Here is a 64029-nt window from a genome sequence, read left to right as displayed (position 1 = left end):
TCGTTTCACCTCCCGGTCTCTCGCAAATGCTCGCACAGAATCGGAGTTACAGCTGGATGTGGAAAAATAACTGAGTTGTTTGGTGGTGCTATAACGCGGCTACAACAGAGGGCAGCTATCCACCGGTGTATGACAGAAAGGACATGCCAACGAGACATACGAGGTGGCGGGCGACCGCCGATCGACCGGTGGTTGCTATGGCGCGTGGTCAATCGTGGATCAGGGAAACCAAGGCAGGAGCGTGAGGTGAACTGAATTTCAGGTAAGAAGTTATGAACTGCACTCTATTTGGGTCAGATATAAACCGAGTTTAGGTGTAGTTTATTTTCGTTGTGCTGACATTTTACAATCGTACTGCGTGCTAGCTAGCACGACGGGAGTTTATATACAGCTGTGTGCGCGCTAAGTTACTGTCATTGGACTTATATCATAAGGGTTAGTTCGTAGAGTTGCCGTACAAACGGAATCGTCCCACATTCAGAGAAAATATTACGATTTATTCTGTCGTTCTGAAGCCTCCCTGTCATTCTCTGCCTGTTGCAACTTCAATCATGAAACTGATCAATGATCGGCTTTTCTCTTTTTGTTTGTTTATCGCTAAAACAACAGCTGCACGTTTAAGCTTGATCAGCTGTTGTTAGAATTCATTTCCTTTTATTACTAGTATCAGCTGATGTTTGCTGGAGCCACAGCTGTAAAAACGGCTGGTCCAAACCAGATGTCCTTACTGAATCATCAGAGCTGAACAGGTGATGGAGAAACAGGTTTACCCTTTAGGTGAGATGAATGAGTTGAAGGGAAGTTATGAACTGTTTCTGAGAGACAAATAAAGACCAAGCTCCTTTTTTGTGTAGCTGACAGCTGGTAACTGTGCAGGGGCGGATCTAGCAAAGCTTTTGCCCGGGGGCCAGGTAGGGCATTAACAGAGAAAGGTGGACACAAAGATATACTTTTCTTTCTTACTCTCATATAAAATATTTAGCTTTTATTAAATAGTTATCTGAATCTTACAACCAAAGTTTGTATAATAATACACAAGATTGGCTGTAGACCATTGTTCATCATTCAGAACACTGTGTAAAAATAACAAAAAACAAAAAGTGAATGCAAAAGTGCATAAATATTTATTTTACGTGTTTGATGTGTGTGGCGGGGCGTGGTGTGCAGTGCCGCTGCAGGGGAAGTGGACCCACCTGAGCGGCATCTGCAATCACGACTCTCAGGCGTAGTCTGTTCTCTCTCGGCTGTTTTTAAGGTGTGTGTCGGGCTGTGAGTTGAAAAGCTACAGCTGGCTGTGTGGGTAAACCAACCATGTGTGAAAAGTGGTCCATAACGTAATGCTTCAAAGCGTGTTCGTGCAAACATTGTCGGGTCTGCCATGGTACAATGGGACTTCTGCTCATGAACCTGTGTGCACAGCATCTGCAAATCGGCGCTGTACGAAGTAACTTCATCTTTACACAAAACTGTAAGCTGTCATCTGTGAAGCGTGAGCGGTGTTTGTTTTTACCATAGTTCATGGTGGAGAATGGCTGCTCTTCTGAGTTTTGCCCTAAGCAGCCGTATAAATGGCAAACTACACTGATTAGCAGCGGCATAGGCACACTTAAAATTTCTTCAGAAATTTTCGCTTTCTAGTTATAAATAATATTATATTAGGGAAATTTTCCTATACATATTTTTGAACTGGGGGTAGAATTGATTGTGAAATGGAAAGGGAAAATGCTTATGAACTTGCAAATTAAAAACTTGATGCATTTAAGGAAACCTGTCAGGAGTTTTCCTGTATTGCAACTCAGGTCGGAATAAAACGCTCAGACAGGTTTACGTGTACACGGGTGAGACTCAGGGAGAGACTCGCGCCGCTGCAGTAAAAAGGAAGAGTCTTTATTCAGAGAGCACATACAGGAAGAGAGAAAATAGAACTGCAGGCTTCCTGTGTAACTTCCCCATTTAGGAGTCTGCACAGAGTTGCAGAGTTTAAGCTGAATACTGAAAAGAGCAAACACATTTAGATAATGAAACGTACCTTTAAGCATAACATAATAAAAATCCCAAAATCCTAAAAAATCTCTTATCAAAACCCTTTTTCATTTTTATTTAAGAAGAAAATTAGTTTCACTGTGCGATGGCCGAATCTGTTCCTTTTCGTGGAGATAATTTCTCCTGCCTTAAGGAAAATCCCTTCACATGGCACAGAAGAGGCTGGAGTGCAGAAAAACTGGTAGAGATGCAGTTATTGCTCCACAAACTATCAGCTAAAGAGAATAAATAAATTAAATTGCTGCACATTTTGTAGACTAACATTTTAAGATTATTTTTTTAAATAAAATATATCTTTTTATAACATTAAATGTTACGAGTCAAATGGAAGTTATTTAATGATATTTATATTATGAAAAGCAGATTTTTTACATTTTAAGTCTTTCCCGTTTTCAGATAAAATAAAGACGCACAAAACAAAAGCAAACAGCCAGAAGAACACAAAGCGGGAAAACCCACCCGATTGACCAGAATCAACTCAAAATACTCCCACACAACAGAACCAAATCTCTCAGTAGAACGATCAGTGGTTCGCTATCTGTCACCATCAAGACACTCCACAAATCCCGCAAATGATTCACTTCGTTCCATTTGAATCAGGTACCGAAGCAGTTACATGCGTAATGAAGCTTCGGACGTCACTGGTCACGTGACTTTTGCCAAACGAAGCAAGCCTCGACACAGGCTGTGTCCCAATTCAGGGTATGCACGCTTGAAGTACGCATTTCAAGTGCGATTACATCACCGCCACGCGACGACGGCTGTCCCAATTCAAAGTGTACTTCAAATGCATACTCCAAATGCACCGTCGATTTCCCCAAATATCAAGCGTGGTCCGGTGCACGCCTGGGGCCCCATATATCCCACAATCCATAGCGGCGGTGGGTGTGGATAATTTTGCCACAAAATACGGCAGAAGGGAGCGGCCGAAGAGTGAACTGTCAAAAGTAAGTACTGAATATGATGTCACTTATTTATGTGTGAATGTTTAAGAACATTAAAACATTACTGTTGGCCACATGTCGGCAAAGTTATGTGACATTAGTGATGTTTGTACTTTCAGCGGTAACTTGGTTTTAAAGCCTCTACTTCTAAATATATATATAGTTGACTTTAATCTTACAGAGAATGTGATGATTTTATGCGTAATTAAAGTCAGTCATATATCCACAAACACAACAAGCTGAAAGTCAGTGATGCTGCTCGGTTTGCAGTCCTGAATATGACGGCACAAGCAGGATTCACTGCACTGTTAATGTTAGCTATGTTATATTGCTGCCTCTGTTCGGTGGTGTCGAGCCAAACGGTCTTTAACGTGTGTTTGAACGAGCTGACGGTTCACTCGTTAAGCTGAAAGAAAGATGCTTTAATCACAGGAGTCACACATGTGTCCACTGGACCATCTGGGAACTCTTCTTGTTTAGCACTCGTAATAACACAAACACTAAATCCTCCTTCTCTTGTGCTGTTTTGTAGCAGTGTATACACCTGAGACTGTCACCTGTCTGTCTGTCCTGCACTCTCTCTCTGTTTCTTTCTCTCTGATTGTGGAATAAAAGTATGAACATGTATTTATAAGTTACACTTGTGTTTGAATCCTGCAGCTTATCACACATTTGATTTCCATGTGTGACAACTGCAAGTGTCCAGAGTGAGGACAGACTGAGGGACCCACTGCTGCACATCATCTGTGAGGCTTTGCACCCTGATGATCCACCAGGACAAACTCAGCAGTGTGTGAGGAAGAGGAGGAGGAAGAGCCAGCAGCAGCTGACAGATGGAGAGAATAGACAGACTGTTCCCTGTTTGTGAAGGACTGCTAGAAAAGTTTAAAATAACTAATTGTCTGTCCTGAATCAGTCTTATTAGGTAATGTTCAAATAATGTTATCATTCCAGTGTTTTCAGTGTGGGAGAAAGTACTCAGGGCCTTCAAGTTACACACTATGAAAGGCAGCAACAAGTTTAATATTCAGAAACCTAAAGTATGTATCAGCAGCAGAATGGAGCTAAAAATAAATGTTTGTTTCAGTTCTATGAAGCTTTGAGTATTTTGGATTAGTAGCACTGCTGTGTTTGTTGCATCATATTGCTGTAATTGTTTATATGCTTTATATATTCTGAGCTAAGCTGATCTATAGTGTTACATCATATTCTATAAGGACGTTATGTGTTTGTATAGTTTCTGCCCAGTTTGACCCATTTAGCAGAAGTCAGCCTGTTTAAGGCTCTGATATCTATTCTGTATGACTTAAAGCAGTTATGACATGGTCTGATTTTCTCACCCAATAAAGGAATATTTCATATATCAGTCTACTCTTCATTCTATCAGAAACAGTTATCACAGCTCATACATTTTCTTTTACACATATATGTAAGCATTGAACCAAATTTAGTAATGCCAACATATTAAAAGAACAATGTTTGTCTCTTATATATAATACATCTGTATATACACTGTCAGAGATACTTGTCTTTGACTGAAGATTTAAGGTGATAGGACATATAAATAACTGCTACTTGCATCTTTGACCCAGAGTTCAAGCTCATATATATATATATATATATATATATATATATATATATATATATATATATATATATATATATATATATATATATATGTATATATATATATATATATATATATATATATAATATGACAATACATATAATATTGTCCATATTATATTAACATTACCACAGTGAGATGACTTTAGTCTCATGAACAACATTAGCTAATTATTATTTACTAACTAATCTTGAAATGACTGTTCAGTACAGTCCTGTGGTCTCAAGTAATCAAAGTGATATCATGACAAAAATGAATGACCAACAAAACATTTTTTCTCCTTCATTTCTGTCACACAATGCTGTATGAAACATTTCTCGTGGTTAGTATCATGGTTGCTAGGCAACCTGAACAGCGCGACGAAGGCTAGACCGTCCCATTTCACAAGCCTCTCACTTCCGCACTTCCCGTGCTTGTAGTACGCACCGTGCACGTAATGCACGCGTGGTGTGCGCATTTCAAGCATGCATACCCTGAATTGGGACACAGCCACAGTGGCCGTTTCTCAATTCTCGCACGCGATGCGTACGCATCGTTCTCGGTGAGTACGTGCTCGCCGAGAACGCACGGGAGCACGTACCGCCGAGAACGCGAGCACGGACTCGCGATTTGTACAATTGGAACACCTGCGTGCGTGATGATGTCACAGGTCCGGAGTTTTTACTGCCGTCCCTCTTAATTTAACTGTGAGTAACATGTTATGAAGCTTAACTTTAATCACAGCCAAACCGGTTTTACTCAGGAACAAATAAAACACTGAAATAAACCAAACATTAACATTTAGAAGTGATCTAAGTGACTTATATATCATTTTTAACCTCAGTAGTGAAACCTCTATTAATAAAAATAGTGTACATGTACATACGTGTACATACCTTAATAAAAACAAGCAGGTGAGATGTTAGAACGCTTTTATTTCTATTTTAGTGGACACTCAATACTATAGACAGCTGCTGGGGTTTCTTTAACCTGAGTAGTGAGAAGACCGCGAGCGGGGGGTTGAAAACGATGTGCCGGGGAGTCCGCTGTTGAGTTTTGGACGAAATGCATTCTGGGATATTTAGCTGTACCAAGTCCACACCGATGCATGCTCGATAAAACGGGTGGAGCGAGAACACATCCGGGACTTTTTCGCGTTCTCGGCTTGACGCGTACTTCGAATTGGAACAGTACTAATCGCTGAAACTTGTGAATAATAAGAAAGCTCATAAGCTTGTTGTTTTATTTAACGAGTTTGATCTATGTTAAAAAAAAAAAAAAAGAAACCTCCCTATGTTATAATCATGACTGCCCTTTTTTGCTCATGGTATTTTTTGCCTTTGGTTCAAATCCTTCATTGATTGTTCTCTCTTTTTGTAGCTTTGTGTTTATTGTTTGTTTTTTTTGTTTGTTTGTTTTTTTGTTTTGTTTTTTTCTTGCTATATTGCTCAACCGAGGATGTTACATATTGAGATTAATGATTGTGCCTTGTATGTTATATGTCTGTGAAGGTTCTCAGTCATCCAGGTCATCGTAGTCAAAGGAGTTTGCAAAGAAAAGCGTCTGGACTTCTTTAAGTTGCTTGAAGACGTTTCACCTCTCATCCGAGAAGCTTCTTCAGTTCTAAGGTCAAATGGCCGAGAGTCCACATGACAAGGTGGGGCCAGGTTTCACAATGAGCTCACCCGAAACCCTGGCTGATTAGCGTCTTGATGCATTCTCAATCATCCAGGAAAGTAAATCTCAACCTAATCAGCCAGGTCTCCAAAAGATTCAACTTTTGGAGACCTGGCTGATTAGGTCCCACACCCGCTTTCACACCTTGGCGCATGTGATTAGAGGATCACCAGGGGGTCCTTTGTCCCTCCTTGGGGGGATACTCCCACTGGGTTTAAATCTGGGACTCTCGGCCATTTGACCTTAGAACTGAAGAAGCTTCTCGGATGAGAGGTGAAACGTCTTCAAGCAACTTAAAGAAGTCCAGACGCTTTTCTTTGCAAACTCCTTTGACTTGTATGTTATACTATCTGTAAATAAAGTTCTTTAAAAAAAAAAAGAAAAAAAAAAGAATTGGAACAGTACTTGGTCTCCGACTGATGACGTATCACGAGTACACGAGAACGCAAGTACGCACAAGTACGCATATTGAGAAACGCCCAGTGGTTCTGAACCAGTGTGTTGTTTTTTTCGACACACGCTCCGGAGCGTCAGCTTCAAGCGGGCCATCACTACCAGGGGGAGCTGCTGTTGATCAAGGCAGTTGCTCCACCAAAAAGGACAATCACAGAAGAAATTTACCCCCAAGTTACTAAACATGGCAGAACCAAAGAAGCGAAAGGTCGAAAGTGAATGCAGAAAATTTGGGAGAGTGAATATTTCTTCAAAGAATTCAAGGGGAAGTGTGTCTGTTTGATCTGCACTGAAACTGTGGCAGTTATGAAAGAGTATAATGTACGACGTCATTATGAAACCAAACATCAGGCCTATGCATCCTATACTGGTGCTGAGCGAGAGCAGAAATTAAAGCAAATGCTAGCTGTCCTGCAGGGTCAGCAACAGTATTTTTTTTCGTGCTCAAATTGTCCAGAAAAAGGCTCCAATAGCAGCTATGAGGTCGCCCAACTCATCGCAAGACATGGCAAGCCTTTTTCAGATGGAGACCTCATAAAACACGGCCTCGTTAAAGTCACCGAAATAATGTGCCCGGAAACAGTGCAGGACTTCAACGACGTCGGCATGTCCAGAAATACAGTTGTGCGACGCACTGAAGACTCGCCAGCCAACATTAAACTGCAACTGTCTGATAAAGCTGTGCTTTTGATTTTTACTCCATCGCATGCGATGAGAGCACCGATGCCACAGACACCGCACAGCTGCTAATGTTTTTTGCGGGGAGTGGACGAGAGCACGAGCGCTTTAGGTGAGTAAAAAATATATTCCACAGTACCCGTGTGTTAATATGCATGCATGTGCAGGTACACATGCTTCAAATATCAATAATGCGCATCAATTCTGTCACTATCCTGCTTTTGCGCACCACTTTCTTATATGCGTTTTTCTTGTTAACACACAGAGTACACACCGCTGTGCACAGCGCACGCACACGCAAAGTCAGCTGATCTCATCTGATGCAGATTTGCTCCTTGGTCAAGTGACATTTGTCCGGATTTTTGCCACGAGTGGCGATCAGCACCGCAACCGGATGGCCCGATTTACATACCCAGCGCAGCTGATACTCCAGAATAATTTACTAAAATTATTTGCACTCCTGTTATTAAGTCCAGTGCAGTCTGTTAATGTTGATAATCGTTTCAAACGAACGTTAATAGATGTTTTGCCAAGCCCAAAAACTTAAATAACAAACTTGAAATGTACCCGTCCCATTTTCCCCTTTATTGTTTTTTTCTCTGTGCTGTAAATCTTCTGTCTAAGAAGAAATCTGCTGCTGTTCTGAGAATGAGCTACCAAAGCTTTTTCTGAATAAATAAATAAAGATCTATTTATGGAAAGCTGTGATGAAGGCAGTTTTGTCTTTAATTATATTCAACAATATAACACATTTGACCACTTTTAAGTGATTTTTAATACAGTAAAGTTAAGGTTATATACCTAATTTCTAGTAAGTGGCCCAGCCCCTCCTATATTTTTATGTATGTGGCCCTCAGCGAAAAAAGTTTGGACACCCCTGCTGTAAACGGACCAAACTTCAGTCAGGAGAACAACTGTGATAATCCATCAGCAATACGAGGTTAGTCATTAATTTACTACTGCATGGTTAGTACATGGCTGTAGTTACAAGGTTTTAAAAAGATAAGGTTTTAAAAACTGAGCCACTAAAACCGAGAGAGGCCGACAGTGATCACTGGCTTTTTATGGACTTGTTCAGATTAAATACAAAAAGATACAAAGCATTAAAACATGTTCAAAACACAACAGCCTTAATAAACGCAGAATAGTTTGGACCGGGATGCAGGGTTCATACGCCATCATTTAACAGCAGTTTAACAGCCTCGCACTTCCGGCCTGCGAAGGCCATGTACTTCGAAGGATGCGGCCCGAGTGGCCACATACTGTTCCACATTTCCCCCTGTAGGTGGCGATGATGCAGCCGCAAGTTGGTTACCACACAAACATCAAGAACTAAAGAAGAAGAAAATCACCGCGTATAAGTCAAAGGCTGTGTCCGAATTCAGGGGAAGGATGCTTAAAATGCCATATTTGGATGCAATGACGTCACAGCTACACGACAAGGACTGTCCGAATTCAAAGAGCACTCAAAATGTGGCGACAAATGCGTCGTACTTTTCTGCGAATTTGAGGCTTAGCTGTGTCCGAATTCAGAGGAAGGATGCTTCGATGCCATATTTGGAGGCAATGACATCACGGCGATGCGACGAAGGGTGTCCGAATTCAAAGAGTACTCAAAATGTGGCGACAAATGCGTCCTACTTTGCCCTGAATTCTAAGGATGGTCTGATGTATCCTTCATGTCCTACTATATCCCAGGATTCATTGCGGGTCATAGAGGAGATTTGTTTCTGATAACGATGGTGGTCGAAGCAGGAGAGGAAAACACTTTCAAATGTAAGTATATGAAAATCTGGTTGTACAAAAGTTATATTGTTATAGCGGTCGTTTTGTTAAGCTTTGGGCATCTGCATAGACATGTTTCTTTTCTTTAAAGTAACCGTAAACCAGCTTGTATCGGGGGTCCCGCGATTTTTCATGTATTGCCGCTTACATACAGCTAATTTTGATTTTTTCGAATTGGTGATATGTTGTGGGGAACAAAGACCAAATGGCTTAATTTATTAAAACGAGCAGAAAACGATCACCTCTTCACTGGGGTGAAGAATTGGGCCGCTACGGCGTGGATGTACAAGAATAAATCAATTTACACATCATATTCATATGAGTGCGGTCCTATTAACCCTCATGCTGTACAGCAGCGGTCCCCAACCTTTTTGAGCCACAGACCGGTTTATGTCAGACACGGAGCGGCCTTTAAGGTATCGCGGATAAATACAACCACATAAAATGATCCAACCAAGACAAAAACTGTGGTATTTTGTAAATATAATAATAAACGTGAATGTACTGTGTAATTGTGTAACTTTATTAGCAGTGTCCTCCTGAAAATGCGCCAATATTGACAGTAACATCCTCCTCTCTGCCGCTTAATGCTCTCTGGTCGCTATGGTAACGTGTAAATATTTCTTTCAAAATAAGACACACAACTACAACAAGGGAAAGACTCAGGGAAACCGAGTTAATGATAAAACCCCTGAAAACCATAAATTTCACACCAGAGCCTTAACTCTCGTGGCCCGGTACCAAACGACTCACGGACCGCTGCTGTACAGAACCTGTGATGTTCAGATGGTGTTCCTCTGGTGTTCTGCTGTGAAAACCTTTGGGCTTAGGGATTAACATAGTTGCCATGGTTTCCTTTCTTCTCTTATTTGTTGTGTGTGATCAGGACAATTCTGGAGAGGATGGGCCTGCAGGGAAAGTCACCGCTTGCAGGCCAGAAGACATGAGATAACTTTAAAAAATACAAAATGCGTATGTGTGTTATCAAGAAGATAATTCTCAAGAACACAAGTTAATAAATGTGCAATTACTAAGAGTTGTTGTGGTGTTTTTATTTGCCTGCTGTCATTTTTGATTTCCTCTGCCTTTAGGATTGCAAGTATCCAGGCTCAGGAGAGGGGTCAGTGGGAAGCCCACTGCTGCTGCTTGGCCCTGGTTTGCCCTCATGGATGAGGTGATAGGACAGATGCCTTCCATTAAGCCTCCTGTCCTAAACACTCCAGGGCCAAGCACAGCAGTGGGTGACCAAAACGACAGCGATGACGGCGGCTCAGCCACCTATGACAGGGAGAAAGAGGAAAGAGACAGGGATGATGAGCTGCTAGACCTCATCAGAGAGGACATGAGGCAGCAAAGAGAGGCTGAGGAGAGGAGAGCAGGAGAGGACGGACAGACTGTTTTCACTTCTAGAAAGATTAGTTCCCAAATGAGTTATGTATTGAGAAATTTATTTATTTGAATATATTTGTTACATTGTTATATGTGTTGCATTAGTTTAAAGGTTTTATGTTATTAATAAATTGATTCAAACAAACAGTAATTGTCACTGAACTCAATTTGATTTACAGGCATTTGTAACACGTATGAAGATGACGCTAACTTTGAACAATATTACTTGGATATTTATTTGATAGCAATAAAGTAAATAACAATAACAATTAAACAAGAATATTTCAAATACACAGTATGTAAAGATGGAAAAACAATATTTTCAGTTGTTCACACAGGATTAACCTGAGTGACCGGTTCCTGGACCGTTTCTTGAACAACTGTAATAGATTACAGGAAGTCTCTGGCAGTGTTGCTGAATCTGCCGGAGCAAGATCAGACGTGGATGAGCTGCTGCAACTGAGACCTGCGGTTTGTCTTTTCTGGTGGGCGAGTGGAGAATCACACAGAGTGGTCTGCAAAGAGAGCTTCAGGATGCTTCCTCCCACTGTCCACTGCATCCTCCATCCACAGGGTTTGCAGGGCTGGCTCAATCAACGGCTGCCACACCACTAAGATGTTTACAGAGATATGCAAGCAGGAGATGGTGGATATTATTAGTATAATACTACAGTTTGATAAAGTGCTATGTAAAAAAACAAACAAACAAAAGATTAGATTCTATACGTTTCAAAGATATTTAGTTTATATATTTTATATGATACAGTACATGTGTGAGAATGACCGATGTTGTGGCAAAAAATGATCGTCTGCCAAAAACTGATTTCCATTTTTTGCCCTAAACCGATTGCTCGTATTTAACCTGCTATGAATAACTTGTTGGTCTATAATACGTGAAACATGTCAAATGTTTCCCTCATTAATGATATCAAGTCACTTTGAGCCACCAGCAACATTCCTGTAACAAGGTAGAAGCTGCAATCAGTTTTTGGCAGTGACTTTTATATATCCTTTATTTATCCAGTTAAAAAAAAAATCTTATTGACATTAGAAATTTATTTTTTAAGAGTAATCTGGCCAAGAGGACAGCAGACAGCGCAACACATATATCAATTGTACCTACATTATAACCAGAGTTATAAAGATACTTGAACAACAGGTAATTATTGTATATATAAAACCCCTTAGTAAACCATGTTCACCGAAGTCTATTTACCAACATACATGAAGATATTTCACATATTACACTCGGAAACATTGGAAATCAGTTTTGGCAGGCGAACACTTTTTTGGCACAACGCCGGCAATATTTCAATTATCCGTGTAATTAGCTAAGTAATTCCTAAATGTGTGTAGATTAAAGGAAATTATTTTACCTGGATATGATTGTCTCTGATGAGCCTAAGGTACAAAACGTGCGGGCGGCGACGATAAGGTTTTTCTAGCTCCTCGAGAAATAAAATTGTCCAAACAACGGAGCAACATTTCTGGGTCAATTTTAAAGTTTTCGTGCTGTGGCGCTAGCGTCCGGAAAAACACGCAAGTAAGGGCGGAGTTGAAGGCTAGGAGGCTGTCCACAGCCCGTCTGTTATGTTGGATACTCATTGTTTGTTCAATAAAGTTTCTATGGAGAAAAAAAGGGGGCTGTCCAAGCCGCTCACTTCCTGACTACCCGTCCGTCTAAGGACACTACCTTGTGACGTAGGTAGGTAGTGTCCTTATGAGCATCCTTCCCCTGAATTCGGACACAGCCAAACAGTACTAGTGATGGTAAATTCGATTCTTTTTACTGAATCGAGTTTTAATGAGTCACTCACCAAAGTGAATCGGGTTTCTTGAGTCATTTGAGTCACTGAGTCAGTTGACCAGAGAGTGCAAAAATGTATATTTTCACTCAAACTTAATTTGTTTCTCTTTTAATGTAAATCCTACTGCTAAGATGAATGATTGTAAAAGAAAACAACTATTTTTTTAGAGCAAAAAAAATTCTAAAGGGAACATTTATTTATTTTTATTTTATTTTATTGGTATTTTCCTTAAATGTGTCAAATATATATTTTCTCATCTAAATGTCCACTGAGCTGTGAGCCAGGGGGCGGTAAAGCGCCTTAACATTGGTTTCCAGCCAAGAAGAAGAAGAAGCTGCGAGCCAGGAGGGAGGAGGTGAGTGAGTGAGAGGCTGTGTCCGAATTCAGGGGAAGGATGCTCATAAGGACACTACCTACCTACGTCACAAGGTAGTGTCCTTAGACGGACGGGTAGTCAGGAAGTGAGCGGCTATGGACAGCCCCCTTTTTTTCTCCATAGAAACTTTATTGAACAAACAATGAGTATCCAACATAACAGATGGGCTGTGGACAGCCTCCTAGCCTTCAACTCCGCCCTTACTTGTGTGTTTTTCCGGACGCTAGCGCCACAGCGCGAAAACTTTAAAATGGACGCAGAAATGTCACTCTGTTGTTTGGACAATTTTATTTATCGAGGAGCTAGAAAAACCTTATCGTCGCCGCCATACGTTTTTGTACCTTAGGCTCATCAGAGACAATCATATCCAGGTAAAATAATTTCCTTTAATCTACACGCATTTAGAATTACTTAGCTAATTACACGGATAATTGAAATATCGCTGGCGTTGTGTCAAAAAAGTGTTCGCCTGCCAAAACTGATTTCCAATGTTTCCGAGTGTAATATGTGAAATATCTTTATGTATGTTGGTAAATAGACTTCGTGAACATGGTTTACTAAGGGATTTATATATACAATAATTACCTGTTGTTCAAGTATCTTTATAACTTTATAATGTAGGTACAATTGATATATTTGTTATGCTGTCTGCTGTCCTCTTGGCCAGATTACTCCTAAAAATAAATTTCTAATGTCAATAAGATTTTTTTTTTAACTGGATAAATAAAGGATATATAAAAGTCACTGCCAAAAACTGATTGCAGCTTCTACCTTGTTACAGGAATGTTGCTGGTGGCTCAAAGTGACTTGATATCATTAATGAGGGAAACATTTGACATGTTTCACGTATTATAGACCAACAAGTTATTCATAGCAGGTTAAATACGAGCAATCGGTTTAGGGCAAAAATGGAAATCAGTTTTGGCAGACGATCATTTTTGCCACAACATCGGTCATTCTCACACATGTACTGTATCATATAAAATATATAAACTAAATATCTTTGAAACGTATAGAATCTAATCTTTTGTTTGTTTGTTTTTTTACATAGCACTTTATCAAACTGTAGTATTATACTAATAATATCCACCATCTCCTGCTTGCATATCTCTGTAAACATCTTAGTGGTGTGGCAGCCGTTGATTGAGCCAGCCCTGCAAACCCTGTGGATGGAGGATGCAGTGGACAGTGGGAGGAAGCATCCTGAAGCTCTCTTTGCAGACCACTCTGTGTGATTCTCCACTCGCCCACCAGAAAAGACAAACCGCAGGTCTCAGTTGCAGCAGCTCATCCACGTCTGATCTTGCTCCGCAGATTCAGCAACACTGCCAGAGACTTCCTGTAATCTATTACAGTTGTTCAAGAAACGGTCCAGGAACCGGTCACTCAGGTTAATCCTGTGTGAACAACTGAAAATATTGTTTTTCCATCTTTACATACTGTGTATTTGAAATATTCTTGTTTAATTGTTATTGTTATTTACTTTATTGCTATCAAATAAATATCCAAGTAATATTGTTCAAAGTTAGCGTCATCTTCATACGTGTTACAAATGCCTGTAAATCAAATTGAGTTCAGTGACAATTACTGTTTGTTTGAATCAATTTATTAATAACATAAAACCTTTAAACTAATGCAACACATATAACAATGTAACAAATATATTCAAATAAATAAATTTCTCAATACATAACTCATTTGGGAACTAATCTTTCTAGAAGTGAAAACAGTCTGTCCGTCCTCTCCCTGCTCTCCTCTCCTCAGCCTCTCTTTGCTGCCTCATGTCCTCTCTGATGAGGTCTAGCAGCTCATCATCCCTGTCTCTTTTCCTCTTTCTCCCTGTCATAGGTGGCTGAGCCGCTTCGTCATCGCTGTCGTTTTGGTCACCCACTGCTGTGCTTGGCCCTGGAGTGTTTAGGACAGGAGGCTTAATGGAAGGCATCTGTCCTATCACCTCATCCATGAGGGCAAACCAGGGCCAAGTAGCAGCAGTGGGCTTCCCACTGACCCCTCTCCTGAGCCTGGATACTTGCAATCCTAAAGGCAGAGGAAATCAAAAATGACAGCAGGCAAATAAAAACGCCACAACAACTCTTAGTAATTGCACATTTATTAACTTGTGTTCTTGAGAATTATCTTCTTGATAAAACACATACGTACTTTGTATTTTTTTAAAGTTATCTCATGTCTTCTGGCCTGCAAGCGGGTGACTTTCCCCTGCAGGCCCATCTTCTCCAGAATTGTCCTGATCACACACAACAAATAAGAGAAGAAAGGACACCATGGCAACTATGTTAATCCCTAAGCCCAAAGGTTTTCACAGCAGAACACCAGAGGAACACCATCTGGACATCACAGGTTCTGTACAGCAGCGGTCCGTGAGTTGTTTGGTACTCACGGACCGCTGCTGAAAAACAGGCCACGAGAGTTAAGGCTCTGGTGTGAAATTTATGGTTTTCAGGGGTTTTATGTTAACTCGGTTTCCCTGAGTCTTTCCCTTGTTGTAATTGTGTGTTTTATTTTGAAAGAAATATTTACACGTTACCATAGCGACCAGAGAGCATTAAGCGGCAGAGAGGAGGATGTTACTGTCAATATTGGCGCATTTTCAGGAGGACACTGCTAATAAAGTTACACAATTACACAGTACATTCACGTTTATTATTATATTTACAAAATACCACAGTTTTTGTCTTGGTTGGATCATTTTATGTGGTTGTATTTATCCGCGATACCTTAAAGGCTCCGTGTCTGACATAAACCGGTCTGTGGCTCAAAAAGGTTGGGGACCGCTGCTGTACAGCATGAGGGTTAATAGGACCGTACTCATATGAATACGATGTGTACATTGATTTATTCTTGTACATCCACGCCAGAAGCGGCCCAATTCTTCACCCCAGTGAAGAGGTGATCGCTTTCTCCTCGCTTTAATAAATTAAGCCGTTTGGTCTTTGTTCCCCACAACATATCACCATTTCAAAAATCAAAATTAGCTGTATGTAAGCGGCAATACATGAAAATCACGAGACCCCTTTACAAGCTGGTTTATGGTTATTTTAAAGAAAAGAAACATGTCTATGCAGATGCCCAAAGCTGAACAAAACGACCGCTATAACAATTTAACTTTTGTACAACCAGATTTTCATATACTTACATTTGAAAGTGTTTTCCTCTCCTGCTTCGACCACCATCGTTATCAGAAACAAATCTCCTCTATGACCCGCACTGAATCCTGGGATATAGTAGGACATGAAGGATACATCGGACCATCCTTAGAATTCAGGGCAAAGTAGGACGCATTTGTTGCCACATTTTGAGTGCTCTTTGAATTCGGACAGCCTTCGCCGGGTCGCCGTGACGCCATTGCCTCCAAATATGGCATTGGCGCATCCTTCCCTGAATTCGGACACGACTAACCCTCAAATTCAGCGGAAAAGTAGGACACATTTGTCGCCACATTTTGAGTGCTCTTTGAATTCGGACAGTCCTCGTCGCGTCGCTGTGACGTCATTGCCTCCAAATATGGCATTTTAAGCATCCTTCCCCTGAATTCGGACACAGCCAGTGAGTGATTCGTAACAGGAAGGGAGGGGGTGAGTGAGTGAGTGATTCGTTCAACTCGTTTGAGCTGTGAGCCAGGAGGGAGGGGGTGAGTGAGTGATTCGCCTTACGCTATGATTCAGCACAGCAAGGGAGGGGTGAGCGAGTCAGTGATTCGTTCAACTCGTTTGAGCTGTGAGCCAGGAGGAGGGGTTAGTGAGTCCTGAGTGATTCGCTTATGCTATGATTCAGCACAGCAAGGGAGGGGGTGAGTAACTCAAATGTGCTGTTAGCATGCTAGCTGAGCGATGCTACTGTGAACCAAGGAGCTATTGTCTTGATGTGAGCTTCTACTCAGGGTTTTTTCTTCCAGTTCAGAGCAGAAATGTTTTTGTTACGAAACTGGCTGTTGTTTTTTCCCCCACAATTTTAATTATAAGCTAGATATATTTCTACTAATGGAATTAGCTTGCTAACAGCAACAGGGATGAGTCAGTGAGTCAGTTGCGCTTGTGAATCATGATTCACGAGTCAGTAAAGTGATTCTCGAGTATTGAACGATTTGTTCACGAATCGAACATCACTAAACAGTACCGTTGCCTACAATACCACCATGGATGCTCCCTGATGCAGTAGTAGATTTCACATTGTTAAACAAAAAGAACAAGGAGAGGGGTTTTATTTTAAATTCACATACAGCACAGGAATATATTAATCAGTATTATAGTTATGTCAAAATCTACACAGATGCATCAAAGAATACAGCCAACCAAAGTGGGATAGCATTTATAGTTCCTGAATTTAATATCAAGGTAGGGAAAAGGATCAGTGACGGTTTATCAGTGTACACAGGTGAAATGGTTTCAATATTGTTAGCAGTCCAGTGGATTGAAGAAACAAAACCACTAAGATCTGTGGTATGTTCAGACTCGAGCTCTTCACTGGCCAGTCTGCAAGACAGTCACTCAGAATGCAGACCTGACATTCTGATAGAGATCCAGCAAACATTATTCAGAATTGTTATGATGGGGCTTATGGTCACATTCTTATGGATACCAGCGCATCATGGAGTTAAGGGAAATGAAATGGCAGATATGGCAGCAAAAGTCGCAACAAGAAGACCGATGGTGGATATGGTTATTAGTGTGAGTAGGACGGAGCTCAAGAGTAGAATACGATACAAAATGAAGGAAAGGTGGTAAAAAGCAATGGGAGGAAGAGAGGAAAGGGCGATGGTTTTATAAAATCCAAAGGAAGGTGGGGGAAATGAGAAGTACAGGCCGAAACAGGAGAGAGGAGACAATTATATCTCGACTGAGATTCGGACACACTGGTTTAAATAGCACATTGTTTTTAATAGGTAAACACTGTACAGGGGAGTGTGACTGCAGTAGGGAGCAGGAAATAATAGAACATATTATATTGAATTGTCAGAAGTATGATATTGAAAGGAGACAACTGATCAAAAAGCTGGACTATATGGAAGTGAAGTTGGACTTAATTGGTTTGTTTCGCACGAACTCTATGAGTGAAAGTTATCAGGCTGTATTTTGGTTTTTAAGGCAGACCCATTTGTTCGAGAGGCTTTGAAAAAAATTTTTTTTGTGTGTGTGTGTCATTTCGGTCCACACTCCACACCAGTTGGTGGCGGTAATGCACCATTTTGCTGTTTGACAACCGCCAGTAAACCCTATACAGAAGAAGAAGAAGAAGAAGAAGAAGGAGAAGAAGAAGAAAATCACCGCGTACTGTTCTGTTTAGCCTATCAGCGGTGTAGTTCTGAGATTTTTACAAGGATACGGTGACTGTTACAGGGCCATGGATAGCTCGTACCGCTCAGACACTCCGGGATATAACAGCCGCTATGTGCACTCGCCGTACAGTCACCCCGGGCTTCACGAAGCGCGGGAGCCGGACCTCACGGCTCCACCGTGGACGCCTCCGCCGGCTTACGACGCTTGTCCCTTCGGTGTAGGTTTCACGGGGTCACCTTTAGCCCAGCTTTATGGATTTGACCCCTCTGTGCCCCCGCCCGGTTTCGGCTGCCCACCCCCCGGACACCTCCTGAACGTGCCACTCCGAAGCATCCCCGGAGCCCCCCAGCAACTCCAAACACGGCCTCACCCTCCCCGCTGTGACCGTGAGCTAGCGTCAGACCGCAGCCACACGGAGCACCGCGGCCCGGTAGCGACACTGGATCCGGACGATGATGTGGCCCGGCAGAGGAGGCAGGACACGAAATGGGTCAGACAGTTCTTACAGGCCACAGGGAAGAAGAGCTGCGGGAGGCTACAGAGCCAGCACCCGCCGCAACTGAGCTCCATCTCCTCCCTCAGACAGGCTCTGTACGGGGCAGCTCAGCTCATTTCACGGCTGGAAGACATTTGTCACACTCTGACTCACTCTCTGCACGATGACGGTGAGTGGACGCACTCATATTTAAGGGCTTTAGGCATCAAGGCAGAGCTGGCGGACAAAGCCAGACTTCTCGCCGACACCTCGCGGTTAGGGGAGCTGAAGGCTCAAGTGTCCCGGGCTGCTTGCAGGAGGCTCCGCAGACTGAGAGCCAGGAGAGAAGCGAAGAAGGAGCAGAAAGACGCGGAAGAGCGCAGGTCTCTCAAAGAGACCGCTGTAGACAAATGGAGGATGAAACTGATGCAGGAAGTGGAGGAGAAGAAAAAGGTATGAACGATGTTGTCAGCCACGTGTATAAAGAGTTAACTGTTACACTTCCCGTGGCTGTAATCATGGCCAGGGTTTCATATTATGAGGCCAACTGCATGTTTGGGACAGTTTGTTCCAATTTTGGCTCAGATCATGGTGCTTCAAAGACTGTGTTTATGAGCGGCAGCCAATCAGACTGCAGCAAGCTTAAAGAGCGGTTGGTCCTGAAACAAGAGGTGCTCCAAGTCCAAACAGCTTGTTTCAGGGGATGAAGTGAAGGGGCTGTATCAAGTATGGAGGCCCAGAATGAAATACTCTGAACAGGGCTCATTATGGCCACAGCTTGTTCCTGTCATAGCGTCTGTCGTCCTGTGTGGTGGTGTTCCTGTAGACATGATAGTGATGAAGCTACAAATGCTAACATTAGTGTTTGTGTTGCAGGAGAAGGAACTGAAGATGGCTGCAGACTCTGTTCTTTGTGAAGTTAGGAAGAAGCAGGCGGATGTGAAGAGGATGCAGGACATCCTGAGATCCCTGGAGAAGCTGCGTAGGCTAAGGAGAGAAGCGGTATCCAAGAAAGGTGAGAGTGGGTGTTGCATTGAGCTGGATGCACTCTCAGGGTGGACTCTTCCCCCTGTCTGTCAGGTTGCAGCAAACCTGTTTGCTTGTTGAATCTTTCTTATTAATTTATGCTGGCGTCTTTAATGCTTTAGCATTGATTGGGCTTTGCAGATTTCACCATGGTTATAGTTGGACAATTTTTCCATGCCTTAAAAACATTTGAGAGACCCCCAAAAGTCGTTGGTGGCGTTTGAATGTGTCCTTACTTAAAGACACGTTATTTACTATAATGATTAGGGATGACATACATTTTTTTCCCAAGATGACACAAAAAATGGGTGTCTGGTGGGATGCTACGAAAGAATATTTGAGGACGAGAATTTTTTCCTTAGCTTCCTTTTATGAAGAAGGCAGCTAATGAAAATATCACCACACAGGAATCTCAGCTAAAAGGAGGCTTTACATTCTTATACTAAGAATAGGGCTATGCTAAATAGCCTTTGACTGTGTTGAATGGGATTATTTATTTAAGACATTAGAAAAATTTGGCTTTGGCTTGCGTTTTGGCAAATGGGTTTATATCGGACGCATTTTATTCACAGAGATCCATGAGACAAGGTTGCCCCCTCAGCCCTGGAGTGTTCACAATTGCCATAGAACCTTTGGCACAAAAGCTGAGAAACAACATGAAAGTTGCTGTGAACAGTAATCATCATAAACTTATTTTATATGCAATAAGTTTATGTGTCATAACATGACATGGGCAGAATAATGCCCATGTTAGGACAGTGTCCTTATACTTTATTCAAACAGTGGAAATTTTGGTGGTCCTCAAATGGTCTCAGATACTCGTGTATACAAATTGCCTCTGACTATGCTGATATGGTTAAAGCAAACATGGGACCAATGCTGGAAAAAATTGGTAGATTGTGTAAGGTGTATTCTGAACAATGGGGAAAAATCAACTGTATTAAGATGATGACTGCACATGTGATTTATTATATAATATCTAGTATCTAGGGCTGCTCGATTATGGCAAAAATGATAATCACGATCATTTTCACTGAAATTGAGATCTCGATTATTTGACGATATTTATTTAACAGTAACAATGTATTGAATAATGGCTTTAAAGATTGTCAAAAAATAATATAAAATGGTGTGCAAATACTGATAACCGTGCAAATGTTTGCAATATAAAAATAAATGAAAAATGTAAACATTAATGTTTAGTGAACTTCAAACTACTGCATAATATTTATGCATACAAATAACCAAACATCAAGGCAAGCTGTGTAGTCACAAAATGCACAATTGCATCAAACTGACATTGAGGTATGTCAACTAAAGTTGCTGCCTGAACAAAAATAAAATTAAACACTGAAAGTAGTACCTTTTAAAAAAATAAAATAAAAACTAGTAGGCCCAAGTCCCATACAATCTCAAAATGGCTCAACAAAACATGGTTCCTGCAACCTTTCAAAGGTTTTTAGCCAAAAACACCAGCCTATTGACATGATCAGGCTTCAGGGATGCACGCAGGCAGTTGACAACATTTCCACCAGTGCTGAAGACCCTTTCTGATGAGGCACTTGTGGCTGGGATGCAAAGATATTTCTTTGCCAGGATGGAGAGTCGTGGGAAGAGGTTCTGTGATAGCTTCCACCACCCCAGTGGGTCTTCCTCTGTGTCCAGGGTCCCTGCCTGGAGGTAGGCCTGAAGCTCAAAAGCTATGGCTTGTCATGTTTCAGCTGTGTGCAGGCAGGAGAAGGACCCAAACGCAAAACTCACCACACAGGAATTAAACTCAAAAAGCTGCTTTATTGCAGAATGACATGAAAATCATAACAAAACTAAACTGGGACATGGATAAACTGACACACAGGAAAACACAGCCATGAGGGAGACTACGACACTGACAAAGAGAAACACAGGGCTTAAATACACAGAGGGATAACGAGGGAATGAGACACAGAAGGAGAGCAGCTGGGAGTAATCAGGTTGGACGAGACAAGGGAAACAAAACTAGAAATACTGACATGAGACACGGACCTTCAAAGTAAAACAGGAAACACACTGACTGAACTCTAGACATGTAAACTTAACAGCAACTGGGGAGACAGAACATAGGAACCTGAAACATGGTACAAAAAGGTCACTGTAGACACAACATGGAACACAGGGAAGCCATATTACAAAGCTAAAGAACTAAACCTATGATTATCATAACTGAAACCTAGGGAAACAAGAAACAGTACAACAAAGGACTCAAAACATAAACCATAATATAAAAACACAAGATCTCTTCAAAATAAAATAGGAAACATAATGAGACGCAGACATGACAACCAGAACTTGACAATGTAAGACACAGACATGAAACACATGAAGAGCAGGGGAGACTTAACAGGGGTTGGAAGACACAAGGGGAATCTAATAACAAAGAACTAAAAAAACTCATGAGCTTAATCATATAAACATCCAAATAAACTAAACTCAAAACACTGGGTCATAAGACCCAGGATCGTGACATGGCCTGGTCCAGTTGAAGAGCATGTTCTGCACCTGGAGCTGTGCTGTGAGGGGTCTTAAAGAAGCTGCTTAGGCCCTTTTTCCTCTTCTTTTGGTTTGATGCACCGTTATCAGCAACCTCCGTGTTACCAACGGGTGTCCCCATCACTGCAGCCTCCTTTAAGGGGACAAACATAAAATGACAGCAACACAGAATGAGGAACCAGTTTTATCTGTCTCAGGTTTGGCATTCTAAAATACAATCCCTAAATAATTACTATAAATAATACTATACATCTCTCTCTCTCTCGAGACATAGAGAGATATATATAAAAATGTATTCACTGTCAAATGTTTGTTTAATTTTGTATTAAAATTAATGTTTAGTATCTTTATAAATACCATGATGGACTTCATTTCCATTGTCAGTCTGGCTTTTATTGTCTCTTGGCTGACCTCGCTTACATATCTCAGTTTGAACCTTGGGTCCAGGACAGTGGCCATGTCAAGCAACTCTTGTGTTGGTGAGTCACCGTACTTTTCATTTAGGTACTCCAGTATTCTCCTCTTGATGCATTTTGAGAGGTCTGCGTCATCACCTTGCTCAGCCAAGATCGAGTTGTTAAATAGGTGGAGTGTTGGTTTTATAAAAGACACACTCACATATTTCTCTCCAGAAAGTGCATCAGTGAATTCAACCAGAGGTCCCAGGGTCTTGTTGATGGCCTCAAGGACATCAATGTCCTGCCATGAGGGGATGAGGTGCCTGGTTCCTTTGTCTTGGGAGAGGACATGGGCAATGGCCTTCTGCTGCTCGAGGACTCTGGAAACCACGGCCTGCCTAGATCCCCATCTGGTTGGACATTCAGTCTTTAAGGAGTGGTCTGGCAGTTTGAGGTCTATCTGTGCCTTTTTCAGCTCTTTCTTTTTTTTCCAACTGAATGAAAAGGTGCCTATGCCAAGAGGCACACATATTACTATTCCTCGGATTTATTATTATTATTATGTGTGCCTATGCCAAGAGGCGCACATATTACTATTCGTCGGATTTATTATTATTGTGTGGATGCTGGAGGCATCCACACTATTGAGTTCCTGTTTCTCTTTATTCTTTATTAGTGTGAATGCTTGTAAAAGCATTCACAGTATTGTTCTTCTAATCTTTATTATTAGTGTGAATGCTTGTAAAAGCATTCACAGTATTGTTCTTCTAATCTTTATTGTGTGGATGCCCTCAAAGGGCTTCCACACTATTGAGTTCCTGTTTCTCTTTATTCTTTATTGTGTGGATGCCCTCAAAGGGCTTCCACACTATTGAGTTCCTGTTTCTCTTTATTCTTTATTTTTCTTTTTCAAGTTGCTTCCGTACGTTTTTTGGACTTTATCTACTCCCTCAGTTTTCAGCCGATTTTCTCCGTTCAAACTCTATACTGTTCTGCTCTTTCTGCTTATGGGTGCTATGACTTTTGGTGTTTATTACTATTATACTTTTAAAATATTACACTTTTTCCTTTAATTTGTCCCATTGAAATGAATGGGAAACTTCCACAATTCTGCTAAAACTTGCTTGTTTTTGAAACTTAACTACTTCCTTATACTTTCACCTAGAAACTCCATTCAAACTTTAAAATGTTCTCAGATTATTGGGCTATTCCTGTCTGATTCAGCTGTTTCAGATCTTCTACCGTTTTAATTTTATGCCTCTTTAAGTTTTCAGTTGCAAAATTGTGATTTTTCAGAAAATACATGCGTTGCTATGGTTGCTATGCAATTAACTCAGAGTGAGGGCTGGTCTGTTCGAATTTTCTCTTCATGTCTGAACAACTTCTTGCTACTCGCTCAATTTCCACTCAACCCCACAAATTATACATCAAAACGTAGGTATTTTTGCTGGCGTTCAGAAAATGTCACTATCATTGTTGTGGGATTTACAGATTTTTTGCAAATTTCCTCAGAGCAACACAAGGTCTGACAACTCTCCATAGAAAGTCAATGGAGAGCTTGTTCAAAATCACCGCTGAATTTTTCTAATGAGAGGCATTTTCAAATCGTCATATCTCCTTAACGAAACAAAGTTGAGACATGACGCTTGTGCCAATATATCTTCAGACTCTCCTGATGCTCACAATTCAAGAGTATTTTCCTCACCTATTACCGTTTGGCCATGAATTACATTTGTTTGAGGATAGGAAATTTGTCTCTCGCTCAGATCTCTTCAGATTTCAAAGTCTGGAAATGAGGCACTTTTTCTCTCGTCATATCTTTTGATGGATTTCAACAGAGCCCTGAAAATTTCCATGACTGTTCACCAAAGCCTGCTGTTTCTTACGGTGAAAGAATGATTTTGATGCTCCATAGAGATCTAGAGTTACACAACGTTGTTTGAGGGCAAGTCAAGGCAGTTTTGCTTCGCCTCTTCTCAGTTGCAGTGTGTTACAAGTCATATAGCTTTAATAATTTATATTTTATCTCTGAATTATGAAGACCTGGAGATTTCCCATCTCTTCTGAACAAAACGGTGTCAGAATGAGCGTTCTAGCCCCTACGGTTAGGAAATTATGGCCATTTGTTCGAGGGGAATCCTGAATGTGAGAAATACACTAAAGAAAACTCAGAGCTCTCTCTGTGTCTGTGTGTGTAAGGGCTGATTAGAGCAGGTGCAGCTAATTTAGCTGACCTAGATATACCAAGCCCAGACTCTTAACAGCCACTGTTCCCTTTGCGCTCTGTGTATGTGTGTGTGTATCAGTATTTCTCCCATGTTAAAGTATTACTCCTCCATAATAGTATTTCTGCTAAATCAAAGTACTTCTACTACATCTTAGTACTTCTGCTCAATCATAGTAATTCTGGGAAATCATAGTATTTATCCCAAATCATAGTATTTATGCAAAATTACAGTATTTCTGCTAAAAAGTAGAAATAGTACCTTTAGCAGAAATTTCTGTCAAAAGATATTATTTATGTTAAAACATACTATTTCTGCTAAATCATAGTATTTGTGCCAAATCATAGTATTTGTACCCAATCATAGTATTTCTGCCATGTCATTGTATTTGCGCCAAATCATGGTATTTTTTGCCAAATCATGGTATTTGTGCCAAATCATGTTATTTCTGCCCAATTAAAATTTCTGTTATGTTATAGTATTACTACTAAGTCGTAGAATTTCTGTTATGTTATAGTATATCTGCTGATTATAGTATATGTGCCAAATCATAGTATTTATAGCAAATCATAGTATTTGTGCCCAAACATAGTATTTCTTGCCAAATTGTAGTATTTGTGCAAAACATACTATGTCTGCAAAATCACAGTATATCTGTTATGTTATAGTATTACTACTAAGTCGCAGAATTTCTGTTATGTTATAGTATATCTGCTGATTATAGTATATGTGCCAAATCATAGTATTTATAGCAAATCATAGTATTTGTGCCCAAACATAGTATTTCTTGCCAAATTGTAGTATTTGTGCAAAAACATACTATGTCTGCAAAATCATAGTATATCTGTTATGTTATAGTATTACTACTAAGGCATAGTATTTCTACCAAATCAAAGTATTCCTTCAAAATCATAGTATTACTGCAATTTCATAGTATTTGAGTGAAATCGTAGTATCTGTGCAAAAACATACTATGTCTGCTAAATCACAGTATATCTGTTATGTCATAGTATTACTACTAAGACAGTATTTCTACCTAATCATGGTATTCCTTCAAAATCATATTATTACTGCAATTTCATAGTATTTGAGCAAAATCGTAGTATATGTGCAAAAACATACTATGTCTGCTAAATCACAGTATATCTGTTATGTTAAAGTATTACTAGTAAGTCACAGTATTTCTGCCAATTCGTAGTATTTGTACTAAATCATGGTACTTGTGCCAAATCATAATATTTTTGCAAATCATAGTATTCGAACCAAAACATAGTAGTATTTGTACGAAGTCATAGTATTTCTTCTAAATCATAGTATTTCAATCAAATCTCAGTAGTTGTGCTAAAACGCAGTATTATTGCCAAATCATAGTATTTGTACTGAAACATAGTATTTGTGCCAATAAGAGTATTTCTACTAAATCATAGTACTTGTGCCAAATCATAGTATTTCTGCCACATTGTGCTAGTTGTGCAAAAAACATAGACTGTCTGCAAAATCATAGTATATCTGTTATGTTATAGTATTACTACTAAGGCATAGTATTTCTACCAAATCATAGTATTCCTTCAAAACCATAGTATTACTGCAATTTCACAGTATTTGAGCGAAATCGTAGCATATGTGCAAAACATACTATGTCTTCAACATCACCGTATATCTGTTATGTTATAGTATTACTACTAAGTCACAGTATTTCTGCCAATTCGTAGTATTTGTACTAAATCATACTACTAGTGCCAAATCATAGTATTCAAATCAAAATATAGTATTTGTACCAAAGCATTGTATTTGTACAAAGTACAGTATTTCTGCCAAATCATAGAATTACTGCAATTTCATAGTATTTTGAGGAATCCCTTTTGTTATAGTATTACTTCTAAGTCGTAGTATTTCTGCTTTGTCATAGTATTTGTACTGAAACATAGTATTTCTGCTAAATCATAGTATTTCTCTCATCTTAAAGTACTCAATTATAGTATTTGTGCCAAAGTTTAGTATTTCTGCCAAATCATATTATCTCTGCTAAATCATAGTGTCTGCCAAATCATAGTATTTGTGCCAAATTATGGGATTTTGCCAAAACATGGTACTTGTGCAAAATTATTAGTATTTGTGCCCAGTTAATATTTCTGTTATGTTATAGTATTACTACTAAGTCGTAGAATTTCTGTTATGTTCTGCCAAATCATAGTATTACGGCTATATCATAGTATTTCTGTTATCTTAAAGTACTTGCACTCAATTATAGTATTTGTGCCAAAACATAGTATTGCTGCTATATCATAGTATTTGAGCCAAATCATAGTAGCTATATGTCCTAAAACATAGTATTTCTGCCAAATCATACTATTTGTCCTAAAGCATAGTATTTCAACAAAATCACAGTACTTCTGCTATGTTATAGTATTTGTGCTTGTAGAAAAACCTGTGTTATTGTGAGCTACATTACCCAGCAGCCTCTGAGCAGTGAGGGAATTCATGGGACTTCTGAGCTAGATGGTCTTCCTTCGTTCCTGGGCTAACGATTGAGGAGAGAGCTGCTGGGAAGGGGAGCAAATAGCCCATCCTGTATTTGTTGGGGATGGTGTGTGTCACATAAACGTGAGTTAATGTTCCATGCTTAAGATGTTTACCCTGCTACTTGTGTGTATTGGTTTTAGTTACCTTTAGCGTATGTGCTAGTTAGCAATAGCTATGGCAGCCCAGTTATTTTATTGTTTTAGGCTTGTTCCTGCTTTGTTTTGTTCCCCCTACAAATTTATGTGAATTTGTACACTGTAATATCGCTGTATTACGTAGTGGCTAAGTAGGAGGCTGACTGTTACTAAGTGCATCAGTGTACATAGGTCATCTCTTGTGTTGGAGTGCCCTCTTGTGGCGCCTTTTGGGTAGTGCCTTAGTAAACGTGAACACTGCAAAGAAGTGGTATCAGACTGGTTTGTAGTGGAGGAATTTGTTGCCAGTTTCTTTCATCTTTAATCCGTATTCATGTTGTAATGTAGTAACTTTTGTGGCACAAATACCACAATATGGCAGAAATACTATGTTTTGGCACAAATACTTTGATTTGGTATACTTTAGCTTCTTCACCCCTTTTCAGCAAAATTTTCATTTTTTTCACCCCTTTTCAGCACAAATTCCAGCTTTTTGGGCTGTTTTCAGAAAAAAAACTCTTTCAGCAGAAACTCTGCTGATTCACCTCTTTCAGCACAACGTTCTGCTTCTTTGCCTCTTTTCTGCAGAAATTCTGCTGATTCACCTCTTTTCTGCAAAATTTTCATCCTTTTCGCCTCTTATCAGCACAATTCTCAGCAGCTTCTGCTGATTTCAGCAGAATTGTCAGTCTATCCACCTCTTCTTTGAGAGAATGAGTTTGGCTCAGTGAGATGAGTAGCTTCCTTGAGACCAGGAGGCCAGGTTCAAATCCTGCTCATGGCAAAATTTCTTTTCACCACTTTTCAGCAAAAATTTGTGCTTCTTCACCTGTTTTCAGGTATTTGTAGTATTTTGTAGTATTTGTACCCAATCATAGTATTTCTGCTAAATCATACTATTCCTGCCAAATCATAGTATTTGTACTGAAACATAGTATTTCTGCCCAATCATAGTATTTGTACTAAATCATAGTACTTGTGCCGAATCATAGTATTTCTGCCATATTATAGTATTTGTGTAAAAACAGAATGTCTGCATAATCACAGTATATCTGTTATGTTATAGTATATCTGCTGAATATAGTATATGTGCCAAATCATAGTATTTATAGCAAATCATAGTATATGTGCCAAATCATAGTATTTATAGCAAATCATAGTATTTGTGCCAAAGCATCGTATTTGTATGGAGTCATAGTATTTCTTCTAAATCATATGTTAAATTATATGTGCTGAATATACAGGGAGTGCAGAATTATTAGGCAAATGAGTATTTTGTCCACATCATCCTCTTCATGCATGTTGTCTCACTCCAAGCTGTATAGGCTCGAAAGCCTACTACCAATTAAGCATATTAGGTGATGTGCATCTCTGTAATGAGAAGGGTGTGGTCTAATGACATCAACACCCTATATCAGGTGTGCATAATTATTAGGCAACTTCCTTTCCTTTGGCAAAATGGGTCAAAAGAAGGACTTGACAGGCTCAGAAAAGTCAAAAATAGTGAGATATCTTGCAGAGGGATGCAGCAGTCTTAAAATTGCAAAGCTTCTGAAGCGTGATCATCGAACAATCAAGCGTTTCATTCAAAATAGTCAACAGGGTCGCAAGAAGCGTGTGGAAAAACCAAGGCGCAAAATAACTGCCCATGAACTGAGAAAAGTCAAGCGTGCAGCTGCCAAGATGCCACTTGCCACCAGTTTGGCCATATTTCAGAGCTGCAACATCACTGGGTGCCCAAAAGCACAAGGTGTGCAATACTCAGAGACATGGCCAAGGTAAGAAAGGCTGAAAGACGACCACCACTGAACAAGACACACAAGCTGAAACGTCAAGACTGGGCCAAGAAATATCTCAAGACTGATTTTTCTAAGGTTTTATGGACTGATGAAATGAGAGTGAGTCTTGATGGGCCAGATGGATGGGCCCGTGGCTGGATTGGTAAAGGGCAGAGAGCTCCAGTCCGACTCAGACGCCAGCAAGGTGGAGGTGGAGTACTGGTTTGGGCTGGTATCATCAAAGATGAGCTTGTGGGGCTTTTTCGGGTTGAGGATGGAGTCAAGCTGAACTCCCAGTCCTACTGCCAGTTTCTGGAAGACACCTTCTTCAAGCAGTGGTACAGGAAGAAGTCTGCATCCTTCAAGAAAAACATGATTTTCATGCAGGACAATGCTCCATCACACACGCGTCCAAGTACTCCACAGCGTGGCTGGCAAGAAAGGGTATAAAAGAAGAAAACTAATGACATGGCCTCCTTGTTCACCTGATCTGAACCCCATTGAGAACCTGTGGTCCATCATCAAATGTGAGATTTACAAGGAGGGAAAACAGTACACCTCTCTGAACAGTGTCTGGGAGGCTGTGGTTGCTGCTGCACGCAATGTTGATGGTGAACAGATCAAAACACTGACAGAATCCATGGATGGTAGGCTTTTGAGTGTCCTTGCAAAGAAAGGTGGCTATATTGGTCGCTGATTTGTTTTTGTTTTGTTTTTGAATGTCAGAAATGTATATTTGTGAATGTGGAGATGTTATATTGGTTTCACTGGTAAAATAAATAATTGAAATGGGTATATATTTGTTTTTGTTAAGTTGCCTAATAATTATGCACAGTAATAGTCACCTGGACACACAGATATCCCCTAAAATAGCTAAAACTAAAACAAACTAAAAACTACTTCCAAAAACATTCAGCTTTGATATTAATGAGTTTTTGGGTTCATTAAGAACATGGTTGTTGTTCAATAATAAAATTATTCCTCCAAAATAAAACTTGCCTAATAATTCTGCACTCCCTGTAGTATATGTGCCAAATCGTAGTATTTAAAGCAAATCATAGTATTTGTACTAAAACATAGTATTTCTGCCATATTATAGTATTTGTGTAAAACAGAATGTCTGCATAATCACAGTATATCTGTTATGTTATAGTATTGCTACTAAGTCACAGTATTTCTGCCAATTAATAGTATTTGTACCCAATCATAGTATTTCTGCTAAATCATACTATTCCTGCCAAATCATAGTATTTGTACTGAAACATAGTACTTGTGCCATATTATAGTATTTGTGTAAAAACAGAATGTCTGCATAATCACAGTATATCTGTTATGTTATAGTATTATTACTAAGGCATAGTAATTTTCAAAATCAGAGTGTTTTGCAGAAACATAGTATTTCTGGTAAATTATAGTATTTCTAATAAATCATAGTATTTCTGCCAAATCATAGTATTTGTTTCAAATCATAGCATTCGAACTAAATCATGGTATTTGTGCCAAAACATTGTATTTGTACAAAGTCATAATATTTTAATCAAATCTCAGTAGTTGTGCTAAAACGCAGTATTATTGCCAAATCATAGTATTTGTACCCAAACATATCAGTTCAACTTATTTAACTCTTCTCAAGACCACAACACCTCTTCTTCACCCGCTTCAGCAGAATTGTGAGTTTCGTCACCCCTTTTCAACACAAATCCGGCTTTTTCAGGTGTTTTCAGCAGAAATCTGTTTTTAGCAGAAATTCTGCTTTTTCACCTGTTTTCAGTGCAACTTTCTACTTCTTTACCTGTTTTCAGTAGAAATTCTGCTGATTCACCTATTTTAAGCAGAATTTTCAGCCTTTCACCTCTTATCAGTACAAGTCTCAGTATCTTCTGGTCATTTCAGAAGAAACTTTTTCACCTCTTTTCAGTACAAATTTCTTTACCCCTTTTAAGCAGAATCTTTGCCTTTTCACCGCTTTTCAGCAAAAAATTCTGCTTCTTCAGCTCTTTTCAGCAGAATTTTTCAGTTTCTTTACTGCCATATAATTTTTAGCAGCTTTTCATCTTTTTCGGTCATTTTCAGCAGACAGCTTCAGCGTTAAGGCATCCACACAGCATTTTCGCAGGAAATGCAGATTTTTCTAGTTGTGTGGATGCCCTAAAAGGGCTTCCACACTATTGAGTTCCTGTTTCTCTTTATTGTGTGGATGCCCTTAAAGGGCTTCCACACTATTGTTTTCCTGTTTCTCTTTATTCTTTATTATTATTATTCTTCTAGTTGCTTCCGTACACTTTTTGGCACTTAACTACTCCCTCAGTTCTTAACCGATTTTCGCCATTCAAACTTTAAAAAATTCTGCTCTTTCTGCTCTTTCCGGCAATGACTTTTGGTGCTCATAACTCCTATACTTTTTGAGATATTGAATTTTTTTTTGCAATATTTTTGCCCATTTCTGCCATATTATTAGTGGCCTCACTGATTTTCCTTGCCGGGTTGACCTGTGTTTTAGCTCAGTGAGATGACCGTCCGTTCTCAGACTGGGAGGCCGGGTTCAAATCCGCTTATGGCAACATTTCTTTCAGTTAACAGTTAAACTTTTTACTCTTTTCAACACAAATTTCAGCTTTATAACCCGTTTTCAGCAGAATCTTCAGTTTTTTCACCACTTTTCAGCACAAATCCCAGCTTTTTCAGCTATTTTCAGCAAAAACATCTTTTCAGCAGAATTCTGAAAAGTTCTGCAGAACTCTTTTCAGCAGAAATTCTGCTGATTGAACTCTTTTCAGCAGAATTTTCACCTCTTTTCAGCCGAAATTCTGCTTATTCACCTCTTCTGCAAAATTTTCACCCTTTTCACCTCTTATTAGCACAGATCTCAGCTGTTTTCAGAAAAAACTCTTTTGAGCAGAAATTCTGCTGATTCATCTCTTTTTATTGCAATTTTCTGCTTTTTCACCTCTTTTCTGCAAAATTTTCAACCATTTCACCTCTCATCAGCGCAATTCTCAGCAGTTTCTGCTCATTTCACCATAATTGTCAGTCTCTCCATCTCTTATCTTGTGAGAGTGAATTTGGCACAGTGAGATGAGTAGCTGCTTTGCACCTGGTAGGGCCAGGTTCGAATCCTGCTCAGGGTGACATTCTTTTTTCACCACCATACAACTTTTTGCAACTTTTCATCTTTTTCAGCTTTTCAGCAGACAGCTTCAGCGTTAAGGCATCCACACAGCATTTTCGCAGGAAATGCAAATTTTTCTAGTGTTTTCCTGTTTCTCTTTCTTCTTTATTATTATTCCCCTAGTTGCTTCCGTTACACTTTTGGCACTTATCTACTCCCTCAGTTTTCAGCCGATTTTCTCCGTTCAAACTCTAAACTGTTCTGCTCTTTCTGCTAATGCCGGCTATGACTTTTGGTGTTTATTACTGTTATACTTTTTAAAATATTACACTTTTTCCTTTAATTTGTCCCATTGAAATGAATGGGAAACTTCCACAATTCTGCTAAAACTTGCTTGTTTTTGAAACGTAACTACTTTGTCATACTTTCACCTAGAAACTCCATTCAAACTTTAAAATGTTCTCAGACTATTGGGCTATTCCTGTCTGATTCAGCTTTTTCAGATCTTCTACCGTTTTAATTTTATACCTCTTTAAGTTTTCAGTTGCAAAATTGTGATTTTTCAGAAAATACATGCGTTGCTATGGTTGCTATGCAATTAAGTCAGAGTGAGTGCTGGTCCGTTCTGAATTTTCTCTTCATGTCTAAACAACTTCTTGCTACTGACTCAATTTCCACTCAACCCCACAAATTATACATCAAAACGTAGGTATTTTTGCTGGCTTTCAGACAATGTCACTATCTTTATTGTGAGATTTACCGTTTTTTTCGCAATGTGCCTCGGAGTGACACAAGGTCTGACAACTCCCCATTCAAAGTCTATGGGGAGGTTTTGAAATTCAGAGCTGAAATTCTGTAACGGGAGGCATTTTAAAATCGCCATATCTCTTGAACAAAGCAAAGTTAGGACATGAGGCTTGTGCCAATATATCTTCAGACACTGCTGACACTCACAGTGGAAGCAGTTTTTACAATTATCTTACCGTTGAGCAATGAATTACGTTTGTTTGAGGGGTGGAAATCTGTCCTTCTCTCAGTCTTCAAACTCTGGAAATGAAGCCGTTTCTTCTCTCGTCATATCTCCGCTGGGCGGAGGTAGAACGAGCTATGAAAATCGCAGTCAAAATACACCAAAGTCCGCTGATTCACCCAGTACAAGAATTATGCTGCTAGCCCTCCTAGTTTTTGAGTTACACGACGTTTTGTAACTCCAAAAAGCGGCGTTTTCGCCTCTCACGCGATCTATTTTCTGACTGCCCAAGTATCTGTCTTTCAGACCGCCACCCCCTTTCCAGGTGGCGCAATCAGTAATGACACGGCTCTGCAGCTCAAAGGTCGTGGGTTCAATCCCACCTTGGTCCACGTTTTTTTTTTTCACTACAAATTTATACACTATCACAGACCTGTAATTTATATTGCTAATTTATTACAATTCTGCAAAGTTTTATGATTTTAGCAGCTTTTCTAATATGGACCTCAGATTCTTGTCAACACCACATGGCAGAAATACATACAAGTAAACAGCCTGATGAAGCAGACAGAAGCAGTACTTCTGATTGGTGAATTTGAGCAGAACCAGGTTGTTCTGCCTCTTTTCAGCAGAAATTCTGCTCATTCACCTCTTTTCAGTGCAATGTTCTGCTTCTTTCCTCTTTTCTGCAGAAATTCTGCTGATTTACCTCTTTTCTGCAAAATTTTCAGCCCTTTTACCTCTTATGAGCACAATTCTCAGCAGCTTCTGCTCATTTCACCATAATTGTCAGTCTCTCCATCTCCTTCCTTGTGAGAGTCAGTTTGGCACAGTGAGATGAGTAGCCACCTTGAGCCCAGGAGGGCTAGGTTTGAAACACAGACTGTCTGCAACATAACAGTATATCTGTTATGTTATAGTATTACTACTAAGTCACAGTATTTCTGCCAATTGTAGTATTTGTACTAAATCATACTACTCGTGCCAAATCATAGTATTTGTTGCAAATCATAGTATTCAAACCAAAATATAGTATTTGTACCAAAGCATTGTATTTGTATGAAGTACTGTATTTCTGCCAAATCATAGAATTACTGCAATTTCATAGTATTTTGAGGAATCCCTTTTGTGATAGTATTACTTCTAAGTCATAGTATTTCTGCTTTGTCATAGTATTTGTACTAAAACGTAGCATTTCTGCCAAATCATACTATTACTGCTATCTCATAGTATTTGAGTGAAATTACAGTGTTTCTGCAAAACATTGTATTTCTGCTAAATCATAGTATTTCTGTTATCTTAGAGTACTTGTACTCAATTATAGTATTGTGCCAAAGTTTAGTATTTCTGCCAAATCATATTTATGTGAATTTGTACACTGTAATATCGCTGTATTACGTGGTGGCTAAGTAGGAGGCTGACTGTTACTAAGTGCATCAGTGTACATAGGTCATCTCTTGTGTTGGAGTGCCCTCTTGTGACGCCTTTTGGGTAGTGCCTTAGTAAATGTGAACACTGCAAGAAGTGGTATCAGACTGGTTTGTAGTGGAGGAATTTGTTGCCAGTTTCTTTAATCTTTAATCCGTATTCATGTTGTAATGTATACCCTGTTCTCAATCATAGAAACCACACCATATCACCCTCCACATCCTCCTACTGTATGCCATATCTCCTGTAACATCCATCTGACTGCCAATAAACTCCACCTGTGGTAATCTAATCCCTGGATGCCAGCCTCTCCTTCTGACCGAGGATAGCTACTATTGCAGCACCACCCAGCATTAAACTGACGTACACCATTCTGTACAGTGCTAAATCATAGTGTTTGTGCCAAACAATAGCATTCACCCAAATAATAGTATTTCTGCTATGTTATATTATTACTGCTCATAGTATTTCTGCCAAATCATGGTATTTGTTCCAAAGCATAGTATTTCTTCCAAAGCATAGTTTTTCTTCCAAATCATAGTATAACTGCAAAATAAAAGTTTTTGAGCCAAAACATATTTTTTGTGCTAAAACATAGTATTTGTGCCAAATCATAGTATTTCTGCTAAATCCTAGTAATTTTGCTCAATGATAGAATTTCTGAATTTATGCTGTAGTACTTTTTGCTAGATTATAGTATTTCTTCTAAGTCAAAGTATTTCATGTAAATCATAGTATTTCTACCAAGTCCCAGTGTTTCTGCTAAATCATAAATCATACATAAATCAATGTTTCAGCACAAATTGTATGATTTGGTTCAAATACTATGATTTGGCAGAATTTTCTATGGTTCAGCACAAATGCTATGATTTGTAAGAAAAATATTATTTAGTATAAATACTAATAATACTGTGTTTTAGCACAGATTCAGCTAACACTATGATTTGTCACAAGTGGTATGATTTGGTACAAATACTGTGATTTGGCACAAACACTGTGATTTACCAGAAATACTGTGATTTGGCAGAAATACTATCATTTGGTTCAAATATTATGATTTAGAAGAAATACTATGTTATAGTATAAATACTATGTTCAGACTTTAAAAAATTCTGCTATTTCTGCTAATGTGTGCTATGACTTTTGACCATTGAAATGAATGGAACACATTATCAATGTGGTCACTGATTTTGCTCCCTGGAGTGAGCTGTGTTTTAGCTCAGTGAGATGATTTGGGCTGTTTTCAGAAAAAAAAAACCTCTTTTCAGCAGAAACTCTGCTGATTCATCTCTTTTTCAGCGCAAGTTTCTGCTTCTTTGCCTCTTTTCTGCAGAAATTCTGCTGATTCACCTCTTTTCTGCAAAATTTTCAGCCTTTTCACCTCTTATCAGCTTCTGCTCATTTCAGCAGAATTGTCCGTCTCTCTACCTCTTCTTTGTAAGAGTGACTTTGGCTCAGGGAAATGAATAGCCACCTTTGAGCAGAAATTCTGCTGATTCATCTCTTTTCAGCGCAAGTTTCTGCTTCTTTACCTCTTTTCTGCAGAAATTCTGCTGATTTACCTGTTTTCTGCAAAATTTTCAGCCTTTTCACCTCTTCTCAGCACAATTCTCAGCAGCTTTTGCTCATTTTAGCAGAATTGTCGGTCTCTCCTCCTGTTTTTTGAGAGAATGAGTTTAGCTCAGTGAGATGAGTAGCTACCTTGAGAGCAGGAGGGCCAGGTTCGAATCCTGCTCAGGGCGACATGTTTTTTTCCACCACCATACAACTTTTTGCAACTTTTCATCTTTTTCAGCTTTTCAGCAGACAGCTTCAGCGTTAAGGCATCCACACAGCATTTTCGCAGGAAATGCAAATTTTTCTAGTTATTCTTAGGACTTCCGTACGTTTTTTGCCGTCTATCTACTGCCTCAGTTTTCAGCCGATTTTCTCCGTTCAAACTCTATACTGTTCTGCTCTTTCTGCTAATGTGTGCTATGACTTTTGGTGTTTATTACTATTATACTTTTTAAAATATTACACTTTTTTCCTTTAATTTGTCCCTTTGAAATGAATGGAAAACTTCTACAATTCTGCTAAAACTTGCTTGTTTTTGAAACTTAACTACTTTGTCATACTTTCACCTAGAAACTCCATTCAAACTTTAAAATGTTCTCAGACTATTGGGCTATTCCTGAATGATTCAGCTTTTTCAGATCTTCTACCGTTTTAATTTTATACCTCTTTAAGTTTTCAGTGGCAAAATTGTGATTTTTCAGAAAATACATGCGTTGTTATGGTTGCTATGCAATTAACTCAGAGTGTGCACTCGTCCTTTCTGAATTTTCTCTTCATGTCTGAACAACTTCTTGCTACTCGCTCAATTTCCACTCAACCCCCACAAATTATACATCAAAACGTAGGTATTTTTGCTGGCTTTCAGAAAATGTCACTATCATTGTTGTGGGAGTTATAGATTTTTGCAAATCTCCTCAGAGTAACATAAAGTCTCAAAACTCTCCATAGAAACTCAATGGAGAGTTTCTTCAAAATCAGCGCTGGAATTCTCTAATGAGAGGCATTTTCAAATCGTCATATCTCCTTAACGAAACAAAGTTGAGACATCACGCTTGTGCCAATATATCTTCAGACATCCTGATGCTCACAATTCAAGAATTTTTTCCTCACCTATTACCGTTTGGCCATGAATTACACTTGTTTGAGGGTAGGAAATTTTCCCTCGCTCAGATTTCTTCAGATTTCAAACTCTGGAAATGAGGCACTTTTTTCTCTCGTCATATCTTTTTGATTGATTTCAACAGAGACCTGAAAATTTCCATGACTGTTCACCAAAGCCTGCTGTTTCTTCTGGTGAAAGAATGATTTTGATGCTCCATATAGATTTAGAGTTACAAAACGTTGTTTGAGGGCAAGTCAAGGCAGTTTTGCTTCGCCTCTACTCAGTTACAGTGTATTACAAGTCATATATCTTCAATAATTTATATTTTATCTCTGAATTATGAAGGCCTGAAGTTTTCCCCATCTCTTCTGAACAAATCGGTGTCAGAATGAGCGTTCTAGCCCCTACGGTTAGGAAATTATGGCCATTTGTTCGAGGGGAATCCTGAATGTGAGAAATACACTGCAGAAAACTCATAGCTGTCTCTGTGTCTGTGTGTGTAAGTGCTGATTACAGCAGGTGCAGCCAATTTAGCTGACCTAGATATACCAAGCCCAGACTCTTAACAGCCCCTGTACACTTTGCTCTATGTGTATGTGTGTGTGTATATCAATATTTCTCCCATGTTAAAGTATTACTGCTCCATAATAGTATTTCTGCTAAATCATAGTATTTTGAAAAATCATGGTATTTGTGCCAAATCATGGTTTGGGGACAGAACCATAATATTTATTTTATGTTATGAGATTACTACTAAGTGCAGGAATGTCTGTTATGTTATAGTTTATGTGCTGAATATAGTATATCTGCCAAATCATAGTATTTATCCCAAATCATAGTATTTATGCAAAATTACAGTATTTCTGCTAAAAAGCAGAAATAGTACCTTTAGCAGAAATTTCTGTGAAAAGATATTATTTATGTTAAAACATAGTATTTCTGCTAAATCATAGTATTTCTGCCAAATCATAGTATTTGTACTTATTCATAGTACTTGTGCCAAATCATAGTATTTGTACCCAATCATAGTATTTCTGCAATATGATCGTATTTGTGCCAAATCATGGTATCTTTTGCCAAATCATGGTATTTGTGCCAAATCATGTTATTTGTGGCCAGTTAAAATTTCTGTTATATTAGTGTTACTACTAAGTCATAGAATTTCTGTTATGTTATAGTATATCTGCTGATTATGGTATATGTGCCAAATAATAGTATTTATAGCAAATAATAGTATTACTGCCCAAACATAGTATTTCTTGTAGTATTTGTAGTAGTAGTTGTTGTAGTATTTGTGCAAAAACATAGAATTTCTGCAAAATCATAGTATATCTGTTATGTTATAGTATTACTACTAAGGCATAGTATTCCTACCAAATCATAGCATTCAAAATCATAGTATTACTGCAATTCCATAGTATTTGAGCGAAATCGTAGTATTTGTGCAAAACATACTATGTCTGCAAAATCACATTATATCTGCTATGTTATAGTATTACTACTAAGGCATAGTATTTCTACCAAATCATAGTATTCCTTCAAAATCATAGTATCACTGCAATTTCATAGTATTTGAGCGAAATTGTAGTATTTGTACTAAATCATGGTACTTGTACCAAATCATAGTATTTTTGCAAATCATATTATTTGAACCAAAACATTGTATTTGTACGAAGTCATAGTATTTCTTCTAAATCATAGTATTTCACCCAAATCTCAGTAGTTGTGCTAAAACCCAGTATTATTGCCAAATCGTAGTATTTGTACTGAAACATAGTATTTGTGCCAATAAGAGTATTTGTACTAAATCATAGTACTTGTGCCAAATCATAGTATTTCTGCCATATTGTGCTAGTTGTGCAAAAACATAGACTGTCTGCAAAATCATAGTATATCTGTTATGTTATAGTATTACTACTAAGTCACAGTATTTCTGCCAATTAAGTAGTATTTGTACTAAATCATACTACTCGTGCCAAATCATAGTATTGAAATCAAAATATAGTATTTGTACCAAAGCATTGTATTTGTACGAAGTTCAGTATTTCTGCCAAATCATAAAATTACTGCAATTTCATAGTATTTTGAGGAATCCCTTTTGTTATAGTATTACTTCTAAGTCATAGTATTTCTGCTTTGTCATAGTATTTGTACTGAAACATAGTATTTCTGCCAAATCATAGTATTACTTCTAAGTCATAGTATTTGAGTGAAATTACAGTGTTTCTGCAAAAACATTGTATTTCTGCAAAATCATAGTATTTCTCTCATCTTAAAGTACTCAATTATTGTATTTGTGCCAAAGTTTAGTATTTCTGCCAAATGATATTATCTCTGCTAAATCATAGTGTCTGCCAAATCATAGTATTTGTGCCAAATTATGGGATTTTGCCAAAACATGGTACTTGTGCGAAATTATAGTATTTGTGCCCAATTAATATTTCTGTTATGTTATAGTATTACTACTAAGTCGTAGAATTTCTGTTATGTTCTGCCAAATCATAGTATTACGGCTATTTCAAAGTATTTGAGTGAAATTACAGTGTTTCTGCAAAAACATTGTATTTCTGCTAAATCATAGTATTTCTGTTATCTTAAAGTACTTGCACTCAATTATAGTATTTGTGCCAAAGTTTAGTATTTCTGCCAAATCATATTATCTCTGCTAAATCATAGTGTCTGCCAAATCATAATATTTGTGCCTAAGCGAGCATTTGTACCAAAACATAGTATTGCTGCTATATCATAGTATTTGAGCCAAATCATAGTATATGTCCTAAAACATAGTATTTCTGCCAAATCATAGTATTTGTCCTAAAGCATAGTATTTCCACAAAATCACAGCATTTCTGCTATGTTATAGTATTTGTGCTTGTAGAAAAACCTGTGTTAGTGTGAGCTACATTACCCAGCAGCCTCTGAGCAGTGAGGGAATTCATGGGACTTCTGAGCTAGATGGTCTTCCTTTGTTCCTGGGCTAACGATTGAGGAGAGAGCTGCTGGGAAGGGGGGCAAATAGCCCATCCTGTATTTGTTGGGGATGGTGTGTGTCACATAAACGTGAGTTAATGTTCCATGCTTAAGATGTTTACCCTGCTACTTGTGTGTATTGGTTTTAGTTACCTTTAGCGTATGTGCTAGTTAGCGATAGCTATGGCAGCACAGTTATTTGATTATTTTGGGCTTGTTCCTGCTTTGTTTGTTCCCCCTGCAAATTTATGTGAATTTGTACACTGTAATATTGCTGTATTACGTAGTGGCTAAGTAGGAGGCTGACTGTTACTAAGTGCATCAGTGTACATAGGTCATCTCTTGTGTTGGAGTGCCCTCTTGTGGCGCCTTTTGGGTAGTGCCTTAGTAAACGTGAACACTGCAAAGAAGTGGTATCAGACTGGTTTGTAGTGGAGGAATTTGTTGCCAGTTTCTTTCATCTTTAATCCGTATTCATGTTGTAATGTAGTAACTTTTGTGGCGCAAAATACCACAATATGGCAGAAATACCATGTTTTGGCACAAATACTTTGATTTGGTATACTTTAGCTTCTTCACCCTTTTCAGCAAAATTTTCATCTTTTTCACCCCTTTTCAGCACAAATTCCAGCTTTTTGGCGGTTTTCAGAAAAAAAACTTTTCAGCAGAAACTCTGCTGATTCACCTCTTTTCAGCGCAACGTTCTGCTTCTTTGCCTCTTTTCTGCAGAAATTCTGCTGATTCACCTCTTTTCTGCAAAATTTTCATCCTTTTTGCCTCTTATCAGCACAGTTCTCAGCAGCTTCTGATAATTTCAGCACAATTGTCAGTCTATCTACCTCTTTTTTGTGAGAATGAGTTTGGCTCAGTGAGATGAGTAGCTGCCTTGAGACCAGGAGGTTCGAGGGGAATCCTGAATGTGAATGTGAGAAATACACTGCAGAAAACTTATACCTCTCTCTGTGTCTGTGTGTGTAAGGGCTGATTACAGCAGGTGCAGCTAATTTAACTGACCTAGATATACCAAGCCCAGACTCTTAACAGCCACAGTTCCCTTTAGGCTCTGTGTATGTGTATGTTTGTGTGTCTGTATCAATATTTCTCCCATGTTAAAGTATTACTCCTCCATAATAGTATTTCTGTTAAATCAAAGTACTTCTACTACATCTTAGTATTTCTGCTAAATCATACTATTTTGGCCAAATCATGGTATTTGTGCCAAAGCATAGTATTTCCACAAAATAACAGTATTTCTGCTATGTTATATTATTACTGCTCATAGTATTTCTGCAAAATCTTGGTATTTGTTCCAAAGCATAGTATTTCTGCCAAATCACAATATAACTGCAAAATAAAGGTTTTTTTAGACAAATCATAGTGTTTGTGCTAAATCCTAGTAATTCTGCTCAATCATAGAATTTCTGCTATGCTGAAGTGCTTTTGCTAGATTACAGAATTTCTGCTAAGTCAAAGTATTTCATGTAAATCATAGTATTTATACCAAGTCCCAGTGTTTCTGCCAAATCATAAATCATAAATAATGTGGCGTGTTGGGGAACAGCTAGTTCTCTCCCATCATGCCTTGGGACATGTGCTGCATTTTAGATGTTCTTGTTTCATTGTTTATGGTTACGTTACTTTTAACTGTTGTCTTCAATGTTGTGTTTATACTACGGTACAAAGTCACTGACAGTTATTGTTTTATAGGAAGAATGCAGTACCATAGGTGAGTTCTGTTATGCTGTTATTGACCCTTGAAGCACATTGTGGCACAAGCAAGTATGTTCAATAAAAACTCCCCTACCAGCTTGGGGTGGAAATACAGGCTCAATCTCTCCCTGTGAGCTTCTTTGCAAGATTAATCTGCATGCCACAATAATTTTAATAAAGCAAAGTTAAGATGAGAGGCTTGTGCCAATTCATCTTCAGACACTGCTGACACTCACGGTTGGAGCAGTTTTTACTGTCGAGCCATAAATTATGTTTGTTTTCAAACTCTTGAGCCATAAATTACGTTTGTTTTCAAACTCTTAAAATGAAGCCGTTTCTTCTCTCGTCATATCTCCGCCGACGGAGGTACAAAGAGCTATCGCAGTCAAAGTTCATGAAATTCTGCTGATTCACCCAGTAAAGGAATTGTGCTTCTATCCCACCTAGTTTTTGAGTTACACGACATTTTGTAACTCCAGAAAAGCGGCGCTTTACGCCTCTCACCGCGATCTAATTCTGACTGCTCATCTCCCTGTTTTCCAGGCACTGGCTCTCTTTGCCGGTGGAGCGCATTTGGTAATGACACGGGTCTGCAGCCCAAAGGTCGTGGGTTCAATTCCACCTTGGTCCACATGGTTTTTTTTTTTCACTACAAATTTATATACTATCACAGACCTGTAATTTATATTGCTAATTTATTACAATTCTGCAAAGTTTTATGATGTTAGCAGTTTGTCTAATACGGACCTCAGATTCTTGTTAACGCCCATGGCAGAAATACATACAAGTACACAGCCTGATGAAGCAGACAGAAGCAGTACCTCTGATTGCAGAAAGTATTACTACTCCATAATAGTATTTCTGTTAAATCAAAGTACTTCTACTACATCTTAGTACTTCTGCTCAATCATAGTATTTCTGCTAAATCATAGTATTTTGCCAAATCATGGTTTTGTGCCAAAACATAACATTTCTGTTAAGCTATAGTATTACTAATAAGTGGAGGAATTTCTGTCATGTTATAGTATATGTGCTGATTACAGTATATCTGCCAAATCATAGTATTTATCCCGAATCATAGTATTTTACAGTATTTCTGCTAAAAAGCAGAACTAGTACCTTTAGCAGAAATTTCTGTCAAAAGATATTAGTTATGTTAAAACATAGTATTTCTGCTAAATCATAGTGCTTGTGCCTATTCATAGTATTTGTACCCAATCATAGTATTTCTGCCATATCATCGTATTTGTGCCAAATCATGGTATTTGTGCCAAATTAGAGTATTTGTGCCCAATTAAAATTTCTGTTATGTTATAGTATTACTACTAAGCCATAGCATTTCTACCAAATCATAGCATTTCTTCAAAATCATAGTATTACTGCAAATTCATAGTATTTGAGCGAAATCGTAGTATTTGTGAAAAAACATACTATGTCTGCAAAATCACAGTATATCTGTTATGTTATAGTATTACTACTAAGGCATAGTATTTCTGCAAATAAGAGTATTTGTATTAAATCATAGTAGTTGTGCCAAATCACAGTATTTCAGCCACATTGTGCTAGTTGTGCAAAACATAGACTGTCTGCAAAATCATAGTATATCTGTTATGTTATAGTATTACTACTAAGGCATAGTATTTCTGCAAATAAGAGTATTTGTATTAAATCATAGTAGTTGTGCCAAATCACAGTATTTCAGCCACATTGTGCTAGTTGTGCAAAAACATAGACTGTCTGCAAAATCATAGTATATCTATTATGTTATAGTATTACTACTAAGTCGTAGACTTTCTGTTTTGTTATAGTATCTCTGCTGAATATAGTATATGTGCCAAATCATAGTATTTATAGCAAATCATAGTATTTGTGCTAACACATAGTATACTGCCACATTATAGTATTTGTGTAAAACCAGAATGTCTGCAAAATCATCATATATGTGTTATGTTATAGTATTACTACTAATGCATAGTCAAAGGAATTTGCAAAGAAAAGCGTCTGGACTTCTTTGAGTTGCTTGAAGACGTTTCACCTCTCATCCGAGAAGCTTCTTCAGTTCTAAGGTCAAATGGCCGAGAGTCCCAGATTTAAACCCAGTGGGAGTATCCCCCCCAAAGAGGGACAAAGGACCCCCTGGTGATCCTCTAATCACATGAGCCAAGGTGTGAGAAAGCGGGTGTGGTACCTAATCAGCCAGGGTTTCGGGTGAGCTCATTGTGAAACCTGGCCCCACCTTGTCATGTGAATTCCTGAGGTCAGATGGCCCAGGATGTGAGTGGGCGTTAAGGCGTCTGGGGAGGGAACTCAAAACTGGATTATAGATGGCAGACAGTTGGTGTCGTAAACCACCACCTCTGTTCAAAGATGGTCGCCCCCACTGGGTTTAAATCTGGGACTCTCGGCCATTTGACCTTAGAACTGAAGAAGCTTCTCGGATGAGAGGTGAAACGTCTTCAAGCAACTCAAAGAAGTCCAGACGCTTTCCTTTGCAAATTCCTTTGACTACGATGACCTGGATGACTGAGAACCTTCACAGACATACTAATGCATAGTATTTCTAACAAATCATAGAATTCCTTCAAAATCATAGTATTACTGCAATTTCATAGTATTCTCAGGAGTTGTGCTAAACGCAGTATTATTGCCAAATCATAGTATTTGTACTCAAACATATCAGTTCAGCTTATTTAACTCTTCTCAACAGCCCAACACCTCTTCTTCACCCAGTTTCAGCAGAATTGTGAGTGTTTTCACCCTTTTCAGCACAAATCCCAGCTTTTTCAGGTGTTTTCAACAGAAATCTCTTTTTAGCAGACATTCTGCTGATTCACCTGTTTTCAGTGCAACGTTCTACTTCTTTACCTCTTTTCAGTAGAAATTCTGCTGATTCACCTATTTTAAGCAGAATTTTCAGCCTTTCACCTCTTATCAATACAAATCTCAGTATCTTCTGCTCATTTCAGAGGAAACCATTTCACCTCTTTTCAGTAGAAATTTGAACTTCTGTACCCCTTTGAAGCAGAATCTTTGCCTTTTCACCTCTTTTCAGCAAAAGTTTCTGTTTTTTCACTTGTTTTCAGCATAATTTTTCAGTTTCTTTACCGCCATACAATTTTTGCAGCTTTTCATCTTTTTCAGTCATTTTCAGCAGGCAACTTCAGCGTTAAGCCATCCACACAGCATTTTCGCAGGAAATGCAAATTGTGTGGATGCTGGAGGCATCCACACTATTGTTTTCCTGTTTCTCTTTATTGTGTGGATGCCCTAAAAGGGCTTCCACACTATTGAGTTCCTGTTTCTCTTTATTCTTTATTATTCCTCTAGTTGCTTCCGTACACTTTTTGGCACTTAACTACTTTCTCAGTTTTCAGCTGATTTTCTCAGTTCAAACTCTATACTGTTCTGCTCTTTCTGCTAATGATGGCTATGACTTTTGGTGTTTATTACTGTTATACTTTTTAAAAATTACACTTTTTTCCTTTAATTTGTCCCATTGAAATGAATGGGAAACTTCCACAATTCTGCTAAAACTTGCTTGTCTTTGAAACTTAACTACTTTGTCATACTTTCACCTAGAAACTCCATTCAAACTTTAAAATGTTCTCAGATTATTGGGCTATTCCTGTCTGATTCAGCTTTCTCAGATCTTCTACCGTTTTAATCTTATCTCTCTTTAAGTTTTCAGTTGCAAAATTGTGATTTTTCAGAAAATACATGCGTTGCTATGGTTGCTATGCAATTAAGTCAGAGTGAGTGCTGGTCCGTTCTGAATTTTCTCTTCATGTCTAAACAACTTCTTGCTACTCACTCAATTTCCACTCAATCCCCACAAATTATACATCAAAACGTAGGTACTTTTGCTGGCTTTCAGACAATGTCACTATCTTTATTGTGAGGTTTACCGTTTTTTCGCAATTTGCCTCGGAGTGACACAAGGTCTGACAAGTCCCCATTCAAAGTCTATGGGGAGGTTTTGAAATTCAGAGCTGAAATTCTGTAACGGGAGGCATTTTCAAATTGCCATATCTCTTTAACAAAGCAAAGTTAGGACATGAGGCTTGTGCCAATATATCTTTCAGACACTGCTGACACTCACAGTGCAAGCAGTTTTACAATTATCTTACCGTTGAGCAATGAATTACGTTTGTTTGAGGGGTGGAAATCTGTCCTTCTCTCAGTCTTCAAACTCTGGAAATGAAGCCGTTTCTTCTCTCGTCATATCTCCGCGACGGAGGTAGAACGAGCTATGAAAATCGCAGTCAAAATACACCAAAGTCCGCTGATTCACCCAGTACAAGAATTATGCTGCTAGCCCTCCTAGTTTTTGAGTTACACGACGTTTTGTAACTCCAAAAACGGCGCGTTTTTTGCCTCTCACCGCGATCTATTTTCTGACTGCCCAAGTATCTGTCTTTCAGACCGCCGCCCCTTTCCAGGTGGCGCAATCAGTAATGACACGGCTCTGCAGCTCAAAGGTCGTGGGTTCAATCCCACCTTGGTCCACGTGTTTTTTTTTTCACTACAAATTTATACACTATCACAGACCTGTAATTTATATTGCTAATTTATTACAATTCTGCAAAGTTTTATGATTTTAGCAGCTTTTCTAATATGGACCTCAGATTCTTGTTAACGTTCCATGGCAGAAACAAGTACACAGCCTGATGAAGCAGACTGAGGCAGTACCTCTGATTGGTAAATTTGAGCAGAACCAGGTTGTTCTTTCATTTCATTTCTTTATTTATTTCACACATGGTTCAACAGTGTTTCTTTTCTACATACAGAACCTTCTGCCTCTTTTCAGCAGAAATTCTGCTCATTCACCTCTTCTCTTGTGTTGGAGTGCCCTCTTGTGGCGCCTTTTGGGTAGTGCCTTAGTAAACGTGAACACTGCAAAGAAGTGGTATCAGACTGGTTTGTAGTGGAGGAATTTGTTGCCAGTTTCTTTCATCTTTAATCCGTATTCATGTTGTAATGTAGTAACTTTTGTGGCACAAATACCACAATATGGCAGAAACACTATGTTTTGGCACAAATACTTTGATTTGGTATACTTTAGCTTCTTCACCCCTTTTCAGCAAAATTTTCATTTCTTTCACCCCTTTTCAGCACAAATTCCATTTTTTTGGGCTGTTTTCAGAAAAAAAAACTCTTTTCAGCAGAAACTCTGCTGATTCACCTCTTTTCAGCGCAAGTTTCTGCTCCTTTGCCTCTTTTCTGCAGAAATTCTGCTGATTTACCTCTTTTCTGCAAAATTTTCAGCCTTTTCACCTCTTCTCAGCACAATTCTCAGCAGCTTCTGCTCATTTTAGCAGAATTGTCGGTCTCTCCTCCGCTTCTTGAGAGAATGAGTTTAGTTCAGTGAGATGAGTAGCTGCCTTGAGACCAGGAGGGCCAGGTTCGAATCCTGCTTAGGGTGACATGTTTTTTTTCACCACCATACAACTTTTTGCAACTTTTCATCTTTTTCAGCTTTTCAGCAGACAGCTTCAGCGTTAAGGCATCCACACAGCATTTTCGCAGGAAATGCAAATTTTTCTAGTTATTATTATTTCCTATTCCGTACGTTTTTCGCCGACTATCTCCTTCATGACGGAATTTATATACTGCTGGGCGGGTGCTATGATTTTATTGATAGTGAACTTTATTTTATTCATAAGGTTAGTTAGTAGAGTTGCCAACCGTCCCGTACAAACGGAATCGTCCCAATGATCAGCTGATCGGCTTTTCTCTCTTGTTTGTTTATCGCCCACTTTGCGCCAGAAAGAGGAAACTGCCGGATGTCGCACTAAACAACAGCAGCACGTTTAAGCTTGATCAGCTGTTGTTAGAATTTATTTAATATTAATTTCTAGTATCAGCTGATGTTTGCTGGAGCCACAGCTGTAAAAGCTGCTGGTCATGATATCGGTTTGTATATCTGGTGAGAGGGAAACATGAAGGTGAAACCAGGAGATGTCCTTACTGAATCATCAGAGCTGAACAGGTGATGGAGAAACAGGTTTACCTTTTTAGGTGACATGAATGGGGTGAAGGAAGTTATGAACTGTTTCTGAGAGACAAATAACACCAGGATCCTTTTCTATGTAGCTGACAGCTGGTAACTGTGCAGGGGCGGATCTAGCAAAGTTTTGTCAGGGGCCAGGTAGGGCATTAACAGGAAAGGGGGCACAAAGAAATACTTTCTTATTCTCATTTAAAATGTCTGGCTGTTGTTAAATAATTATCTGAAGCTTACAACCCAAGTTTTTATCTGACGTAAAATGAATAGAAATCATACATTTACCAACAAGACAGTGTACATCACTGTTACAACAGTGTTTGTTTTCATTCAAAGGCTTTATGGCTTTAATATCTGGGGGCGGTCTTTAGTCAAAATGCATCCATAGACTCAAGACACAATGCATTTTTGGGACTTTCAGGTGTATGGACCAATGTTTTATTTTCTGATCAAACCAGAAAGCTTTAATGAGCAGCTAGATTTGTCTCGCATTAACTGGCTGAGTTAATGCCAGTTAATGCGACATCGAAGCAGCTGGAATCCACAGCTGTGTGTGTTCATGGAGCTTGCATTTTCACCTGCTGGACATCACTACCTGACAAGTTTAACTGTCTTCAGAACATTGCAGAGGCCTTATTGACAGTAATTTGGCTCTACATATCTGTGTGAGCAGATTTTTTCTCACATGAGTGTCCTCAGGTAGCCATTTGAATGTTGGACACTCGGAGACCTGTGTCTCTGAGTGGGAGACCAGTGATCACATTAACATGTGTGTCTCTGTATTAACAAACATACCATATTGGCCCAGTTTATTTTTCTTATCACTGTTGTGAGGAGACCATAAATAGCATTTGTATTTTCTGTTGTACAGTTCATTTACTGTTATGGAGTTCTTGTTATGAATAAAAAGTGTCTTTTTTTTTGTTTCAAAATAGCTGATAACTATTCGCTGATAGCTGCCAACATTTGCAAACAAATATAATTCTATAAAGTGGTAATGTGTAACTGTTCATATAGAGCGTTATTAAATTTATTGCTAATGCAATCATATGGCACACTGACTTCTGAGGAAATTTTAAATGGCACTCGCCATCAGAAAGGTTGCCTACCCCTGCTATAGACAATTGCTGGAGATGTGATGGGCAGGGTGCCTCAATTGTACATATTCTGTGGAGCTGTCCAGTACTTCAGGACTGGTGGAAAACCATTACAGAGGTCATCTTCAGTGTTCTGAAAAGAAGATTTCACCTCTCACCAAAACTTTCTGTGCTTGGTTCAACCACAGAACTTTCTGACTGTGACTTCTCCCCCCATAAAAAGAGATGGATCATCCTGGCCCTTAACACGGCTAAACGGATTTTGCTAAGAAACTGGCGGAAAAGACACTCTCCTCCCTGTGAAGGATGGCTGACGACAGTGGTTAAATTGGCATCTTATGAAAAAATGACTTGTGGTCTATTAGATAAATTTCATCAGTATAACTGTATTTGGTCTTCTTATACCAGTTGGCTCTTTGCCACTTGATGTACAGGTGTATGTAAGTGAGTAGTGGTTGGTGTGGGGCTTGGTGTGTGTAAAAGAGAGTACAACAAGTGTTATTATTTTTGCTTTGTTCACAACTAAAAGTTTCAATAAAAAAATGTTCATTTAAAAAAAAAAGAAGAAGAAAAAAGATTGGTGTTAAAGCCTAAATGGAAAAAGGAGCAAGTATAATGGACACGTTACCAAAGACAACCACAGGCATCATTTTGGAACCTCTGTGAGTAGAGCAATGAGTTACATGGCTGACAGGAGCTCAGTTAGTCACTAATTTGGATCTTTTGTGCTGGTCACTGATCAGTGATGACTGATCAAACAAACAAGAGATCAACTGCATGGATTATGGATACTTGGAACAGTCTAAGGGTTGTTAGAGTGGTGTTAGGTGGGGGAACCTGACCTCATGTAGGTGAGATTTAAGGCAAATGGAATGCTTTGGACTTCAGGGCACATGTACCCATACATTCATAGGTGCGTCATGAGCCTCACATCCACTGGCATCCACAAGTGTCCTGGAATCTGAGAGAGTCCGTGCAGGCGTCCCAGCATGAAGTTATGAAGAAATGTTTAATTCCCAAGTTTAAACTCACACATAGATTCAGACATGAGACATGTGACTCCATTTGTGCCAGGTGTCGTGGAAGTTTAATTAACATTGAAAAGCACAGCACTTCTTTAAATGCAGGTCATCCTTGACCCCCTCAGAGAAAGAGATAGAGTTTACAACCTTTATCTCCTCTTACAGTGTCACCTAAAGACTGCTTCCTGCCTCATCCACCACTTCCTGAGAGATATTAGAACAAAAATCTCCACCACCTGTTGAATCCCCCCACACGGCCCCCGGGTGTCTCCAACATTCTCACGAAGCCTAACTGAGCGTGCAATAAAGTTGAAACTAAATGCTATCCCACATGAATTCAGCTGAGTGACACAAAAGCGATATTACTGAAACGTGATCAATACATAAATAAAATACATTTCCATCACACAGGCATCGTGACTGAGCTGCGGAGCGAAGAGGTGTTCAGCAGCACACTGGAGCAGCTGAGAGTGGTGATAAAGAGGAGGACTGTAGTTTACTCGGCAGAGGAGAAGGCCCTGATGGTGATGCTGGAAGGAGAGCAAGAGGAGGAAAGGAGGAGAGAGCGGGAGTGCCGAGTGAGGAAGGAGAGAGAGAGACAACTGCAGAGCAAGCACAGAGTGGACTCCATGCTGTTTGGAGGTATGGCTGTGCACGTGTGTGTGTGTGTGTGTGTGTGTGTGTTTGCGTGTGTGTGCGTGCACAGGGTATGACTGTGTTGTCACCCACTCCTGTTGTGTTTGTTTGATAGAGGAGTTCCCAGGCGACTGTGGCCTGCAGCCCTTCAGAGACTATTACAGCCAGGCGGAGCACTCGCTGCATGCGCTCATCCACATCAGGTCAGTCTGCTCTTCACACATCTTTGTACACTTTGCTTTCTCTGTTGGGCTCATTCTTTTTACTCTTTGTTAGGAAAGTGTAGAAAATATGAAGGGAGAGAAAATGCCAGCGTTTGTCCTTCAGTCCATCCCTGTGAAGGATGGCTGACAACAGTGGTTAAATTGGCATCTTATGAAAAAATGACTTGTGGTCTATTAGATAAATATTATCAGTATAACTGTATTTGGTCTTCTTTCACCAGTTGGCTCTTTGCCACTTGATGTGCAGGTAAGTTGAGTAGTGGTTGGTGTGGGGCTTGGTGTGTGTAAAAGAGAGTACAACAAGTGTTATTATTTTTGCTTTGTTCACAACTAAAAGTTTCAATAAAAAAATGTTCATTAAAAAAAAAAGATTGGTGTTCCAGCCTAAATGGAAAAAGGAGCAAGTATAATGGACACATTACCAAAGACAACCACAGGCATCATTTTGGAACCTCTGTGAGTAGAGCAATGAGTTACATGGCTGACAGGAGTTCAGTTAGTCACTAATTTGGATCTTTTGTGCTGGTCACTGATCTCTGCTCTGTCGTCTCTGTCTCTTACAAAACATTAATACTGTGAAATCAGAGTGACAGCTGCTTGTGGACCAAAGCACTGTGTTTTTTGGGCATTTGCCTCTTTTATTGGACAACGCAGCACTGACGAGGGTAGAAAGTGGGGGAAGCTAAACTGGTGAACAGCCACAGTACTGTGTGACTAGAAATTGACTCAATGTTTGATTGAAATGTTGCAACATTCTCAGTTACAGAGTTTGAGTTTTGGAGCTGCAAGCTGAACTAAAACGTTTTGCAGCATTTTAGCTGCAAGCTGTTGACCTGACAGTACAAAGCAGCATGAGCTGACTGCTGCTGAGTGTGAAGTGTGTGTAATGGTCTTTCTTCTTGTGGTTTGTTCAGATGGAACCGTGCTGCCGTGTTCTTGTACAACAGAGAGGCTTCCTCTTGGCTGTGCTTCAAACGAGTCTCTTTCTGACCCTACCGTCCTGAACTTTAACCATTTAACATGCTAACTGTGGTCAGGGATAGAGGTCTTTGGTTTTTTGCAGTTTCTCCCAGCCAACTCTTTGGGGTGAGTTGGCTGGGACATCCACTCTGGGGAAGAGTGGCAGCAGTGTTGAATGTGGATAATCCTTCTCACTGCAGAATGAAGGACTTGGAAATGACAGCAGTGCTGCTCACATCTTCTTCCTTGGCAATGTGTTTAACATACCTGAGTGCTGCAGACCTGCAAACTGGCCAAACTTCTGCTTTCCTCGAGGTGTTCACACTGATGATGATGAGTTAACTAAGTGTGTGTGGCTGCTACTCCCACTCTTCATTCCAGTGGCAGCAGCAAGGCTGCAGTGGCCTCTGGTGGTTGCATTTATCAGAGTTTTGCACGTTCTGACATGTATAATGTTAGAAGTGACAGAGAGAGGACTCGTATGGCAAAAACAGCTGTTCAATAAGAGAACGGGCTATGATTTCATATTTCATATACCAGCAGTTTCACTAATAACATTCAGTTCTGCTGCCCACGTATTTGTGTGTTTCAGAAAAGAATGGGACACATGTTTGGTGGCAGTAGATCATCCTGATAGTTCATCTGTTCCTCAGAGCTGGGTTCTGCCAAACCCCCCATCAGACCAGGCCTGGGCCTCTGCCTTGCAGACTACTGACACTGACTGTGAGAACCTCTGACTTGTCCTCGGCATGCACAGTGCAACAACCAGGTGACAGTGACAAAGATGGCCGCAGCTTACCTGGAGTTTTCAACACGCTTCCATCGACGCTTAGACGAGAGGAGCAGCAGGTCTCTGAATTTGAAACAGATGTACGCCTTCTTGGGACAACAGCAAGTGTTTTATCTGTGTGAGGTGCAGCTGTGGAACAGCCCACAGTATTGACTTATGCCTGTTTTCTTTACTCAGTAATAGTTTGTATTTTACTCTGATGAATTTTCTGAAGACAAAATAAAATTAACAATATGAAGTTGTCACGCAGTTTATTATCCACAGCTTAACATATTACTCATGGTTCAGTGCCCATGTGTTTAGGAGAAAGTGTCACCTGTAGCCAGACTCACATGAGAAGGGTAAACACTGCAGCTTGATCACAGAAGTGTGTGCACACAGAGCAGCAGGATGGTGTCTGGGTCCTCTGATCGTCTCATGTGCTTTCTCAGCTATGTGGTCTTCAGCAGCTTCATTTCTATACAAATACTTTATGACACTATATTGTTAGGTACAAATATTACAGCACTAGAGCCCCCCCATTAATTTTAAGCTGTGTGGTCTTCTGATTAGCTGCCCTGTATAAACATCAGAGCCAGGAGCCGAAAAGGTGTTTATCTCACAGGGATCACGTGTACTTTCTTTGACCTCCTCGGTCATGTTGCTATGTTTAATATGATTGTCCTCCACTGTGAAAACATGCAATGCACCTAATAAAGTGACCAGGACGTAAGTGTGGCCACTATCTTGTTAGGTATAATTAGTGTGTGTTAAGTCCTTATTGACTTCAGAACAGCCTTAGTTGTCACACTCAAGAACCCAGTCTGACATTATTTGGGCTTTACCTCACGACGGATTATCCTGAAGAAGATGCCTGCGCATCAGCAATAATACTTGGGTAGACTGGTGTTTAACAGTGTTGAGCAGGCATTAAGGAGCTCTTCTGCAGACAGTTTAAAGCAGTCTGGTCGTTCTCCCCTTACTCCTGCCACAGCTGCTTTCACCAGAAAGCTGCTCACTGAATATTTCTTCTTTTTCAGAGGATTCTCTGTAAGTGTGTGTGTGTGTGTGTGTGTGTGTGTTAAAGATGCCACAAATAGTCAGTTGTACACGTACACCTAATAAAATGATCTGTGTGTGTACACACATATAAGTTCAGACTCAGACAGGTACCCTGGAGTCTGGAGTGGTATGACTTCACACAAATATTAGGAACATGTGGGTGTCCTAGCGACTGGAGGCACTATCTGATGTCCTTACTTGCTTCTCTTGAGCTGTCGACTGTGTACACAGTAAGTCAGCTGATGAGGGTTACTGGAGATCAGTGGATTAGTGTCCCAGGTGGTTCTCTAAGTGATGAGTGATACATCACAAACTGAGTGACTGCAGCTCTGACAACACAAAGACACAAGGGTAAGCTTTTTTCTTATTTTAAACAGTGTATTTCATTAGCTCGCTCTCTCTCTCTCTCTCTCTCTCTCTCCCTCCCTATACATATACATATGTATATGTGTATATATATATCTATATGTGTGTATATATATATATGTATGTATGTATGTATGTGTATGCAGTTTTCTGAAAGAGTTGGGGATTTAGAGCGCATTTTATTGTATTTATGGAAGGCACATAGCCTGCTATGTGCCTTCCCTAGTGACATAAAGAGTAGTGAGTGTGCAGCATCAGATAATTATACTTGTCTTAACAAGTCTTGCACAGCTTTTGAACTTAGAAATAGTCATATATACATTTGTTCTTATTTGTTCAGCAGCAAAAAGCGTCAGAGGTGACACACAAAGCCTCTCCAGCATCTGTGCTCTTTGGTGTTGCGAGTCCTCGGCCATCTGTCTGCTGGCTGGGCTGTGTCATTATGCTGCAAAAACCTGATTAGTGCTGAGTGCACAGAGCTTTCTGTACCATCTCTCTCTCTCTTGCACACACACATAAACACCTACAGACACACTGTAGGTTTGTATGTGTTTGTGAAAGAAGCCGTCCGTTCTCTAATCTGAGCTTGAGATGACAGAAAGGAAAAGCTCATGATGACGGTTTTCTAGGAAAACCCTTTCTCGCTGCTTCATGCTCTACTGTTTATGAATGTGATCAACACTTCAGCAGAGCTCCTCTTCATTCTTGTTTTCCGGATATAAGTAGTTTCTATGAGCCTAGAGGAGGATAACAGAGGCTGCATCATTTCTACTGATGCAGAGTAATGATAGAGTCATGGTACCTGTGTTCTGATGCCTGAGAAATGGATTAGTTGAGTGTTGTTGGCAGTCTGACATCTTTATTCAAGCCTGACTGAGCATGGAGAACAAAACCACCCTAAAGACCACAACCGTACCTTACAACAAAAGATTGTACTGTTTGACAAAAAGAGTAGTTGAAGGAAGATTTATGGATTGATTGTGCTGATGATGACAACCTGTACTCACTGAACAGTTTCGACTTCTGATGTGCGTCACCTTTATGAAGGTGAAAATAGCCTGCTGAAGTTTAGTGGAATCCCCTCTGTGGAGGACAGGCGGAAGACTGGATTTGGACTTTGTAGGGCAGACTTATTACTGTAGAATCTAAACATTCAACAGTTGTTGATCCAAAGTAACACTCAAAGCAGTGATGCTCTTACCTTTCTTCACATGCTGTAAAAAGTAAATGCAAAAAGCATTAAAAGAACTGATTATAACCCAGTTATCACATAATGTTAATTGTTTTTATAACTTTATTTAATATATTAGCAATAACAATAATGTTTGACAGATTACAGAGAGAAAAAAGAGTCAGTGTTTTATTTGGCCTAATGGAAATCTTCAGGCTTCTCATGGAAGGTATCATCATGGACTCTAATATAAAACCAGAAAATATTGAAAGGTCAGCAGAAGTGGACTGCACACTTCTGGAATTAGAGCGAAGGGGTTAGAACAGTCCCACTGCCTGAACGCTGCAGCTTTCTGAGCTCACTGAAATACAGATTGTTGTGTTTCCTTTTAGGGAGCACGGCAGTCCACACTACAGATCCACAACTGGAGGGATTGTGTGAGTTCTTCTATGGCTGACTTATCTTTGTTTTTCTCAGTGGACTGAGCAGTATGGATGGTGTACCTCTGAGGGTGCCTCAGAGTGCTTCCTTTCAGGAACTAAAATATTCTGTCAGTATGACTGTCCCTGACTACTTCAACATCCTGCAGGAAACAGAGGTGAGTGTGTTTCTCTCTCTGCCATGGTTTTTCCTTTGTGTAGAAGGAAAACCAAACAAAACCCTATGACACTGACAGGCGATAAATTAAAGGAAGAACCTTGGCTCAACATCTCACTTTGTATGGTTTTTTTTGTATGTATGTGATTAGTACACACTTACTAGCACTGCCAAATAAAGGACAACATTGCTCTTTACAGCTTTATATGAGCATATGAAAGATAAAGGTAAATCTCGGACAAGAATGTGACAGAATGTTACAACTGAGCAGATTCCAGACACAACATCATAGGTCTCTGTCCAGAAGAGTGCAGTCCTACGATCAGCTGAACTGCACAGAACCCTCAAACTGGCAGGTAGAGGGCCTTGCACATACCACTAAAGGATGTACGCTTTAACAGGTACACCGTGGTAGTACTGGTATGAATCTGTCTTAGGTGCTGGAAACATTTCTCAGACTTTGGTCCATACTGACATGATGTCATAACCCTGCACAGGAGGGTAAGCCACAGAAGATCACTGAAAAGGCTGGACGCTTGCTGAGTGCTACATCGAAGCACTTTAATAGAAAGTAGATTGAATGGGTAGGAAAAGGAAAAGGTGGGCATGACAATACAGAACATAGTATAGTCTGTTATCAAGAGGAAGATAAGAAACATCTGACCCCAAAATAAAGACAAGCTGAAGACTGTCATCAAAGCAACCTGGGCTTCAAATCACCTCAAAAGGGCTACAAGGGGATTGTCTCTGTGACACATTAATGCAATAATTAATGGGAGAGCATCCCTATCAAAGTATTTTTCATACTCATTACTGGGTGTACAAATCAACATACTTTCCAGATGTTAGACATTTCTGTATTGTAAATGGTTTTTATAGTCAGTGCTAATAATCTGAGATGCTAGACGCTACCATAAGTTTCATGAGCCTTACATTAGCCAGTTAAGTGTTGTTTACACTCAACTGGCTAATGTTAGCAAGCCAAAAGACTAAAAAGTAAAGTAAAGTAATGAAAAGTCTGTCATCATTGAGTTGAGGTTGAAAATGTAGCTTCAGACCTACAGAAGGACTTACACGATGTTTGCATGTTTGACAGTATGGATTCAGTCTGGAGAACTGGGTGCTAACTGGGCTGCAAAGTGGCTTTGCCACCCAGCACCAGCTTAACCCCTCTTTCTCTTCATCAAGCCTGCTGTCATCTTGTCCACCATACTGGATGCTGTTTAGCAGCCCACAACAGAATGCCAGTCGACAGAGCTTGGACTTCTGCGAGCCCAGCCCTCGGCAGCGGTCCCACAGCCTCAACTCCTCCATCCTGCGCACCAAGTTTACCATCTCACCTTCAGATGACAAAGAGGACACTACACAGAAAGCCAAGACGAGTTCCATAGTGAAAGTGAGTCCGGGGGAACAGCGTCCTTCTGCAAACTGTCAGCGTGGTCAGAGGAAAGCACAGAAGGCCTTTGTCCCTGACCTGCTGAACCCCCCGGCCTGTCTGAGCAGCCTGCCCCACCAGCGCAGAAAGAACCTGCGTCAGTGTTCACTGTCACTGCTTGACACGCCCACACAACAAGATCCCAACACAGAGACTTATCCCCAGAGCACTTCATCACACACAGCCTCGGACATGAGGATCCCTTACACCAGAACTAGCACAGCCAGCATGGTAAGAGGAACATATTGTGATCAGTAAGCTGTGTGTGTATGTGTGAGTGTGCATTTGAAACTTTTCATTGCAGAATGTAATACACAATACAATACAGCTGATGACTGTGATACATTCAGCATCACTATCCAGGAAAAAAAACAAAACTAAATTCACACAGCCATCCTTCCAGCTTTACTTTGACTGTGTTTATTGTCATAATTTTAGAATGTGGCTGTTCATTCACGAAGCCATGTGAGTTTGCAGTGTGGCTAAGTCTCAGTAGTCTAGACTATTGAAAGTTCTGTTTCCTAACAGTGTCTGAATATAGCTTGAAGCTCATGGCAGTACCATCACCTGAGCTGCACGGTCAATCTTGAGTATAACTAGAACCAGACAGGCTTAGCATGAAAACAGGTTCACTCTGTTTATAGTCAGGGTTGTGACTATTGAGATGTGTCAGATATTCTCATGGGATTACATTTCTTTTAATGTCAGCAATATTAACTACGAAAGGAAATAAGTTCTTCCTATCCAGCTTTTCTCCATTTTGCATTTTCAAAATGTTTTTCATGGATTTGCACTCTAAAAATAATCTGCGTAAAATATGCTCTCTGAATGCAGCCAAGGTGCAAGAGCTTCAAGAGGATTAGCTAGTGTGAATCCTGTGTGCTTCTCACTAAAACTGCATGTCAGGTCTACCATGCCCTGTTCTTTCTCAGCCACTCGCTGTACATTCACTGCAGTCTGCCGTTTCTTAGATATTCAGACCAGACACCTGTAGAAACCCCGCTGTCATCTCAGGGCCGAGGGGTTTGTCCTCCTTTGCTTTGGACTCTACAGCAGAACTCCTGTCAGCTCTAAACCCAGAGGAGAGAGAGTTGCTGGAGGCCATCACTGCAAGGGGCTACTCTCTTCATACTGCCATCACTGCTCTTCAGAGGACAGGACAGCAGACCCCAGATGAGGTCAGTGTTATATCCAACAACAAGCCAGTGTTGCTCGGAAACACTTGGTCAACTTTTGGCTCCAGCTGTCGGGATCATACAGTCTGTTCTATGAACACTGATACAGTATAAATACAGCTACTATAAGTCAGTGTAAAAATAGTGGTCACACTTGGGCCTACAGCATTATGGGTCCATGAACCAAACAGAATAAATCTGAAAAGACAAGAAAGGATAGGTGAGAAACAAAGATGAGACTTAACTATGCACGGATTCAATAGCTTTAAGGAAACAAACTTAGTTCTTCAGCAGCATTTGTTAGTTCTGATACTGGAAGATTAAAGACTAGTGTATTTCATGATTTTACAAAGTTCACACTCTGATCTGAACTCTCTGCCTTAGTCAGTATGAGGTTCTCTATCATTGGCTTCATCTGCTCACCCCTAACTTTACGTGGCAGATGGGTGCCCCTTCCCGAGCCTGGTTCTGCTGGAGGCTCTTCCCGTTAAAAGGGAGTTTATATTTCCCACTTTCACCAAATTTCTTGCTCATAGAGGGTTACATGATTGTTGTTTTGTTTTCTCTGTATTAATGTAGGGTCTTTTCATAATAATATAAAGTACCTTGGGGTGGCTGTTGTTGTGATTTTGCACTATAAAATGAAATTGAATTAAATTATCATCTTCTTAATCACAGTAATAAGTAATGCCTTACAGAGCATATTATTGTGTGCCTCTTTGGTTTGGACACTGAGTCACTGTGCTTTGTGTATGTTAGAGCAGAAACAGGGTGAAGTAATGTGTAGATAGTGGATTAGTTTAAGTTAGAGCATTACTAAAGTTTATATACTTTGTAGAGGAACATCCACAGTTTCAAAGGCCTGTAACAGAAAAGATGACATCTTACACATAAGTTCTGACAAAATGGTTGCTTTGGAAGTAAGTTGTTGAGAGACTTCTACAGGAAAGTTAAGTTGTTTTTTTTTCCCAAATCACTTTAAACTTACTCTCGACTTCACTGAATATTGAAAACAACAGCTGGCCCTAACATAATACTCATCTGGCATCTGGCACACTCATGCACCAGGGTTGTGTTTTTGCTTTTATTTATCAACCATCTGCAAACAAATGGAAAATATAAAATTACATTTTACAAATGAAGCTACACATATCTATACTACTTTTTAATTTATTTATTACATATATTTACCTGACCCAATGAATCAATCAACTGACTAACAAAAAATGATTTGGCAGTTATTTTGATTAATTATGGAGTTCCACCAGCTTTTGTGGTAGGACCAGTTCTTTTTACATCATACATGCTTCCCTTAGACATTATCCCTAGAAGGCATAGCATACCCAGATACCCAACTTTATCTGTCCGTGAACCCAGATAATGCACACCAATTAAATTGCAGGAATGTCTTAAAGATGTAAACATATGGACTACCCAAAATTTCTTGCTTCTAAATTCAGATAAAACTGAGGTTATTGTATTCAGCCATTGTATTAATTGAATCTGACTGGAAACAGACAATAACTTTTTCCATGTGACAGCTCTTCTCTTGTTCATCCTGTATGAATGAATATTTGGCAGATCTTGAGTTATCTGGTGGCGTTTGACCACCTGTGTCAGCTGGGTTATGACATGTCCCAGGTGGAAGAGGCCTTGGAGATGTTTCAAAACTGTGAAACAAAGGTAAGCCATACAAAGAGCTCCAATATCACACAAGTCTTTAAAGTTATCGGAGACAACAAAGCTTGGCACTTTTCATCTGATGAAGTCAGTTTGATTAAAAACTTTAAAGAAAGTAAACTTTTTCTTTCTCAAGGCGAAGGAGTTCCTACACCTGCTGAATCAGTTCAATGAGATGGGCTTTCAGAAGAATGCCATCAAAGAAGTGCTGCTGGTTCATGAAAACCACCGAGATCGGGCCCTGGAGGAGCTTATGATGCGTGTGTCCTGATAAAACACACACACTTTTCACATTGATATCTTGCAGACAATCATCTGTATTCTAAAAACTGCAGTCATATCTGACCTTGTGCTGGTATGAAACAGCTACACACATATAGTTGATGCTGACACTGCATTGTTAGATGATGATCTATTCATATTTCTGAATTAACCCATATCTTCTTTACCAATTTTTTAGATTAGTTTTGGAACAAAAATAAACTGATTAAAGTCATGCTGTGTCTAAATTTTAAAGTGATGCAAATATTTGTAGTAATTGTGAACAAACTTATTAAAAGTGTGACATTAATTTAGACCATGACCATCTGTTTTCTTCAAGGACTGTGCAATAAAAAGTCTATTACAGGGTGGTTCCCACAAACAAACACGACAAAAAGCTGCAAAGCAACATAAGTGCTAGTTTTGCAGCTTTATCCATCAATTTTGCTAGTTATCAACTAACTGCTTTGATTCCTCTGTAGACAGTGAACAGTCAACAGTCTGAAATAATAGTTTGGGCAGACTAAACCAATTTTTTAGAGGTGCGCTTGAAACAGTTGCAGTGTGGGCTGTAATCCTTTGCCACATACTATTAGAATAGAAACCAGAATGATGATCACCAGCTTTTAAATGTGCTGAGAGCATCCCAGGGGAAATCTGTGACAGACATCAGTGTCTCTGAGGTTCTGGCTTGGGCAATTTCCTAAAAGGGAGAGAGTGGGTTTAGGCAGCCTCATCAAAAATGTATATATGGATCCAATCCTGCCAAAACCTTTCATCTCATGCCTGAGCCTCCATTTGTTCGCCTCTATGGTGTACTCTGTGGTCACGTGTCTGCTGAGAGTGAACACAGAATCTCCTCTGACCACTGCCGTGAACAGAGAGCTTTTGCTGTTCCCGTACTGACCGGACATCACTGTCCACTGACCTGAAGTCAGGTTGTAACAGTCCATCACACATTGTAAGAAGTCTTCACATGGTCCGTTCCGCATCACATAGAGATTATCCCTGTGGGCCACCATATGAAGACCATAACTGTGCTGGCGGATGAGTGTAGTGACCAGATTCCACCGATTGTGTTCAGGTACGTACCCATGTATGTCTGTGGCCCCTTTCCCTTTCCAAAGACAGATATAGATCCTCTTCATGGCTACAGTGGACACCACTGAGGTTGCAGGGCATGGGAGGGAGGAAACAAAACTCCAGCTCTGATCAGACAGCCCATATCTCTCCACTGATGATAGAGCCTTCATGTTATACTCCCCTCCTATAGCATAGAGGCATCCCTCATGACCTATTAGAGAGAAGTTGTAGCGTAGCTGCTGAGGTCCACAAATCACTGACCATGAATTAGCCACAGGATCGTAGCAGAATCCAGTCTCCACTACCTTTTTACTTAAATCATACACTCCTCCGATTATGTACAGTTTGTTGTTGAGGACTGCCACGCCTGCCATGGTGGTGCTGGTGCTCATAGGAAGATGTGTGAGGATTCTCCACTCTTTTTGCTCTTCATCCAGATGACACACTGTCCTCTGGGCATCCTGGAGCAGCTCAGTGGATGGAGAGTGACTGCACACTGCCATGTAGCTACTTGGGAGAAGAGACTCAATGTACTCTAGCAGCTTACTGGGTAAGCTACGAACATCCTCCCCTAGGTCAGTGTACATGTCTCTGATGAATAAAGCTGCTCTGTGGAACAACTCCCACACTCCGTAGGTTGCAGCTGTATGAAACATGAGCAAGCAGTTTTCGGAATTTATAATATTGATCAAATGCTTGGTGAGAGCTGGCACCTGGAGAAAAGCCGTACACTCTATCGCTTCGACGATCTCGTCACTGTTGAGGATAGGTTGCTTCCCATCCAGCACCTGCAGCAGAACTTGAAATCCCAGATTCCCCACGCATTTCAGCTGGACCTCCTCCTGTCTAGACTCTCTCATTCCTGACTGGAACAATGCTCTGAAGTACTCACAGTTTTTGACTACAGTAGTTTTATCCACAGTGAAAACACAGTCGTTAATGCTGACTCGCAGGCTGTCTGCTCCCTTATATTTTTCTGACTGTTGGCTCAAGTGTGGGCAGCTGCTGGACTCCATCACATCTGTTCCATAAATCTTCATTACATCTCTGGTGGAACTAGAAGTTAACGACGAGAAAAGTTTGAATTACGCCAAACTATAGCATGTAGACTGCGTCGTACCACAAGCTTGAGCGAATCCCTCTGATCCAGACCGAGGGTATCTGACACTGTATAAACTATTTGTTTGCAGAGCTCTGACAACAGACTCTATACATAGCAGCTAGAGGTGTGACACAGTTCAAGTACATTATCAGGACATGCAGCCAGAGCAGAAAGAGGAGCTGTCAGTGTGCTGATGATTCGCCCTTCATTTGTGGCTGACAGTTCTGGAACAGCTGAAGCTTTGTCCTTGACCGACATAAGCAAGCAAACTATAACAATGGGCTTTTCCCCAGGGGCAGGGGAAAAAAGACTGCAGGACCTCCACTGGTATCTTTATTTTATGTTTATTGTGTCTTTTTCCAATGTGTTTCCAACACTACAGTCGACATAAAGGCAAATGTACAGGTCTACACAGCAAGGTTATAGTAAGATTCTGCTCATGATTTCAAAATTAGAGTGAAGTATAAATATCTTGATCTCACTTTGGAGCCTACTTTAACGGTTAAACACGATCATGCTAAAACTTGTTCAGCATTCTAAAATTTATCCTACAGATTTTTAAGTAAATTAGGCCTTTCCTAACAGCTAGTTAGTACAGCTAGATTTCTTTTAGGTAATAGGTAATAGGTAATGGGTCGTAGGTATTTGTGTTGTGCGTAGTGCTGACGTGGGACAGTTTCCATTTTCATTGTACTATTGTACTAGGTATGACTGTGCAATGACAATAAAGAGTTATCTTATCTTTTCCAGAATCGAATTGCAAATCCTTCTCTTCAGACACTGAAAAAATTGGTTAGAGAAATATAAGGGAAAAAAAACTTAATTTGAGAAGATCCAGATTACAATCAAGTAAAATAATCTGCCAGTCCAGCAAGATAATTACACTTGATAAGATTTCTTGAAGTAAGAAAAAATATCTAGACTCTAGATAAGTGAGAAATATCTTAAAACACTCATTACATGTACGTTATTGAGTCAAATAAAGCCAAAACCTGTCAATGATTCTTTCAGGATTGCTTCTTTCTCCCTTCAAGGCTTGGAGGCTATTTCAGCTGCCATAGGGCAAGAGGCAGGCTCCACCCTGGACCACTCACCATGAAGCAGATAATGTACAACTACGGAAAACTTAGAATCACTACTAACTGCATGACTTTGGAAGGAAGCCAGAGTACCTGGAGAGAACCCACAAGGACAACATACAGCCTCCACACAGAAAGGTGCAACTGCTATCACTACTCTGATGCCTGTGTGTTAATGTTTGTACAGTAAATGTCTAAGTGTGTAAATTGCTACTGAGAGGTCTTGAAGCAGTGTCTTGGTGATATAATTTAGCCTAGTATGTATTTAAAGTAACCAATTTTAGGAGTTAGAAACTAAGTAAGAAATAAAAGATCCCAAAAC

At 39.7% G+C, this 64029-nt stretch overlaps 3 protein-coding genes across 4 annotated transcripts; 2 read left to right on the top strand and 1 right to left on the bottom strand.

Annotated features, from left to right (window-relative positions):
• Positions 1-17993: 17993 nt before the first annotated feature.
• On the top strand, positions 17994-52955 carry pdcd7 (programmed cell death 7). 2 transcript variants are annotated; one of them, XM_039607846.1, is made up of 5 exons: positions 17994-18981; positions 19405-19543; positions 50519-50749; positions 50859-50946; positions 52581-52955. In XM_039607846.1, exons 1-5 carry the CDS (start codon positions 18118-18120, stop codon positions 52837-52839), a joined length of 1581 nt encoding a protein of 526 aa, XP_039463780.1. In that variant the 5' UTR covers positions 17994-18117; the 3' UTR covers positions 52840-52955. The 2 variants fall into 2 exon arrangements, with proteins under 2 accessions (XP_039463780.1, XP_039463781.1); XM_039607847.1 differs by having other exon boundaries at positions 52520-52806.
• A 492-nt stretch (positions 52956-53447) lies between these two features.
• Positions 53448-60757, top strand: ubap1lb (ubiquitin associated protein 1-like b). Its single transcript, XM_031744462.2, has 5 exons — positions 53448-55893; positions 56989-57558; positions 58299-58505; positions 60084-60185; positions 60319-60757. The coding sequence occupies exons 1-5, from the start codon at positions 55786-55788 to the stop codon at positions 60451-60453; spliced, it is 1122 nt and encodes a 373-aa protein (XP_031600322.1). The 5' UTR covers positions 53448-55785; the 3' UTR covers positions 60454-60757.
• A 192-nt stretch (positions 60758-60949) lies between these two features.
• On the bottom strand, positions 60950-62566 carry kbtbd13 (kelch repeat and BTB (POZ) domain containing 13). The gene has a single exon (XM_031744479.2). It carries the CDS (start codon positions 62564-62566, stop codon positions 61070-61072), a length of 1497 nt encoding a protein of 498 aa, XP_031600339.1. The 3' UTR covers positions 60950-61069.
• Positions 62567-64029: the final 1463 nt, after the last annotated feature.

The sequence above is a fragment of the Oreochromis aureus genome, unplaced genomic scaffold (assembly GCF_013358895.1).
Source record: "Oreochromis aureus strain Israel breed Guangdong unplaced genomic scaffold, ZZ_aureus HiC_scaffold_60, whole genome shotgun sequence".
NCBI classification, from domain to species: Eukaryota; Metazoa; Chordata; class Actinopteri; order Cichliformes; family Cichlidae; genus Oreochromis; species Oreochromis aureus.
This window is presented reverse-complemented; position numbering and strand designations above follow the sequence as displayed.

Coding starts and splice junctions, on each gene's coding strand:
- pdcd7 (XM_039607846.1), top strand. CDS start 18,118: ATGGATAGCTCGTACCGCTCAGACACTCCGGGATATAACAGCCGCTAT. Junction 19,544..50,518: donor AGAAGCGGTATCCAAGAAAG/GTGAGAGTGGGT, acceptor TCCATCACACAG/GCATCGTGACTGAGCTGCGG. Junction 50,750..50,858: donor GGACTCCATGCTGTTTGGAG/GTATGGCTGTGC, acceptor TTTGTTTGATAG/AGGAGTTCCCAGGCGACTGT.
- kbtbd13 (XM_031744479.2), bottom strand. CDS start 62,566: ATGAAGATTTATGGAACAGATGTGATGGAGTCCAGCAGCTGCCCACAC.
- ubap1lb (XM_031744462.2), top strand. CDS start 55,786: ATGGATGGTGTACCTCTGAGGGTGCCTCAGAGTGCTTCCTTTCAGGAA. Junction 55,894..56,988: donor ACATCCTGCAGGAAACAGAG/GTGAGTGTGTTT, acceptor CATGTTTGACAG/TATGGATTCAGTCTGGAGAA. Junction 60,186..60,318: donor TTCAAAACTGTGAAACAAAG/GTAAGCCATACA, acceptor TTCTTTCTCAAG/GCGAAGGAGTTCCTACACCT.